The sequence below is a fragment of the Chlorocebus sabaeus genome, chromosome 6 (genome assembly GCF_047675955.1).
Source record: "Chlorocebus sabaeus isolate Y175 chromosome 6, mChlSab1.0.hap1, whole genome shotgun sequence".
NCBI classification, from domain to species: Eukaryota; Metazoa; Chordata; class Mammalia; order Primates; family Cercopithecidae; genus Chlorocebus; species Chlorocebus sabaeus.
The window spans coordinates 40,264,139-40,336,227 of NC_132909.1; the positions used below are offsets into that span (position 1 = coordinate 40,264,139).

At 41.0% G+C, this 72,089-nt stretch overlaps 1 protein-coding gene and 1 long non-coding RNA gene across 3 annotated transcripts; one reads left to right on the forward strand and one right to left on the reverse strand.

The window, feature by feature from the left end:
• Nucleotides 1-6,775: 6,775 nt before the first annotated feature.
• Nucleotides 6,776-7,622, reverse strand: LOC140711885 (uncharacterized). Its single transcript, XR_012093216.1, has 2 exons — nt 7,522-7,622; nt 6,776-7,454 (listed from the first exon to the last, which is right to left on the reverse strand). It is a non-coding gene; the product is annotated as an uncharacterized lncRNA (long non-coding RNA).
• An 806-nt stretch (nt 7,623-8,428) lies between these two features.
• Nucleotides 8,429-49,992, forward strand: LOC103234297 (uncharacterized). Of its 2 annotated transcripts, XM_007996008.3 has the most exons (4): nt 8,429-14,143; nt 32,439-32,565; nt 33,380-33,475; nt 40,844-49,992. In XM_007996008.3, exons 1-4 carry the CDS (start codon nt 13,919-13,921, stop codon nt 42,511-42,513), a joined length of 2,118 nt encoding a protein of 705 aa, XP_007994199.3. In that variant the 5' UTR covers nt 8,429-13,918; the 3' UTR covers nt 42,514-49,992. The 2 variants fall into 2 exon arrangements, with proteins under 2 accessions (XP_007994199.3, XP_072872820.1); XM_073016719.1 differs by lacking the exon at nt 32,439-32,565 and having other exon boundaries at nt 14,041-14,143.
• The last annotated feature ends 22,097 nt before the right edge of the window (nt 49,993-72,089 follow it).

The window sequence follows — 72,089 nt, forward strand, 5'->3', positions numbered from 1 at the left end:
CATCACTTGGCCCAGCACTTATGTGATGTGATTCTCTTCTTTTGTCTGGGTCTATCAAATTGGGTAATTGTGTCATACAGCTTTACTCAGCACCTAGATAATGTGACTCTCCTGTTTCTCCTGAGTCCTACCTACAGAGGTCATTGCAACATATCTCTGAGCCCCTCATTTAGGTAATTTGACTCTCCTGTCTGGGCTCTCTGCTCAGTGATTTTTGTGACACATTTTTTGATTCAGCATCTAGGTAATGTGACTCTTCCCCACTGCTTGGACTCTGTCACAGAAGGTATTGTGATGTATCACTGGGCCTGACACTTGGGTGAAGATACTATCTTCTCCTGCCTGGGCCCTGCATGAATTGTATATTTTGACATGTCACTGGGTTCAACACACAGGTGATTCAGCTCTCTCACATGTATCATGAGCATGGGTTATTGGGACATTTATTTTTGTTCATCACCTGAGTGATATGACTCCTCTCCCCCCTGAACCCTGTCAAAAGGAAAGATTGTGACATATCACTGAAACCAGAACTTAGGTCATGTGACTCTTCTATCTAGTAACCACATATTTTGGGTATTGTGACATTTCACTGGGTCAAACACCTAAAAAATGAGAGGCTTCTGCCTCAGCCCTGTCCACAGGGGTTCTTGTGACATATATCTGCATCCATTACATAAAAGATGTGATGCCTTTTCTGCCTGCACTCTGCCCGCAGGAATGATTGTGACATACTTCAGTCCCCAGCCACCAGGTGATGTGTGTCTCCTGCATGTGCATAACTTTCAGGGGAAAGTGGTAACACATCACTGGGTGAAAACCCAGATGACATGACTCTCCTGCCTTATCACAGCCCTCAGGGAAAAAATTTACATATCATTGGCCCAGCATCCAGGTGATGTGACTCTCCTGGGTGCTTTCTGCAAGCAAGTTGGTTGGTAACATGTATCTCATCCCAGCTCACAGGTGTGATGATGACTCTAATACTTCATACCAGCCAATAGAAGAGATACTGTCTCTCACAGCTAGGCTTAGAAAAAGGAGTAAAATCCCGGGTCTCCTCTCTGCATGAAGGTTATAGAGAATCACCACTCTCTCATATATTGTATAAAGCACTCGTATGGTATGGTGTACAGAGCATGTCATCATAGGACCCAGCAAACAGGTTAGATCATGTTTCATGGAAGCACTCCCTGCCAATTTTTAGAATTGTCATCCTCACACATGGTAAAAGCCCACTGATGAGGTCATAATTCTCATGCACAGATGCAGTCCACAGTTAAAATTGTGACTATCATATGTGAACATGTGTGTTCACATATCATATGTGGCCACAGTTGAGATGGTGGCTCATTTCTAAACCCAGCTCATAGGTGGCTGAGGACTCTTCTCCCTGGAGCCAGCCAATTGGAGAGATGTTGACTGTCATACCTAGACTTAGGACCATGTTAGATCATGGGTCCAAAGCAGCGCAGAGTTCTCAGAGCAGGTTTCAACTCTCATGCACACCATGTACAGTCCACAAGAGAGTGCCCTGACAGGGCCAAGCACACAGGTGAGATTGTGAAACATATTCACACCCAGTCAATACCAAAGATTGTCATTTACTTAAATAAACACACACTACTTTTGAGGTTCTGAACCTCACTTTTGGAGGCAGTTGAATGTTGGAAAATTGACTCTCATTTGTGGATTTTGTCCATAGTTGGATTAGTGACTCTTTAATCAAAATTCAGCACACCTTTGTGACTGTAACTTCACTATGGAGCTTTATTTATTTATTTAGAGATGAAGTTTCACTCTTGTAACCCAGGCTGGAGTGCAGTGGCCTGATCTCGACTCACTGCAACCTCTGCCTCCTGGGTTCAAGCGATTCTCCTGCCTGATTCTCCCTAGTAGTTGGGATTATAGGTGCCCACCACCCCACTGGCTAATTTTTTTGTATTTTTAGTAGAGCTGGGGTTTCACCATGTTGGTCAGGCTGGTCTTGAACTCGTGACCTCTGGTGATCCGCCTACCTTGGCCTCCCAAAATGCTGGGATTACAGGTGTAAGCCACCATGCCCAGCCTAAGGCACATAATTTGCAAAGGAAATTGAGGTTCTTGCACAAATCCAGTCCACCATTGAGACTGTGACCCCTGTACTTAGACCCAACATGCAGGAGGTGTTGATTCTCATCCCTTGGCTGAGGACAAGTGTGTAATTGTTAATGTCATCACAAGACCTTTCGACAAGTGTAATTGTGACATACACCTTGGCCCAGCATCTGAGTTATTTGTCTCTTTCCTGGGCCCAGCTCATAGTGACATATCACTGGACCTAGACCTTTGGTAATGTGATTCTATTCTGCCTTGATACAGCCCATAGGGGTCATTGTGACATCACTGGGCATTGCACCCAGGTGATATGAGTCTCCTCCTCTGCCTTGGTGCTGCCCACAGGTGTATTGTGACATATTGCTGGGCATATGTTATGTGACTCTTTTGCTTGTGCCCTAAACACATAGGCCATTGTAACATTGCTGAGTCCAACACCCAGATGATGTAACGCTTCATCCTGGACCTGTCTACAGAGGGGATTGTAATATATGTCTTCACCAATCACCCAGGAAATGTGACTTTTTATTCCTGCCTGTTCTCCACTCACAGGGGATATTGGGACATATTGTTGGGTACAGCACCTAGCTGATATGACTTTTCTTTTTTCTAGGTTCTGCCGACAAAGGAGATTATGACATATTGCTGGGCCTAACAGTAAGGTGGTGTTACTTACTTGCTTTGGCTGTGCTCTTGGAAGGCATTGAGACATACTGCTGTGCCCAGCACCAAGATGATGTGAGTTCTCTGCCTGAACCCTGACCACAGGAAGCACTGTGACCTACCTATTGACCCACTGCAATCTCTCCTATGGGAAAAGCACAGATAAATGTCCTCTTTTACCTACATGATTTGACATTCCTCTACTGCCTGGGCCATGCCCACAGAATAGAGTGATTTATCGCTGGACCAAGCAGTGATGTAATTATTCTGCTTGGTCCTTGCACACACAAGTCACTGTGATATATGTTTGGACCCATAACCTAGATGATGTGCCTCCTCTTCTGGGGTTTGTCCACAGCGGCAATTGTGATATATCACTTGACGTAGCTCCTATGTGATGTGACTCTTCTTTCATGTTTGGGCCCTTCCCACTGGGATGATTGGAACATAAAGCTGAGCCCAGCACCTAGGTTATGCGACTCTCTTCTTGTTTATGGACCCTACCCGCAGGAGGCATTGTGACATATCTCTAGGCCACTCACTTAGGTAATGTAACTTTTTTGCCTAGGCCCTCCCCTCCAGAAATATTGTGAAATATTTCTGGACCAAGAACCTAGGTGATATGACTCTCCTCTTCTGCTTGGGACCTGCATACATTGCATGTTGCAACATGTCTCTGAGTCCAACACCAAGGTGATGTGACTGCCCTGCATGGATGCTCCCACGGAAATATTATAACATCTCTTTATTCATTATCTAGGTAATGTGACTCTTCTCTTCTGCTTAAGGCCTGCCAAAAGAAAAGATTGTGACAGATCACCGGACCCAGCACCTAGGTGATGTGACTCCCCTCATTTGCCTGAGACCTGCTATATTTTGGATATTGTGACATACAACTGGGACAAACACCTAGGGGCCGGAAGGCTTCTGCCTGAGTCCCTCCCACAGGAGACCTTGTGATGTTTTTTCGTTTGTTTTTTGTTTTTTTGAGATGGAGTTTTGTTCTTGTTGCCCAGACTGGCATGCGGTGGCACGACCTCGGCTCACCGCAACCTCTGCCTCCCAGGTTCAAGCGGTTCTCCTGCCTCAACCTCCCAAATAGCTGGGATTACAGGCATCTGCCACCATGCCCGGCTAATTTTCTATTTTTAGTAGAGACAGAGTTTCTCTATGTTGGTCAGCCTGGTCTCGAACTCCTGAAATCAGGTGGTCCACCTGCCTCGGCCTCCCAAAATGCTAGGATTACAGTTGTGAGCCACCGTGCCCAGCTTTGTGATGTATTTCTGCATCCATCATGCAGGAGATAAAACCCTGTATTTTTGCCTGCATTCTGCCCACAGGGAAGATTCTGACATATCGTTGGGCCCAGCAACCAGTTGTTGTGGTGTCTGTCATGTCTGGGCCCAGCACCCGGGGGATCTCTCTCTTCTACCTGTGCCCTGCTTTCAGGAGGGGATTGTAACATCCCTGGTGAAGCCCCCAGTGATGTGATTCTCCTGCTTGATGCCTGCCCTCAGGGAGGATTGTGACATAGCCCTGGCCCAACACGCAATTGATGTCACTCTTGCATTTGCTCTTTACATACAGGTAGGATTGTGACATATATCTGGCCAAGCATGCAGATGTAATGATAACTGTCATACCTTGCAGAAGCCAATGGGAGAGAGAATGTTGCCCTCAGCTAGGCTGAGGAAAATTAGAAAGTCTTTCTGTACAAAAGTCATAAAGAATTAGTACTCTCTCACATATATAAAGCCCTAGTGTGTTACAGAGAATGTCATAACAGGGTGCAGCACACAAGTGAGATTGTATTTGTCCTATGCACACCACACCAACCTTTACAGTTATCACCCTGACCCATTGACAGAGTCCACTAGTGAGGTCCTGAATCACATGTGAACACAGTCCACAGTTGGAATCGTGGCTGTTATATGTGAACATCTGGCTACAGTTGGGATGGTGACTGATTTCTAAATCCAGCTCATAGGAAGGTGAAGACTCTCCTATCTGGACTCAGTCAATTAGAGAGACGTTGACTTTCACATCTGGGCTTAGAACCACAGGAAAGATTCTGGAGCTCCTTCTTGTGCAAAGGTCACAGAGGATTACCAATCTTGTGTATTGTATAAAGTCCTCAGGTGACACAGAGAGTGTCTGTCCAATGCACACCCAGGCAACAGTAAGGATTGTTATTCTCCCATGTAAACACATCCCACTATTGAAGTTCTGAATTTCACAGAGGCTGTCAAAAGTTGGATAATTGCCTCTCATGTGGATCTGGTCCACAGGTGGGTTAGTGACTTCTAGACCAAGAGTCACCACACGTGTAAGTCTGTGACCGCACTAAGAAGATACAGTCTGCAGAAGAAACTGTGGCTCTTTTGCACACATTCTGTCGATCATTGAGATTGCGACTCATGTACTTAGACCCAACATACAGGAGGTGTTGACTTTCATACCTTTAGAACCTGGACATGTTTGGAATTTCTAATCTAATCCCTGGACTTTCCTGCAGGTGTGATTGTATGCATCTGCAGGGCACCTTAGTGATCAGACTCTCCTGCCTTGGCCAAGCCCACAAATGAGATTGTGACATATGGTTTGACTCTGGACCTCCAAGATGTGACTCTTTTTTCCAGCCTTGGAGCTGCCCACAGGGTGCATTGTGACATATTCCTAAGCCCTGCACTCAGGTTATGTGACTCTCGTTTTTTGCTTAGGCCTGAATATTTTCATGTTAAGACATATTACTAGGTCCAACACCTATAAAATGGGAGACTGCCACCTGGGCCCTTTCTACAGAGGGCCTTGTGACAGACCACTGCATCAGTCACCTGGGAGATGTGACTCTCCATTTTTACCTGTACTCGCCCCACAGAAAAAACTGGCTGGCCCAGGTACCAGGTGATATGTCTCCTGCCTGGGCCTGGACCACAGAGGGCATTGTTATCCATTGCTGGGCTCAGCACCCAGGTGATGTGACTCTGCTGCCTGTGTGCTGCTTTCAGGAGAAGGTTGTAACTTATTCCTGGCTGAGTATTCAGGTGATGTCACACTCCTGACTGGTCTCTGCCCTCAGAAAAGGTTGTGTCAAGCCAGGCCTGGTGGCTCATGCCAGTAATACCCAGCACTTTGGGAGACCGAGGTGGGTGGATCGCCTGAGGAGTTTGAGACCAGCTGGCCGACGTGGTGAAACCCCGTCTCTACTAAAAATACAAAAATTAGCCGGGTGTGGTGGCAGCCGCCTGTAATCTCAGCTACTCGGGAGCCTGAGGCAGGAGAATTGCTTGAACCCAGGAGGGGGAGGTTGCAGTGAGCCAAGATCATGTCACTGCACTCCAGCCTGGGCAGCAGAGCAAGACTCTGTCTCGGGGAGAAAAAAAAAAAATTGCAAAAATTAGCTGGGCATGGTGGCATGTTCCTGTAGTCCCAGCTACTTGGGAGGCTGAGGCACAAGAATCATGTACTTGAACCTAGGAGGCGGAGGTTGCAGTCGGCTGAGACTGTGCCATTGCACTCCAGCCTGGGCAACAAGAGTGAAACTCCATCTCAAAAAAAAAAAAAAAAAAGATTGTGTCATATTCCTGGCTAAAAACCCAGATGATGTGACTCTCCTGTCTCCCTATTCACAGGCAGGATTGTAAAATACATTTTTTTTTTTGAGACAGTTTCATTCTGTCCCCCAGGCTGGAGTGCAAGGGCATGATCTTGGCTCACTGAAACCTCCACCTCGCGGGTTCAAGCAATTCTTCTGCTCAGCCTCCTCAGTAGCTAGGAATACAGGCATGAGCCACCACACCTGGCTAATTTTTGTATTTCTAGTAGAGACAGGGTTTCCCAATGTTGGTGAGGCTGGTCTCAAACTCTTGAGCTCAGGTGATGCACCTGCCTCGACCTCCCAAAATGCTGGGGTTACAGGTGTGAGCGACTGCGCCTGGCCTGTAAAATATATCTTGACCTAGATCACAGATGCAATGATTACTCTCATACCTCACACTATCTAATAGGAGAGATGTTCTTTTTCTCTCTCTCTTTTTTTTTTTTTTTTTTTTTTTTGAGACAGTTTCGTTCTTGTTGCCCAGGCTAGAGTGCAATGGCATGATCTCCGCCCACTGCAACCTCTGCCTCCCAGGTCTAAGCGATTCTCTTGCCTCAGCCTCCCAAGTAGCTGAGATTACAGGCATGTGCCACCATACCCAGCTAATTTTGTATTTTTAGTAGAGATGGGGTTTCTCCATGTTGGTCACACTGGTCTCAAACTCCCGACCTCAGGTGATCTGCCCACCTCGGCTTCCCAAAGTGCTGGGATTACAGGCATGAGCCACTGCACCCAGCCCAACCAAGATGCTGTCTCTTACAGCTAGGCCTAGAGTCATGAATATGATTCTGGGTCTCCTTGTACAAAGGTCATAACGAATTACCACGTTCTTGCATACTATATAAATCTCTTGTGGTGCAGAGAGTGTCATTACAGGGTTCAGCATACAGGTGAGATTGTGTTTCTCATATACATTCCCGGCCAACTGTTAGAATTGTCACCCTCACACGTGGACAGGGCCCACTGGTGAGGCCCTGAATCTCACACACATACACAGTCTACAGTTAAAATTGTGACTGTCATATGTGAACATCTGGCTAGAGTTGAAATAGTGATTTATTTCTAAATCCAGTTCATAGGCAGGTGAGAATTCTACCTGTCTAAGCCCAGGTAGGAGAGTCAACATGTCCCTAATTGGCTGGGGGACATGTTGACTCTCCTACCTGGGCTTAGGGCCAAACAGTTCTTGGACGGGATGAAGGCTCTCAGCTCTCATGCACAGATTCAGTTGGTGAGATTGTCACTAGCATACTTAGACCCAACATACAGAATGTGGTGACTCCCATGTCTAGAACTGGGACATGTGCAGGATTTTTAATTACTGGACCTTCCTGCAGGTGTGATTGTGATATATGTCTTTGTTATGCACCGGAGTGCTTTGATGCTTCTGTCTTGGTTCAGCCCAAAGTGAAGATTGTGATGTATCACTGGACCCAGCATCTCGGTGATGTGACTCTTGTTTTTGGACACCACAAATTTTGGGTATTGTCAAATATTGCTGGATCCTGTACCTATGTTATGTGAGTCTCCAACCTGTGTCCTGCATGTTGTGCCATATTGCAGCACAATGTTTCACATTAGACATCATTACATATTGCTGGGCTCAACACCCAGGTGATGGAACATTATTTTCCTGGGCCCTGACTACAGGGGGCTTTGTGACATAACTGAATGCCCATAACCATGGTGATGTTACTCTTCTCCTGCCTGGTCTCTGCTCACAGGGAAATTGTGACATACCATTGGCCTAGCATCTTGGTGATGTGACTCTCCTCTTTTTTCTCAGGCCCCACATATTTGGGTATTGTGACATACTCAGATGTGACACTGGGCTCAACACCTAAGGGATGGGGAGTCCCCTACCTGGCTCCTTCCTCCAGGGGGCATTGTGATATACCTCTGCACAGGTGTGTCACAGTTATTACCTAGGAGATGTGACTCTCCTCTTCTGCCTGCACCCTGTCTACAGTGAAAATTGTGGCACATTTCTGTGGCCAGCAACCAGGTGATGTGTTTCTCCTGCCTGGATCTTTATTACAGAAAAGATGGTTGACATATCACTAGGCCCAGCATCTAGGTGATGTGACTCTATTCTTCTGCCTAGTCCCTGCTTACAGGAACATTGTAGCATATTGCTATGCCCAGCACTTTTCTTTTAGGTTTTGCCTGCAGGAGACTTTGTGACATTGCTGGGCCCTGCACTGACATTATGTGACTTCTGTCTCTGTTTTGCCTACTTGGGCCACTGTGACGTATTGCTGGGTCCAACATCCAGGTGATGTAACTTTTATGCCTGGGTCCTGGCATCTGAGGACATTGTCTTGCACCAATCACACAGGTGATGTGATTTTCTTCTGTTACCTGGTCTGTGCACACAGGAAAAATTGTGACCTTGGCCAGGCGCAGTGACTCACGCCTGTAATCACAGCACTTTGGGAGGCCGAGGTGAGTGGATACCTGAGGTCAGGAGTTCAAGACCAGCCTGGCCAACATGGTGAAACCCCATCTTACTTAAAACACAAAACTTAGCTGGGCATGGCGGCAGGCACCTGTAGTTCTAGCTACACAGGAGGCTGAGGCAGGAGAATCGCTTGAACCGGGGAGGTGGAGATTGCAGTGAGCCGAGATGGCGCCACGGCACTCCAGCCTGGGTGACAGAGCGAGACTCCATCTCAAAAAAAAAAGACTGTGACCTTTTGCAGCACATAGCTGATTTGACTGTGCTTTGTGGAGTACACCAAGCAGGTTGTCAAACTGATAGTCCCTTTACTGAAATTTTATTTCCACGATGGCGTTGGAGGGGCAGCAGCAGAATCCATGCCTTTTCTCCTGGAGTGTGCGAGAGTCTGTGGTCCTGAGTATCTCACACAGATGTGGCAATTTATGTGATGTTCTAATTCAGACCATTGGTACAGAAACAGATTCAGACGTCTTCTCGGAAATATTGCATTGTTTAGCAAAGTGCATTGAAGTAAGGGGAGATGGATGCCTTAGTAATGAACACTTTGAAGAACACCTTTGCCACATGTCCTCAGGACCTTCTGAGGGCTGTGTCATGGGGCATGGTCACTCATATTTGACTCTGAATAAATTTCTTCAAATATTTTAAAGAGTTTAACTCTTCGTTGACATAGCTGATGTATGGAGCACGCTTGCTGTGCCAACCAGTGTTTCAAAGCTGTTTAGATATTTTTGCTCATTAAATCTTCATCAGCAAAAGCTCTGTAGGTAAGTTTAATGATTCCTTGTGTCACAGACAAGGTAACTGAAAGAAGAAAAAATTTGGGAACTTGCCCAAAGTCAGCCAGGTAGGAAGTGGCTGAGCTAAAGTGTGCTCTGACCTAATCCTGTCTGCTTCCCTTTTACAGACAGTGCTGTTGTGCATTGATTAAACAACTATTCATTGATCACCTGCCATGGGCTGAGCACTGTGATTGGCACTGGGAATATAGTGGTAAACAAGACATAGCTCCCCGGAACAAAAGTATAAGGAAGTAAACAACAGACACCAAGATTATATCAAAGATATGAAATGCCAGAACGTGATGCTGCTATAAAGAATTCCACAGGGTTATTGGGGGTAGATTGTAATTAAAAGGAGGTGGGTAAAGCAAAGCTTTCCAGAGAGGGCTAGAGCTGAGCCAGGTCTGGATGCTTTTATCAATGTGAGTACTTAGGGTTTGTCTCAGTTTATTTGCAGCCCCTAAAATCTAGAATTTGTCTCAGTTTCTTCGTATGCAGCCCCTAAAATCTTTGGAATGTCTGAAAAGAGAAGTGTCTTTTGTATGTTAATGAGATGACTTCTGGCTGGAGGCTTCTGGACAGCCTCAGGACCAGGGTTGATTGCCAGAGAAACTAATTGTGTAACAGAGCATTAAAACTCTAAGCCAGCCGGGCATGGTGGCTCCTGCCTGTAATCCCAGCACTTTGGGAGGCGGATCACCTAAGGTCAAGAGTTCAAGACCAGCCCAGCCAAAACGGTGAAACCCCATCCCTACTAAAAATACACAAATTAGCTGGGTGTGGAGGTGAGCGCATGTAATCCCAGCTACTTAGGAAGCTGAGGCTGCAGTAAGGCGAGATCAAGCCACTGCACTCCAACCTGGGTGACAGTAAGACTGCATCTCAAAACAAAAAAACACTTCTTACCTCCTTGGATGGTAGAGAAGCAATCTGGGCTTTGTAAAAGTAAAAAGAGTACCTTATTTGATTCAACTATTGTTAAAGGGGAATATCAATGAAAAGCTCGTCCACCCCAGCCTCACTAGTTAAGTACCAGTTAGGGGAAGTTTTTCTGGTATCCTTCTGAAATTGCTTTCTGCCTTTCCATGCATATCATTAAGAAAGGGCACACTCTTAAACCAATCTGTAACCTCATACCATTCTCAAAAAAAAAAAAAAAGATTAATTTTAAGTTTATACCAAAAGTGCACAATTTAGCAATTTAGCTGTTTTCATCAAGCCAACAATATTTTACAAGCTTACGCAAGCCAAGATTATTCTGTCTTGTGCTGGGTTTTATCATTTATAACCCTTAGGGCAAATCTTAGAGTATTCTTGCAGGAATAATCATAAAACCACTTTTTTTTTTTTGAGATGGACTCTCACTCTGTCACCCAGGATAGAGTACAGTGGTGCAATCTCAGCTCACTGCAACCTCTGCTTCCTGGGTTAAAGCCGTTCTCCTCCCTCAGCTTCCTGAGTAGCTAGGATTACAGGCATGCACAACCAAACCTGGCCAACTTTTGGTATTTTTAGTAGAGACAGGGTTTCACCATGTTGTCAAGGCTGGTTTCGAACTGCTGACCTCAAGTGATCCACCCGCCTTGACCTCCCACAGTGCTGAGATTATAGGCATGAGCCACTGCACCGGGCCAAAACCCCCTTGATTAAAAAATTGTTGCTGGGCCCGGTGGCTCACAACTGTAATCTCAGCACTTTGAGGGGCTGGGGCAGGTGGATCACAAGGTCAGGAGTTCAAGACCAGGCTGGCCAAGATGGTGAAACCCCATCTCTACTAAAAATACAAAAATTAGCCAGGCGTGGTGGCAGGTGCGTGTAATCCCAGCTACTCGGGAGGCTGAGGCAGAGGTTGCAATGAGCCCAGATCATGCCACTGCACTCCAGCCTGAGCAACAGAGACTCCATCTCAAAAAAAGTTAACAAAATGCTAACAATATTTAAGATATTGCTGATACTATTTTACCAATAATTTTAAAGTTGCCTTATTTGTTAAAGATTATACATAAGTCATATAAACTTTTTTTTGTTTGTTTTTGAGATGGAATCTCGCACTCTCGCCCAGGCTGGAGTGCAGTGGCGCCATCTCGGCTCACTGCAAGCTCCTCCTCCTGGGTTCACGCCATTCTCCTGCCTCAGCCTCCCGAGTAGCTAGGACTACAGGCACCCACCACCACGCCCGCCTAATTTTTTGTATTTTTAGTAGAGAGGGGGTTTCACCGTGTTAGCCAGGATGGTCTCGCTCTCCTGACCTCGTGATCCACCCGCCTCGGCCTCCCAAAGTGCTGAGATTACAGGCATGAACCACCGTGCCCAGCCTCTAATTTTTTATTTCTGATTTAAAGTTGGATGTCTTGGCCCAGCGCCGTGGTTCACTTTGGGAGGCCGAGGTGGGCGGATCACGAGGTCAGGAGAAGGGGACCATCCTGGTTAACACGGTGAAGCACCATCTCTACTAAAAATACAAAAAAATTAGCTGGACGTGGTGGCACTAGCCTGTAATCCCAGCTACTGGGGAGACAGAAGCAGGAGAATAGCTTGAACCCGGGAGGTGGAGGTCGCAGTGAGCCAAGATCACATTACGCTGCTGCACTCCGGCCTGGGCGACAGAGTGAGACTCTGTCTCAAAAATAAAAATAAAGTTGGATGTCTTGTAAGATAATGCTGAGTAATGCAGAAATACATATAGACATTTATGCATGTGATTTGTCCTTATACTCACACAGACCCCCCACATCACAAAAGAAAACAGGTAACTACAGCCTGACCATTAGGGCCAAGATCAAATAGCAAAATAAGTTTGCCTTTGATCTGTTTTCTTCATATATAAACATAGGAGGTCAAGACTGTGGACAGGGCTGGGCTCATGCCTGTAATCCCAGCACTTTCGGAGGCCGAGATGGGTGGATCACGAGGTCAGGAGTTCAAGACTAGCCTGGCCAAGATGGTGAAACTCTTGTCTCTACTAAAAATACAAAAATTAGCTGGGCGTGGTGGTGGGTGCCTATAATCTTAGCTACTCAGGAGACTGAGGCAAGGAATTGCTTGAACCCAGGAGGTGGAAGTTGCAGTGAGCCCAGATCGTGCCACTGCACTCCATCCTGGACGAGCATGGTGGCTCACGTCTGTTAATTCCAGCACTTTGGGAGGTGGGGGTGGGCAGATCACCTGAGGTCGGGAGTTCGAGACCAGCCTGACCAACATGGAGAAACCCCATCTCTACTAAAAATACAAAAGATTAGCTGGGTGTGGTGGTGCATGCCTGTAATCCCAGCTACTTAGGAGGCTGAGGTAGGAGAATCACTTGAACCCTGGGGGTGGAGGTTGTGGTGAGCCGAGATCCCGCCATTGCACTCCATTGCACTCCAGCCTGGGCAAAAAGAGCGAAACTCTGTCTCAAGACTGTGGACAGATATGAAGACATATAGTTTTTTCTCCTGTCGCCCCATCAGTTTTTGTTCACTGTCTAATCTCTGGAAGGAAGGTGGGCAACAGGTGGCCAGCAGTGGTCTGTGTGTGGTTATCTTATTCTTGCTGCTTTCTGCTTTTTTTATGACCACTATCTGTTCCAACCTGGGAACTGAGGAGAGATGTTGGTAGGAAGAGGCTTTCCCCCACCTCTGATGTGCAGGCCCTTCATTCAGCTGACATCTCAGCCGCACTCCAATATGGCAGCTATTGGCCACGTGTGGCTACTGGGTGCATGGAATGTCGCTGGTCTAAACTGCGATGTGCTAGAAAGGTAAAATACAGAGTTAGTTTCAAAGATTTAGTGTGTGTGTGTGTGTGTATGTGTGTGTGTGTGTATATGTATATATAACATATATATAAACTTTATATATATATTTCATTATTGCTCACAAACTGATAATATTTTGGATATATTGGGTAAATTAAATTGTTACATCAACTCCACCTTTTTCTTGTTTCTTTTTAAAGTTGGCTACTAGAAAGTTTAAAATTCACATGTGGCTTATATTTTATTTCAGAGGGGTTGCCTTTTTAAAAAAATCTCAGGCTGCTTGCTCAAATGCCAGAAGCCAGGAAGATCATCAAAACTGAAATTTTAAAATTATTGTTATATATTTTTCCTTTGTGAATAGCCATATAGTATATTATTTATAAATACATGAAACCTTATACACGAGGTTAAATGCAAATACCCTCCGCGGTGGGCCTGGCTCAGCTCAGGGAGGAAGGCCTGCCTGAAAAGGCTGCAGCTTAGGCTGTCACTCTTACTTCATTCAGTCCAGCGTTTGGTCACGTCTTCTGTCACTCAAGGCCTGAAGGGGTCGGGCCTTAGACGTTTTCCAATCAGGGATGCTGAGCTGGGGACCGTCCAATCAGTTACGCGGCTGGAGCGGACAGGGCGGCTTCCGGGATTTGGCGGGGCCTTTGTCTCTCGCTGCAGCTGGAGCTCTTGGTCTCGTCTTCCCTGCTCTGAGTGCCCTACTCCTAGAGGCCCAGCCTCTGTGGCCCTGTGACCTGCAAGTATTGGGAGATCCACAGCTAAGACGCCAGGGTCCCCCTGGAAGCCTAGAAATGGTGAGAGTGGCGGCTCCGACATCCGGAGAGAGAGGGAGGGGTCGGTTGGAACCGGTGGGAAGTGGCTGTGGCGGACTCGGGCCTCCCCTCAGTCATCTCCGCAGACTGCGCCCCGAGTTCTCCTTGCCCAGCTCGGCCTCAGTCCCCTTCAGCAATAAGATGGCGGCAGCGCTGATAGCCGGGTCCCCGGGCGTCTGGTCTGTTCCCTGCGCAGTGACTGTGCCCTGACCTGGAGCCCTCTGGGTAGCTCTGCACCCGCAGCGCCGCGTCTCTCCCGGATTGTGCAGGGACCACGGGAGGGTAGTCGGGAGAATCCTGACTCGGGGTGCGGGTTCGTGAATGGGAAGAGCTTTAGTCCGCTGCGTTTCCAGTTCTTCTTTTTCCCCTATTAAAAATTTATGGCAGGCGGGGCGCGTTGGTTCACGACTGTAATCCCAGCACTTCGAGAGTACGAGGCGGGCGGATCGCCAGAGGCCAGGAGTTCGAGACCAGCCTGGCCAACATGGCGAAACCCCGTCTTTATTAAAAATATGAAAATTAGTCTGGCGCGGTGGCCCACACCTATAATCCTAGCACTTTGGGATACTGAGGCACGCGGATCACGAGGTCAGGAGTTCAAGATCAGCCTGACCAAAATGGTAAAACCCCGTTTCTACTAGAAATACAAAAACTTAGCCTGGCGTGGTGGCGCGGTCCTGTAATCCCAGCTACTCAGGAGGCTGACGCAGGAAAATCGCTTGAACCCGGGAGTCGGAGGTTGTAGTGAGCCGAGATCGTGCCATTTGCCCTCCAGCCTGGGTGACAGAGCGAGACTCCATCTCAAAAAAAAAAAAAAAAAGCCGAGCATAGTGGCGCATGCCTATAATCCCAGCTAGTCGGGAGGTTGAGGTGAGAGAATCGCTTGGACCCGGGAGGAGGTTGCAGTGAGCCAAGATCGCGCCACTGCACTCCAGCCTGGGCGACAGAGTAAGACTCTGTCTCAAAAAAACATAAACAAAACAAAAGGCAGTTTCTGCAAAAATATTAAATAATTTCATCAAAGAGTGGTTCAAAAATTTTAGATCACCCCTGTGGGTTGTAGTTTTTGGTTCATAAGAGGGCCTTGAAAGACTTTTATAAGGTGCATGATGCAAAAATCCCAAATTCAGTAATTGGTTAGGTACAGTTATGTTTTTTCTGTCTTCCTGTCTTTGTTTCTCTCTTCTTTTTTTTTTTTTTTTTTTTTACGGAGTCCTGCACTGACGCCCAAGCTGGAGTGCAGTGGTAGGATCTGCAACCTTCGCCTCCCAGGTTCAAGCAATTCTCCTGCCTCAGCTTCCCCAGTAGCTGGGATTACAGGCTCCTGCCACCACGCTCAGCTAATTTTTATATTTTTAGTAGAGACGGAATTTCTCTATGTTGGACAGGCTGGTCTCAGCCTCCTGACCTCAGGCGATCCACCGGCCTTGGCCTCCTTAAGTGTTAGGATTACAGGCGTGAGCCAGCGCTCCCCGCCTTAGTTTCTTAGTTTCTTAATTTCTTAATTTTCACCTTGAGGGTACCAATTTCCTGGTTATGTAATTGGAGCTTAATTGACAGTTTGTAGTTAGTTAAGCCTGAATTTTGTTTCCTCTAATGTAGTAATTTACAAAAAAAAAAAAAAAAATGCATTTGAGTTATATTTTTTCAAAGCAGGAATCCGGGGCCTAGGTTTCCACCTCAGACTAAATTGCCTGCCACTTAACTATTTTCATACTCCACAGAGGACTGATTTTCCCCTACATTTTTTACAAGTGTTCCAAGCAGAGTCTCCCGTGTATCCCCCAGTTCTCCTTACCTCCAGCCTAACTCTGGCTTGAAGTAAAAATGCATAGTAAATTTCCAGTTCTGACAATCTCAAGAACTGAAAATTTAGTATTTTACTTCAAGGAACTGTCAACTTTCTCTCGCTAATTCATATTATGAACTATTTTTCCTTTAGTGTACGTTTTTCATACTGTATTTTAATTATTTACCGACAACACATTGAAAACATTTTAAAAATTTATTTTCTGTTTTTAAATATTTTCCATGAGAAGAAAGCAAAGAGTAATCTCCTGACACTGTATTGTAAAAAATCTGTGCCTCTTTTCCTTTTATCTTCCTGAGCACAGAGATCATGTTTTAGGGGTCAATGGTTTTTGGAAACTTTATGGGGTGATGTGTCCTCAGCCACCCTTTAGTTTTTTCCTGGTCCTGTACTGTCTGAGTAAACCAAAATACCCACCGTGTCTGTCTGCTAGAGTTAATATTAGCTCTTGGGTCATTTTCTCTTACAGAACAAGCTGAGGTATGGAGTGTAGCCTCTCAAGGAAGCCGGTGAATGCCCTGGGGCTTAGAGGAATCTCCTGGTGTATTCTTCTTTGAAAAGCTAACCCTTTGAGACATTAAGATTATTTTTATCCAAGCCAGCTTTCATTTCTTGGAGACACATTGTTGGTCAGCGATCAGATGCTGGTATTGAGGGGAAAACAGAAATAATTTCTGCCACCCGGATTCTCTAAGATTTGTGAAAAAAAAATCATATTCCCAAAGACAGAAAAAAACCTGACCTCAGTGAGATAGTACAAGAACTTGCCAAGTAAAATGCATTTGGGGCACTCATTGGGGAGTAATGCAGTGTCTCCTGAGAGGGTGATCACTGGGCACTTAAGTGAGCAGGATGGAGTGGGAGAATCTCTCCAGGAATTGGATGGCCTGATTTGACACGTGAGTCAGACACATTGGTTTTCTAATCAGCACTGCCACTCCTTTGTTTTGTCACCTTGAAAAGATCTATTCACTTATATTGACTCTTTTAAACTGTAAATTGTATTTTATTAGTAGAGCTTGAAAGGTTTGAAAATATTTACAAAAACATAAAATAGGCGGGTTTCAAAAAATATCTAATCATATATTCCATTGTTAAAAATTCTCTTTTTTTTCCCCCCAGTGAGTTTAGAAATTTTCTCAGGTGTGTTTTTTATTTTTTGAAACGGAGTCTCGTTTTGTTGCCCATGCTGGAGTACGGTAGCATGATCTTAGCTCACTGCAGCCTCTGACTCCTGGGTTCAAGCGATTATCCTGCCTCAGCCTCCTGAGTAGCTGGGATTACAGGTGCACGCCACCATGCCCAGCTAATTTTTGTATTTTTAGTAGAGATGGTGTTTCGCCATGTTGGCCAGGCTGATCTTGAACTCCTGACCTCAGGTAATCCGCCCACTTCGGCCTCCGAAAGTGCTGGGATTATAGGGGTGAGTCACCGTGCCCAGCCTTCTCAGGTGTGTTTTTATGCCTGGGTGTTTTCAAACAGAATTTCAAGGGTTAGCTTTTAGAGAGCTATCAAGGGAAAGAATAAGGAAAATCTCTCTTCCATTTTGGCTGTAGAAAATGAATACACAAGAAAATGTGTATTCATTCACATTTCACAAGAAATGTGGTGGATAATTGCTGAGTTACATAGATACATAAAAACATCAGTTCCTCTTATTGCAGGGTAAGTTTCTGTGAGTGAATATCTCTGTTCTATATCTTGTAATCTTGATGTATGAGTTTAATGCTAATTTTTTTTTCCCCCGAGACAGAGTCTTGCTCTGTTGCCCAGGCTGGAGTGCAATGGCGCGATCTTGGCTCACAGCAACCTCCGACTCCCGGGTTTAAGCAATTCTCCCTCAGCCTCCAGCATACCTGGGAATACACGTGCACGCCACCATTCTCAGCTAATTTTTGTATTTTCAGTAGAGACGGGCTTCAGCAGGTTGGCCAGGCTGTTTGTTATTGAACTCCTGACCTTGTGATCTGCCCACTTCGGCCTCCCAAAGTGCTGGGATTACAGGTGTGATCTACCGCGCCTGGCCAATGCTAAATTTTATAAGATGAAACTTGGTAGGTACCTCCTAGAAGTGTCCCCATATGACTAATTGTTTACTACATGATTCATAATGGAGATAATAAAGTAGTACATTTATTGTCTGAAAGAAATAGATTCTTTTGCTTTTCTTGTTTAGGTATAAAATGTAAGCACCTTAAATTTTTTTTCTTTTGTATGAGCACTGTGTTTGAGTAATTTTACTGGATTTTTCAAACACTTGGTTTCAAAACCTGAGTGAATAACTCTTTACTTGAAAATTAAAACTTGAGCCCAGTGACTCCAAGCTAAAGGCTCATATTGAGCCTGCAAAAGGAGGTTATTAAAGGCCCAGTTAGTTCTTCCTGGGGAGCCTCCCCTGCAGATTTCCCAGCCTGTTCACTCCAGCCATGGAAGAAGCCTTTTATCTGGAGAGAAGCTACAGAGCCCTGGAAAGCTGGGGACCCACAGACAGGTGCAGTTAAGATTAAGATGGAACGGGACCGAAAGGATCTTACTGAAGATAAAGTTGTTCTTGCTTTGAGGCAGTTTCTAGACTTATAAAAATAAAACAAAGTTAGATTTGTATTAAAAAATTAAGTTCCAAAGGAGTATTGCAACAGGAGAAAGTACCAACTATAAGATCTTTAAAGATCTCAAAGGTTAGGCAGACAAGCGTGGCTTTTCTTCATAGAAAGGAGCAACCAAGATTAGAAACAAAGTGGGAGGGGAATGGCAAATGGAGGGTGAAAAAATCAGATTCTAAGTTGGAGAATGTTTAGCATGTTCTTAGGAGGAGCATATAATGGGGTTGTATGTTGGCTCAGACTGAGGGTAGCTCAAAGCTCAGGAGCTGTGGGAAGGAGATAAACTTAAGTTTGATTAAGTAGTATTTTATTTTGATCACTGAAGACAAATTCAGCTGATTTTTCTAAGAGAAGAAAATGGGCAGAGTCTATGTCTGGCTATATGATAGGTAAGAAAAGAGTATACCATCTAAGTCATAATGGGATGTGTGTTTCTTTACATAAACTGTTTCTGGAGCACACAAAAGATGGAGAATTTTATTAATTATAGCCATTTACCAGGATTACTTATGTGCTTCATCTTTCCCCACCTCTTTTCTTTGTCTTACACATTTCTTTCATTTGACTTTTCTTGAGTTGTATCTTTTACAATAATCCGGTCAACATAACTACAGTGTTTTTCTGAGTTCTGTGTATAGCACCGTTAAGTTATTGAACTTGAGCAAGTTTATGGGAGTCCTGAATTTTTAAACAGTAGCTCATAATGGGCTCATAATTTGGAAGCATAAATAGGCCCATGGGGTTTGTTACTGGCATCTGTAGTAAGAACAGTATTTTGAGACCAAGCCCTGAATCTCAGGGTCTGTGCTGACTCTGGGTGGTGTCAGAATTTGAATGTTTGACAAAGAATTGGTGTTGGAGAGTTGCTTGGTATTCAGCAAACTCTATAGCTTTTGTGCCAGAATAAAAATACCATAAAGGCCTGGCCTGGAATAAAACTCAGAGTGTCTGGGAATGGGAGGCTCTACTCGCCTGTGTACTGGCTGTCACACTGCCCGTTGTTTGCTGATTCCAGGTCTCTTAGAGTGAGAGAAGACTGAAAATTTAGAGGAAAGAGAAGCTCTGATGACAGACCTTCTCTTTCCACAGCTGCCACCACAGGATTCCCACCGACTCACGATCATGCCCACTAGACACCGATGCATCCACACCCCTCTCAGGACAAGGCACCACCCTCAGGAACTTCACCACAGCGTTTTTGATTCTAGCATTTCTTGCAAAAATCCTACAAAAGTGTCTACAAGTCTCCTGGCATATTCCCATTCCCCAGACACTGAATCTGCAGCAGCAACCTGTTTTCCCCACCAATTTAGGGTTCTGGGCCACTTGTTCATCATCTCACGTGCCTGCATGGACCCAGAAATAAATAGCACAAACCGACCTTTCAGCTTACATATTGCACTTACCCCCACCCATAGAGTGTTTTCCTTTCAACTTTTAATTTTAGTTCAGAGGTACACATGTAGGTTTATTACATAGGTAAAATTGTGTCATGAAAGTTTGATGTAGATTATTTTTTCACTGAGTCACTAAGCATAACACCAAGTGGATATTTTTTATTACTATTATTTAATTTTTTTAATTTTTTTTTGAGATGGAGTTTTGCTGTTATCCAGGCTGGGGTGCAATGGTGTGATCTCCGTTCATTGCAGCCTCTGCCTCCTGGGTTCAAGTGATTCTCCTGCGTCAGCCTCCCAAGTAGTTGGGATTACAGATGCCTGCCATCACGCCCAGCTAATTTTTATATTTTTAGGAGAGATGGGGTTTCACCATGTTGGCCAGGCTGATCTTGAATTCCTGACCTCAGGTGATCTTCCCAACTCGGCCTCCCAAAGTGCTGGTATTACAGGCATGAGCCACTGCACCCAGCCCAAACGGGTCTTTGTCCTGCCAACCTCAACTAGGCCTGTGTCTATTTTTCCCCTCTTTGCATCCATGTGTTCTTATTATTTAGCTCTTTTAAAAATGAGATAGTGCATTTGGTTTTCTCTTTCTGCATTAATTTACTTTTTTTTTTTTTTTTTTTTTGAGGTGGACTCTCACTCTGTCACTCAGGCTGGAGTGCAGTGGCACAATCTCGCCTCACTGCAACCTCTGCCTCCCAGGTTCAAGCGATTCTTCTGCCTCAGCCTCCCGAGTAACTGAGATTACAGGCATGTGCCAGCACGCCTGGCTAATTTTGTATTTTTAGTAGAGCTGAGGTTTCATCATTTTGGTCAGGCTTGTCTCGAACCCCTGACCTCAGGTGATCCACCCGCTTCAGCCTCCCAAAGTGCTGGGATTACAGGTGTGAGCCACTGCGCCCAGCCTGTATTATTACTAATATTATTATTTTTGAGATGAGTCTCGCTCTGTCTTCCAGGCTGTAATGCAATGGCATGATCTTGGCTCACTGCAGCATCTGCCTCCTGGGTTCAAGCAGTTTTCCTGCTTCAGCCTCCCAAGTAGCTGGGATTATAGACGCATGCCACCAAGCCCAGCTAATTTTTGTATTTTTAGTAGCAGGGGGTTTCACCATGTTGGCCAGGCTCGTCTTGAACTCCTAACCTCGTGATCCACCAACTCGGCCTCCCAAAGTGCTGGGATTACAGATGTGAGCCACCGCGCCCAGTCCTATATTTTCATTAGAAAAAAATTTTTTTTTCTATTTTATTTCATGAAGAGACAGTGTCTCATTCTGTCACCCAGGCTGGAGTACAGTGGCATGATCTTGACTCACTACAGCCTTAACATTCTGGGATCAAACAGTCCTCCTACCTCAGGCTCCCAGGTATGGGACTACAGGAACACACCACCATGCCCAGCTAATTTTTCTTTTAGTATTTTTTGTAGAAATTGGGTTTCTTTATGTTGTCTTGACTGGTCTCAAACTCCTAATCTCAGGCAATCTGTCTGCCTCAGCCTCCCAAGGTTCTGGAATTACAGGCATGAGCCATCATCCCTGGTCAGTATGGCCATTTTAATGATACTGATTTCTCTGTCCATGACCATGAAATAGTTTTGTATTTGTGTCATCTTTGACTTCTTTGAGCAGTGTTTTGTAATTGTTGTCCTAGAGGTCTTTCACCTCCCTGGTTAGCTGTATTTCTAGATACCTTCTTTTTGTGGCATTTTTGAATGGGATTGTGTTTTTGATTTGGCTTTTGGCTTGGATGTTGATGTGTAGAGGTGCTACTTATTTCTGCACCTTTGTTTTGTATTTTGAAACTTCGCAGAAATTGTCAGTTTATAGAGCATTTCTGCCAAGACTATAGGGTTTTCTAGATACTGAATCATGTCATCTGAAAACAGGGATAGTTTGATTTCGTCCCTTCCTGTTTGGGTGAATTTTATTTCTTTCTCTTGCCTGATTTCTCTAGCCAGGACTTCCAATTCTCTGTTGAATAGAAGCAGTGAAAAAGGCATCCTTATCTTGTGCCAGTTTTCAGAAGGAATGCTTCCAGCTTGTGTTCATTTAGTATGTTGGCTTTGGATTTGTCATAGATAACTCATTTCTATTTTATTTTATTTTATTTTATTTTATTTTATTTTATTTTATTTTACTTTAGTTTATTTTACTTTATTTTACTTTAGTTTATTTTACTTTAGTTTGGTGTGGTGTGGTGTGGTGTGGTTTGGTTTAGTTTGACGGAGTCTCACTCTGTCACCCAGGCTGGAGTGCAGTGGTGCGATCTTGGCTCACTGCAAGCTCCACCTGCCAGGTTCACGACATTCTCCTGCCTCAGCCTCCCAAGGAGCTGGGACTACAGGCGCCCACCACCACGCCCAGCTATTTTTTTTTTTTTTTTTTTTTTTGTATTTTTAGTAGAGACGGGGTTTCACCGTGTTAGCCAGGATGGTGTCAATCTCCTGACCTCGTGATTCAACCACCTTGGCCTGCCAAAGTGCTGGGAATACAGGTGTGAGCCCCCACGCCCAGCCAAATTTGTCATAGATAACTCATTATTTTGAAGTATGTATCTTCAGTGCCTAGTTTGTTAAGAGTTTTATACATGGACAATGTTACATCTTATTGAAAGTTTTTTCTGCATCTATTGAGATAATTTTGTGGTTCTTTAGTTCTGTTTATGTGATGAATCAGATTTATTGATTTTTTTTTTTGTATGTTGAACCAACCTTGTATTCCACCAATAAAGCCTACTTGATTGTAGTGGATTAGCTTTTCGATGTGCTGCTGGATTTGGTTTGCCTATATTTTGTTGAGCATTTTGCAGCAATGTTAATCAAGGACATTAGCCTGAAGTTTTCTTCTTTGTTTTGTCTCTGCCAGGTTTTGGTATCAGAATGATGCTGCTGTTATATAAAAAGCTGGGGAGAAGTCCCTTAATTTTTTGTAATAGTTTTAGAAGGCATTGTATCAGCTTTTCTTTTTACACTTGGTAGAATTCAGCTGTGAATTTTCTGGTGTTGGGTTTTTTTAGTTGGTAGCCTATTAACTACTAACTTAATTTTGGAGCTTGTTATTGATCTATTTAGGGCTTCAACTTGTTTAGTCTTGAGAGAATTTATTTGTCTAGAAATTTATCCATTTCCTGTAGATTTTCTATTTTTGTGTATAGAGGTGTCTATAGTAAACTTCAATAGCTATTTGTGTTTTTGTGGGGTCAGTGGTAATGTCCCTGGCGTCTTCTTTTTTTTTTTTTTTTTTAAATGAGATGGAGTCTCACTCTGTTGCCCAGGCTGGAGTGCAGTGGCGTGATCTTGTCTCTGCAACCTCTGCCTCCGGGGTTTAAGCAATTCTCCTACCTCAGCCTTTCAAGTAGCTGGGATTACAGGTGTATGCCACCACACCTGGCCTAATTTTTGTATTTTTAGTAGAGATGGGGTTTCACCATGTTGGTCAGGCTGGTCTTGAACTCCTGACCTCAGGTGATACACCTGCCTTGGCCTCCCAAAGTGCTGGGATTACAGGCATGAGCCACTGTGCCTGGCCCCTGTTGTCCTTTTTTTTTTTAGGCGGAATCTCACTCTGTCACCTAGGCTTGAGTGCAGTGGAAAGATCTCAGATTACTGCAACTGTCACCTTCCTGGTTTAAGCAATTATGTGCTTAAATCTGCTGTTTACAAAATGAAGGGGGCCAGCCCCTCCACAATCTGTGGGTTCTCGTCAGGTGGGACGAGAGACTGAGAAAAGAAGTAAAATACAGAGACAAAGTATAGAGAAAGAAAAGTGTGCCTAGGTGACTGGTGCTGCTCAGTATAAGGAGGACCCGCATCCTCCCTCCGGCACTGGTCTCTGCATTTATTGATCATGATCTCTACCAGATAATGATATGGCAGGACAATAGGGTAATAGTGTAATAGGGTAATAGTGTGGCATCTGTCTTCTGCCATTCTCAGTTTTCTTCCTTTTTGGATTTGTCCTTCTCTTTTTTTTTTTTTTTTTTTGAGACAGTCTCTCTCTGTCGCCCAGGCAACCTCTGCCTCCCGGGTTCAAGTGATTCTCCTGCCTCAGCCTCCAAAGCAGCTGGGACTACAGGCGTGTGCCACCTCGCCTGGGTAATCTTTGTATTTTTAGTAGAGATGGGGTTTCAACATGTTGGCCAGGCTGGTTGGTCTCAAACTCCTGACCTCAGGTGATCCACCTGCCTTGGCCTTCCAAAGTGCTAGGATTACAGGTGTGAGCCACGGCACCTGACCCCCTGTTGTCATTTTTAATTGTGCTTATTTGGATCTTCTATTCTTCATTAATCTTGCTAGTGGTTTATCTTCTTAATTTTTTTCAAAGATTTAACTCCTGGATTACTTGATATTTTCTATGACTTTTCATGTCTACATCTCCTTCAGTTCAGATCTAATTTTGGTTATTTCTTATCTGCTGCTAGCTTGAGAGTTGGTTTTCTCTTGCTCGCTTGCTTGATTGATTGATTGAAACAGTCTTGCTGTGTTGCCTAGCCTGGAGTGCAATGGCACAATCTCGGCTCGCAGCAACCTCTGCCTCCCGGGTTCAAGGGATTCTCCTGCCTCAGCCTCCCGAGGAGCTGAGATGACAGGCAAGTGCCACCATGCCCATCTAATTTTTGTATTTTTGGTAGAGACAAGGTTTTACCTCCCAGGCTGGTCGTGAACTCAAGTGATTCGCCTTCCTTGGCCTCCCAAAGTGTTGGGATTACAGGAGTGAGCCACCATACCCAGCCTCATTCATTTATTTATGATGTTAGGTATTTAAATTGATTTCTAAGTTTTTGATGTGAGTAGTTACTGCTATAAATTTCCTTCTTAACACTGCCTTGGCTGTGTTGTAGCGATTCTGGTTTGTGTATCTTTGTTCTTATTTGTTTCAAAGAACTTACTGATTTCTGCTTAATTTTATTATTTATCCAAAAGTCATTGAGGTGAACGTTTTTAAATTTCCATGTAATTGTATAATTTGAAGTGGTTTTCTTTGTATTCAATGATATTTTTGCCAAGCTGTGGCCTAAGTGTGTGTTTGGTATGACTTTGGGAAAATTCAATTTGCTGAGGACTGTTTTATTTCTGATTGTGTGGTCAATTTTGTATGTGAGTATGTGATATGTGGTGATGTGAATGTATACTGTGTTGATTTCAGTTGAACAGTTCTATAGGTGCCAGTTAGGACTATTTGGTCAAATGTTGAGTTTAGGTGCTGATATCTTTGTTAATTTTTTGCTCCAGTGATCTGACTAATAGTGTCTGTGGGGTGCTGTAGTCTCCCACTATTATTGTGTCAGAATCCAGCTCTCTTCATAGGTCTCTAATTATTCATATGCAGTCGTGGATTTTTTTAGAACACCTTTCTGTCTTCTGCTTTTTTCTTTAGTGTGCCCAAGGCTGCTCCTTAGATGCCTAAACCTAGAGTCTACTGAAATTCAGATGTCCAAGAGATCAAGAACCTGTCCAGAGATTTAGCTGTTTTTGTTTTTGGTTTGAGATGGAGTCTTACTCTGACGCCCAGGCTGGAGTGCAGTGGCATGATCTCGGCTCACTACAACCTCTGCCTCCTGGGTTCAAGTGATTCTCCTGCCTCAGCCTCCCGAGTGGCTGGGATTACAGGCGCACGCCACCACACCTGGCTAATTTTGTATTTTTAGTAGAGACAGGGCTTCACCGTGATGGCCAGGCTGGTCTCCTGACCTCAAGTGATCTAACCACCTCGGCCTTGTAAAGTGCAGGGATTACAGGCATGAGCTACCACGCCTGGTCGAGATTTGGCTGTTATGGGAGAAAATATAAATTAGAAATTTATATTTCTATATTTTATTAATTTATTATTAATCATTAATAATGATTACTAACTACTATTTTATATTAGTCTTTATTTTCTTACCTCATAATAAGGGAGGATAGTTTGTTCATCTCTCTTTATTGAAGCATTTTGATTATATGTAGATATTCTCTGCTTTTTTGAAATATACGTAAATCATATTTACAGCTAAAGAAACCTTTTATCATTCTTTCTGTCTCAGGATTGTCTATCTAGGTATCTAGGACCACAGAACCATTGCAGTGTTTTTGCTTTGGCAAAGTTTTTTTTTTTTTTTTTAAGGCAGAGTCTTGCTCTTGTCGCCCAGGCTGGAGTGCAACGGCGTGATCTTAGCTCACTGCAACCTCTGCTTCCCACGTTCATACCATTCTCCTGCCTCAGCCTCCGGAGTAACTGGGACTACAGGCGCCCGCCACCATGCCTGGCTAATTTTTTATTTTTAGTAGAGACGGGACTTCACCGTGTTAGCCAGGATGGTCTCAATCTCCTGACTTTGTGATCTGCCCACCTCGACCTCCCAAAGTGCTGGGATTACAGGCGTGAGCCACCGCGCCTGACCCCAAAGGTGTGGTTTTTTTTTTTTTTTTAGTCTCTTAAAGTAGATACAGATTTGTTTAGATTAAAACTTAATTTAAGAGCACACAAAAAGTGGAGCACTAAGATAGGATTAAACTTAGCAATACAGAATGATAAAGACTAAAAGATGCTGAGGAAGTTTCTTTGACAAAAAAACTGATTATCCAAGGTAATTATCCAATATTTGCAGGCTGAAGTACTTACACTGCAAAAGAAAGAACAGTTCTGTGTATAAACTCAACAGTGGAGTCAGTGGTTATGCTTTGGTTCCTATTTACTACTTCAAAACAATTAGCATAGTTATGTGTAGTGTTTGTAGACAACTTGCCTTCATATGAATTATACAGTATTTTCTTTTCTTTTCTTCTTCTTTTTTTTTGTTTTTAGACAGAGTCTTGCTCTGTTGCCCATGCTGGAGTGCAGTGGCATGATCTCAGCTCACTGCAACGTCCAGCTCCTGGGTTCAAGCGATTCTCCCACCTCAGCCTCCTGAGTAGCTGGGGTTACGGGCATGAGCCACTGTGCCTGGCCTAAATTGTATGGTATTTTCTACAATAGTATGAATATAAGACCACAATATTTAGGATGAATGTCTTAGTCATTTTAATATTAGTCATACTTTTGAAATATAAAGTATTTTAACTAAATTATGGTAACAGAAAATTTTTAAAAATTCTGCATTATTACTGGTACATTAAAATTATTTATGCTTAGATGTTTATATCTAGTATCCCAAAAGTTCACTACAAAATTGTTGTGATAGATATTAGCCTGACATGCATATTAATTTACCCAATAGATGTAGGTAAGCATGATTTCAGTGTCTTTTATTTTACTAAACTTGAATACTGCTATTACAGGACAAATAAACGTGATGGGTAATGTGACCATGCAAGAAATGTAATAGGTTTTCACTTAGCTATGTTGTAAGCTCAAATATATTTTACTACATAAACAAAGTCAGATTCTGATTCTTCATCCAAAAGTGTTGGTGAAGCCTGGGTGAGGTGGCTCACCTCTTTAATCCCAGCACTTTGGGAGGCCAAGGCAGACAGATCACTTGAGGTCAGGAGTTTGAGACCAGCCTGGCTAACATGGTGAAACCCTGTCTCTACTAAAAATACAAAAATTAGCGGAGGGTGGTGGTGGGCGCCTATAATTCTAGCTACTCAGGAGACTGAGAAAGGAGAATTGCTTAAACTTGGAACGTGGAGGTTGCAGTGAGCTAAGGTCACGCCACTACACTCCAGCATATGTGAGAGAGCAAAACTGTGTCTCAAAAAAAATAAAAATAAAAAGTGCTGTTAGAAATTGTCAGATGTATTCCAATATAAATCCCCCATTTAATGGCTAGGAGACAAGAGAGCAGCAGAGATAAAAGAAATTTTATAAAATTTTGCTGGGGATATGTCCCCTTTCTTCATAATGCTCATGCTTATCATGCTGAGAGTAGCTGTGCAGTTTGGGTGTTTAGAGAGTTGTTTATTTTAGGGGAACATTTTCTGGCCAACATGATTAATCTTATATCTAATCTGAGTTGGGGGTTTTTTTGGTTTTTTTTTGTTTTTTTTTTTTTTGAGATGGAGTCTCGCTCTGTCACCCAGGCTGGAGTGCAGTGGCACGATCTGGGCTCACTGCAAGCTCCGCCTCCCAGGTTCACGCCATTCTCCTGCCTCAGCCTCCCGAGTAGCTGGGACTACAGGCGCCCGCCACCTCGCCTGGCTAGTTTTTTGTATTCTTTTGAGTAGAGACGGGGTTTCACGGTGTTAGCCAGGATGGTCTCGATCTCCTGACCTCGTGATCCACCCGTCTCGGCCTCCCAAAGTGCTGGGATTACAGGCTTGAGCCACCATGCCTGGCCCTGAGTTTTTTTTTTTAAAGATGCTCTTCTTTTGTACTCTCAATATAATTTTGCGAAGATGAAGAGCGATTTTTCTCTCCAGTGCTTTGGGTGTCTGTTTCAGAAGCCCTATTACTATCCCATGGTGTCTGTGAATGAGGTGGGCTGTCACAGGGAGAACTCTCTATGCGGACTTACGCTGAAAATCCAGCAGTATTTTTTTCATGTCACCATTATAAATAGAAACTGAAGCTGAAACACTGTTCCCATTCCCATTATCGTGAAGGTGCAATTTTACCTAGGAGGACTGAAGGCTGTCCTCCTGCAGCTCAGGCTTCATTACCTGATGTGGGACTAGAGTGCTGCTCTGGCAGTTGGGGTTCATGTAAGATGTGAGCTGCCAGCTGTGAGCCCTGTGGTAGGAGTCAAGAGAGGACACTGGCTGTCAGGAAAGGGCAAGCAGAGTCTAGTAAGTTGCAAAATTACCTCCTGTCATGAGGATGTGAAAAGTTAATTTTGTCATTGAATATAACCAATTAGCATACACGGATCGCCTCCCCCATTACCAGATGAATTTAGGATGAACCATGTATTACATGGTGCTGTGAATTCTTTTACTTGTGGACTAATTATGGAAGTGTCTTTTTGTCTTTGCAGTGTCTTAAGAAGATTGACTGTGATGCATGTCACATTCTGGTTTAATTGTGTAATGAAATAGTTTACTTTCTGTTCTATCATTTTGGAGTTTCTCTAGGGCTGGAGAAATTTTTTCTTTTAATTATATTTTCCAAACGTTGTCTAGAATTACTAGACATGATATAAACACATACGGTTCCAGCCAAACTTTACTCTAGAGGGGGCTTTTCCTTTCAGGCTTCCAGTCACTTCAGATTTCTACCAGCTTCACAGGGTAGCAATCAGCCATTATACCTCTTATTTTGTCTGGCCCCACCTTGAAGTCTGGCCTCACAGAACTGACTGATTGGAAGTTTTGACTGGTGAATCTGTTACATTTTTTAGAACTGGAGCTCACAATTTTCTGAAACCCGAAAGCAGATAAAATTGGAAAAATAAAGTATGTATTTTAGCATCTTAATTTTTAAATTTTCTGTTAAACCAATACTTGCAGAGACATTTTATTTAGTAACTTGTTTTCTATTCCTGCAGATCCAGTAGTTGCTCCACAAGTCACAAACAAGTAAATATGAACACAATAAAAATTTCTTTAAACTACATTAAATTCTATCTGTATCCCTCTCATCTGTCAATATTTAGTAGTCTATACATTTTTTAAAAACCAAGGACAGAGAAGCGGAAGATGAAATAAAAATGCTGAGTCCTTAATCTAAATCCTGGGAATTATTAAACATCTGTGCTAACTCCCAGTTTGTTATGAGCATTAAATCACATAATGTGTTATTCCAAGCATAGTGCTCTGTAGCATACTCTTGAGCACAGGCGTTGCTACTTTCTGTTGCCTCTGTAAACTTTACAGAACCAGCAAAGAATATGATACTTAAAGATGGAGATTAGTTGTCTTCATTTGTGCCAGAAGTATATGTGTTGTGACAAGAGTGCTGAGTGTAAGGGACTCTGTACTGTGCCTGCTTCTCTAACTAATTCTAATGATGAGCCTAGAAGAAGCAACATCAGCATTGACAGGGGACTTATTTAAAACACACATTCATGAACCCTTTGAAAACCTGCAGAATCACATTACATAGGGAAAGTCCAAAGTTACCAAGTGATTTATACGCTTATTAAATATTACAAGACAACTGGGCGTGGTGGCTCATGCCTGTATCCCAGCATTTTGGGAGACCGAGGTGGGTGGATCACCTGAAGTCAGGAGTTTGAGAGCAGCCTGTCTAACATGGTAAAACCCCATCTCTACTAAAAGTACAAAAATTAGCCGGGCATGGTGGCAGGTGCCTGTAATCTTAGCTACTTGGGAGGCTGAGGCTGGAGAATCTCTTGAACCCAGGAGGTGGAGGTTGCCGTGAGCAGAGATTGCGCCATTGCACTCCAGCCTGGGTGACAAGAACAAAACACTGTCTTAAAAAAAAAAATTGCAAGGCAATGCTTAGCTAAATGGTTATCAGCCGGACTTCTATTAGGTTGGTGCAAAAGTTAATTGACATTTTTGCCATTCTAAGTAATGTGGATTACTTAGGTGTAGACACTCAGATTACATGGCTAATTATTAGAAATCCCTTTACTTGTGCCCTCTTCACAGGTTCTGTTTATTGTTTTGTGTGGACAAGTTTATGTTGTTTTAATTAAGTGCCTCGTGTGACTCTAAGGTAAGGCTAGAATCAATTATGAGGGGTTCAAGATACATTCATGAGAGTTATGTTTTACTTTTCTGCTGAAGGATGGTCACAGGGCCTGTTCTGTTTGGGTTTAGTAAAGATGGGGCAGCGTGGCCCATATTACCATTATTGTAGCAGAAATTGCTGGTGTCTGTGGTGGGGAGGGTACCTAAGGACGGGAAAGGAGAAACTTCTATTTTTCACTTCATTGTTTCTGAATCTTTTCTGAAGATTCACCCAGAAATGGGTGGACTTTTTCTGAGGATCTTGGTCCTTCTGCCTGTGGGTGTGGTCATAGCATGTAAACAGGTGGAATGTTCTCAAGATGCAGGTGTAATTGGTCTACAAAATCTCATCTGAAAATAAATCCCAGAGAAGGAGGAGATAGAGGAAAAAGTGGCACTTTTTTTTTTCAGCTAAACATGTCTCAGATCAAGAGCTGTGTCCGCTCTGCCTCCTGGAATGCTATGTGTTTAGTACTTGCAAACCTTGCCTTCTATAGTTGTGGTTTTTTCTCTCTAAAGAGTTTGTTTTAACTACTTTTAAAAATTCTTATGATAATCAAGGGTCTCTGAAAAATATTTCTTCCCTATATACCAGAGTCTTTTATGAATTTTTTAAATTATGGCTTTTTATATGCCTTGCAGAATTCTCACCATTAGTTTATGATCTGCAGTATTAAAAGTGTTCTTTTTGTGGCTGTTGAACATGGAAAAGTGTGGATACTCAAAGATTACTACTGGGGAAAAGCTGGGATCCTTAGTAAAGGTAGAGAACATGTAATGTTGAAGTTCCATTTGTGTTTGCTATTAGCCCTATGCAGAACAGAATTTAGAAAATGCTTATTTAAACAGGATGGCATTTATTACCCAGAAAGTTCTGAAAAAATAGGAGGTACCTGTTCTCTAGGGTGCTAAAGAAAGACTACTTAAAATCACTATTAAACATTACAGAACATAGAAGATCTTGAATAGAAGATTCGTGTATTTTGAGATATCCTGGATCAAGATAGAAGATACCTGTATCTTGAAGTTTGCATAAAACTGTTCTTTCAATATGGTTGAATTTAGACTATAATTTACTTATTGGGAACAGTATTTCAGCAGTGATGCTGTGTCCTTTTGAGTGTTTTAGCACATTATGAAAATTTGTCCTAGTGCAGTTGATGCTAATGATTCACTCGGTTAAAGAGCTCTCTGACAAATTTTTTCACTATAGTGTTATTTTTTTCTTCGTTATTAAGTATCTTTATGCAGCTGATTTGTATAAATTATCAAATGTAATCTGGCAGCTCCTCTTCTTTCTTAAGGTTTCTTTCCATATATTTGTCTTTGGAAAATGAAGACTGTCATCTCTCTCTTACAGGCCATGAAAACTGGGGGGAAAAAAACAGGTTATTTCACTTATTGGATGTTTGATAAAATATTTTTCTTGGGGCAAAATCATTGGCATTTCTTGTGAACTTATTAAAAATTCAGCAACTCAGACTATTCCAGATCTTCTGCCAAAAAAAAAAAAAAAAGCATAACAAGATTTCCAGTTTATTCTACACATTAAAATTTGAAATATACCTTGTAACTCAACATGTCTTTCATCTCAACAGAACTCATTCTGTATAGTGTGAATATAGCACTCCAGAATGTACATGCTTGTGTTCATGCCCTTAATTTTATATTTTATTATCCAGAAAAGTATCATATATAAATTGATGTTGTGGATCTTATTCTAGTCTTTTCTCAGAGTTAGAGAATACATCAGATAATATTTCTGTCTTTAAAATTACCTCATTTGGGTAATTTCTTCACTTTTATAAGGCAGAACCAGTACTCTTTAGTCATTCATTTCAACTTGAGTCAAATTAAAAATTTTGCCCATGGCCACTTGGTAAATATGTGTGTGTGTACTTTTCAGGGACCGTTAACATTTATGGATGTGGCCATAGAATTCTCTGTGGAGGAGTGGCAATGCCTGGACACTGCACAGCAGAATTTATATAGGAACGTGATGTTAGAGAACTACAGAAACCTGGTCTTCCTGGGTGAGAATAACTTCAATATACAATTCCTAATATACTCTAAATATTTCTTTTTTTTTTTTTTGTAGAATGTTTTTTGGTAATTGATCTTTGTATAAATGAGTATCAGATCTCTATTTTTAAGAAAATCTTGGGGGCCATCTGCAGTGGCTCATGCCTGTAATCCTAGCACTTTGGGAGGCCAAGGCAGGTGGATCACCTGAGGTCAGGAGTTCAAGACCAGCCTGGCCAACATGATGAAACCCCGTCTCTACTAAAAAAAAAAATACAAAAATTAGCCAGGTGTGGTGGCACACGCCTGTAGTCCCAGCTACTTGGGAGGCTGAAGCAGGAGAATCACTTGAACCCAGGAGGCAGAGGTTGCAGTGAGCTGAGATTACACCACTGCACTCGAGCCTAGGTGGCAGAGTGAGACTCCAAATCAAAAAAAAAAAAAAAAGAGAAAGAAAATCTTGGGGATTTGTCAGTGTAGGAAAAAAAAATGCAAGATGTTTCATCTTGATCTGGACTTTTTACATTCCTGAGCAGATCTGTATCCTTCCCTCTAAATTAGTGGTAATTCCAGAAATTTAGTAGCATAAAATACTGTTTTCTATACCTTAAAATCTAATTGTCATCTCCAGTTTTTGATTCAGTAATACTAAGTAGTAAAATTAAGAACCTACAAATTTTAAAAAAAGTCTAAATATTTAGAAATTTCTGTTTTAAATTAGTATTTTGTAATTAATTTACTATTCTATTAATTACACTCTCTTTACTGAGCACATTATTTGAAGAATATGAGCAACATTCATGTTATTTATTTTTAATAAAACAGGTATTGCTGTCTCTAAGCCAGACCTGATCACCTGTCTGGAGCAAGGCAAAGAACCTTGGAATATGGAGAGACATGAGATGGTGGCCAAACCCCCAGGTAGGTGATAGTGAATATAATAGATGACACAGATGAGAGGTCCATATGTCAAGGAGAAAGTCAGTTTTTGAAATACAATTTGGGGCCGGGTGCGGTGGCTCATGTCTGTAATCCCAGCATTTGGAGAGGCCAAGGTGGGCGGATTACCTAAGGTCGGGTGTTTGAGACCAGCCCGACCAACATGGAGAAACCCCATCTTTACTAAAAATACAAAATTAGCTGGGTGTGGTGGCGCATGCCTGTAGTCCCAGCTACTGGGGAGGCTGAAGCAGGAGAATCGCTTGAACCCGGGAGGCAGATGTTGTGGTGAGCTGAGATCGCGCCATTGCACTCCAGCCTGGGCAACAAGAGTGAAACTCCATCTCAAATAAATAAATAAACGAATAAAAATAAGAAATACAATTTGGGAGTTGTGCTCCAAGGAAAATAGTTTCTGGGACGCCTGAAGTTTATTTTTTATTTTATTTTTTCTCTTACATAGGGGTATCTTTTGTCTTATCCTTCTAACTTTTCTAAGAAATATACTTTCCCTTCAGTTATCTTTCTGGTTTTCAGTGAGAGCCAAAGTCCCCTTTTTGGCATATACAAGACTACAAAATCTGCTTTTTTAATGTTTTGGCGGACACATAAATATCTGTGAAATTTTAAGAAACTCTATGTTAAACTATTTTTTTAAGTTTCCTTTCTACATCATGTCTGAAATATGTGAGGGTAGTGGTTTCTTTTCATTTTTTTGTTCATTTTTTTCTGCACATTCCATCCTGTTTTTATTACTATAGTCTTGAAATATAGTTTGAAATTATAAAGTATGTTGTCCTCCTGCTTTGTTCTTTTTCCTCAAGATTGCTTTCATTATTCAGAGCTTATTGAAGTTTCAAGTAAATTTTATGATTGTATTTTTCATTATTGTGAAAACAAATACCACTGGAATTTTGATAGGGAGTTTATTAAATCTGTAGATCACTTTGGATAATATGGCACTTTAACAATATTTATTCTTTCAATCCATACACACAAAATATTTTAAAATTTGTGTCTTTTCTAATTTCCTCCATTGATATATCATTTATTGTAAAGGTTTTTAGATCGTTGGTTAAATTTGTTCTAAGAAATTTATTATTTTAATGCTATTGTCCATGAGATTGTTTTCCTCCTTTATTTTATCAGATAGTTTAAGTTTATGGAAGTTTAAGTTTATGGAAGTGTAAGTTTATCTTATAAATGTATGTTAATTTTATATTTTGCTAATTTACTGAGTATATTAATTAATTTAGACATGTTTAAATGTACTGTGTATGATTTTTTATATATGAGATTATATGATCTACAAACAGCAACTTTTTACCTATTTGTCTTGCATTTTAATGGCTTTTTAAAAATTGTTTTGACTATTCTGCTGCATTCTTCCAGTGCTATTTTAAAATAGAAGCATTGACACTGGGCACAATATAGTTTTGCACTGGTGTCTGAATTTCAGGAAACAAACACCTCTTCGAGTTTTTATCAACTGGTTTCAGGAGGTAAAGATCTTTTGTTGGGCTCCCAGGATAATGGGATGCCCTCTGGGTTTGTAATGATGAGGGGGGTTGTAGGTTGCTCACAAGGCTGCTATGTCTGCACAAGGGTTTGCTTTAGTTGGCTTGTTACAAGGGGATTGTGGTGCAATTTGCATTTTATTTTTGGACAGGCTGAATATCCTTCAGGACTTTGATCTGTAGGGCAGTCACTAGGCAGGTTTCTGTAGTCATGTCTGCAAATGGTAAGCATTACATCAGGATGTGAATGAGTATGGCTTTCACTGAGCATCAAAGAGGATTTTGCCAGGTCACTGTGTGGGTTTCTGTGTAGGCAGAACTGGCCTTGAACTGAGTCAGGGAACAGCTTCAGGGACCACAGTAAAGGCTACGGTCTTGCAAACCTGCCTGCATGACTATAAATGGGTATCTTCCTCCAGCCCTGTGGAAGGGCAGGACCTCTCCCAAACTGTGACTGGGAGGAGTATGAGATGCTTACAGGGTAAGTTTAATATTCTCAGTGGGACCAAGTTGGGTGGGCTATTTTTTGGTCTGTAGCCAAGAATAGAGGTGCTATAGTTTGCCACCTGAATATATGCCTGCCTTCTGAAAAGGATGTGCCTCAGTCTTGGGCATTATCAGTTTCATAACTCCCTCCCTGGATCTCAAAGCTCTTTCTCTCTCTCTCTCTCTTTTTTTTTTCTTTTGAGACGGAGTCTCACTCTGTTGCTCAGGCTGGAGTGCAGTGGCACCATCTCAGCTCGCTGCAACCTCTGCCTCCCAGGTTCAGGTGATCCTACTCCCTCAGCCCTCAAGTAGCTGGGATTACAAGCATGTGCCATGATGCCTGGATAATTTTTTTTTTGGAAGACAGGCATGGAGTCTCGCTGTGTTGCCCAGACTGGAGTGCAGTGGCACAATCTCGGCTCACTGCAACCTCCTCCCAGGTTCAAGCGATTCTCCTGCCTCTGCCTCCCAAGCAGCTGGTACTACACGCACATGCCACCACACCCGGCTAATTTTTGTATTTTTAGTAGAGACGGGGTTTCACGATGTTAGCCAGGCTGGTCTCGAACTCCTGACCTCAGGTGATTTGCCCGCTTCTACCTCCCAAAGTGCTGGGATTAGAGGCGTGAACCATCCCGCCTGGCTGTGCCGGTATTTTTGTATTTTTAGTAGAGATAGGGATTCGCCATGTTGGCCAGGCTGGTCTCGAACTCCTGACCTCAGGTGATCCACCCACCTCAGCCTCCGAAAGTGCTGAGATGACAGGCGTGAGCCACTGCGCCCAGCCTTTTTTGTTTTGTTTGTTTTTTGGTTTTTTTTGAGACGGAGTCTCATCTCTGTCACCCAGACTGGAGTGCAGTGGCCCGATCTCGGCTCACTGCAACCTCTGCCTCCCGGCCGGGTTCAGTCAATTCTGCTGTCTGTCTCCCGAGTAGCTGGGATTACAAGCATGTGCCACCATGCCTGGCTAATTTTTGTATTTTTAGTAGAGACGGGGTTTCACAATGTTGGCCAGGCTGTTTCGAACTCCTGACCTCAGGTGATCCACCCGCCTCAGCCTCCCAAAGTGTTGAGATTACAGGCGCGAGCCATCGTGCCCAGCCATGCCCAGATAATTTTTGTATTTTAGTAGAGATAGGGTTTCGCCATGTTGGCCAGACTGGTCTTGAACGCCTGAGCTCAGATGATCCACTCACCTCAACCTCCCAAAGTGCTGAGATTACAGACATAAGCCACTACACCTGGCCTTTTTTCTTTTTTCTTTTTTCTTTTTTTTTTTTTTGAGACGGAGTCTCATCTCTGTCACCCAGGATGGAGTGCAGTGGCCTGATCTCAGCTCACTGCAACCTCTGCCTCCTGGTCGGGTTCACTCAGTTCAGCCTCCCAAGTAGCTGGGATTACAGGCGTGCACCACCATGCCTGGCTGATTTTTGTATTTTTAGTAGAGAGAATGTTTCAGCATGTTGGCCAGGCTGGTCTCGAACTCTTGACCTCAGGTGACCCACCTGCCTCAGCCTTCTGAAGTGCTGGAATTACAGGCGTGAACCACCGCGCCCGGCCTTTAAAGCTCCCTTAAAGGCACTTATTTTGGAGATGAGGACTTGCTGCATACCCCAAGCTGGTCTTGAAATTTTGACCTGAAGAAATTCTCCAACCTCAATGTACCATGTAGTTGTCATTACAGGTGTGAATGATGCTTGGCTCTCTCATAAAGGCATTTTTCTTAGGAATGGCTGACAAATTTTCTTGCTCTCAGGGTGTAAGAAAATATGTCACCTTTTATTTTTCCATCAAACTAATGTCACTCTATTTATTTTTCTTTCTATTTTGTATTTCAAATTTGTCCGTAATTTTGGATTCACACATTTCGGACAATATGTCACAATTTAAGTGTTATGCCTGAAGTAAATTAGATACTTAGTAGGCACTCCATATTTACTAAAATATAGTTACTTATACATTTGTTTGCTGCAGGCAAAGAGGAATTACAGGATTTACACTCACTTTCTTCAGCCTATAAATAAAAACATAATTTATTTCCAAATATTTGTTTTATATATATATCAGAGGCTTTAATTATATTCTTCAAAAATATATATTTCTTTTTAATTTAGCATTATAAGGCTATTATTTTCTTCTAAATTTGATTTTTTTTTTTTTTTTTTTTTTTTTTTGAGATGGAGTCTCACTCTGTTGTCCAGGCTGAAGTGCAGTGGTGTGATCTCGGCTCGCCGCAACCTCCACCTCCTGGATTCAAATGATTCTCCTGCCTCAGCCTCCCAAGTAGCTGGGATTACAGACGTGCACCACCAGGCCTGGCTAGTTTTTTGTATTTTTAGTAGAGATGGAGCTTCATCATGTTGGCCAGGCTGGTCTTGAACTCCTGACCTCAAGTGATCCACCCGCCTCGGCCTCCCAAAGTGCTGTGATTACAGACGTGAGCCACCATGCCCGGCCACAATTTTTTTTAAGGCTGAATAAAATTGCATTGTGTATATATGTTACCTTTTTTATGTTTAGTTTGCAGTGAGCCGAGATAACATCACTGCACTCTAGCCTGGGCAACGGAGTGAGATTTCTATAAAAATCTCAATAGCACATTTTTACAGAAATATTGTTAAAAACTTTTGAATTTGATTTTTTATGTTTATGAATCAAGAGACATCTGGGTTACTTCAGCCTTTTGCCTTTTGTGAATGCTGGTACAATAAATGTAGATGTTTACGTATCTCTTCTAGGTCATGTGTTGCATCCTTTGGATATAGATTCATAAATGGGATTGCTGTATTTATAATTCCACTTTTAATTCTGTGTGAAACATAACATTTTAAAATAATGGTTGCATCCTTGTTTTCCATCAACAATCAACATAAGTTTCATTTTCATAGCATCGTCAACAGATTTGGTGGTGGGTTTCTTTTTTTGGGGGGGGGGGTTTGGTTTGAGTCAGAGTCTCGCTCTGTTGCCCAGGCTGGAGTGCAGTGGTGCAATCTCGGCTCACTGCAATATCCACCTCTTGGGTTCAAGCGATTCTCCTGCCTTAGCCTCCCAAGTAACTGGGACTACAGGCGCATGCCACCATGCCTGGCTAACTTTTCATATTTTTAGTAGAGACGGGGTTTCACCGTGTTAGCCAGGGTGGTCTTTATCCAGCCTCCCAAGGTGCTGGGATTATAAGCATGAGCCACCGTGCCTGGCCAGATGTGTTTTTTTTTAGAAAAATGATAGTGGTCATTCTAATGGGTGTGGGGTGATTTTGCTTTTCATTGTGATTTCGCTTTTCATTGTGATTTCTATGTATGTCTTCACAAATTAGTAAATTTATGTGTCCTTTCAAATGCTCTTTCCCATTTTTGTATCTGTTTGTGTGTGTGTTTTTGTTTGTTTTTGAGACACAGTCTCCCTCTGTCACCGAGTTTGGAGTACAGTGGCGCATCTTGGTTCACTGTGTTTTTTTAAGATGGAGTCTTACTCTGTCACTCTGGTTGGAGTGCAGTCGTGTGATCTTGGCTCACTGCAACCTCCGCCTCCTGGGTTCAAGTGATTCTCCTGCCTCAGCCTCCCAAGTAGCTGGGACTAAAGGCATGTGCCACCACACCTGGCTAATTTTTGTATTTTTAGTAGAGATGGGGTTTCACTGTGTTACCCAGGATGGTCTCGATCTCCTGACTTCATGAACTGCCTGCCTCAGCCCCTCAAAAAGCTGGGATTACAGGTGTAAGCCATCGCACCTGGCCCGGCTGTATCTCTTTTAAATGAAAATTTTGTTCAATTATTCATCCTTTTCTAAATCAAGTTATTCAACTTTATTGCTCAGTATTAAGAGTTGCTTATATGTTCTGAGTATTAACTCCTATTATATGATTTGCAAATATTCTTACCAGTTTCCTAGGAGGCATTGGCACTTGAATATTTTTTTTAATCTGCAGAAATTTTGAAGTATATTGTGGTTAAATTATTTTTTAATGTCTAAGTATTTTATTTAAAATATTTTTGCATATGGTCAATTTTTATAATGTAGCTTTGTCTTGGCATAGTCTGAAAAAAATTTTCTCAGCTAGAAATTCTGAGAGTGTCTTAAACATGTTCCTAGGATGTGTCTTGTCTGAAATTTGTTTTTTAATTTAAAAAGTTTATTCATGTTTCTTCTTAATAATCAGTCACCACTTGCTAAACCTGTTCACCGTCTGTGGTACTGCAGTCTCTCTGCTGCTGTAACATTTGGCTTTGGTTTCAGCAGGTTCAAACCGTCATTCAAAACCAACACTTTTTTCAGCACTTTATGTCGTGCGAGACAGAAACCAGTGTCTGGAAGGGCGCCTAGAAATGAAAAAAAGATGTATGTGCCAGTATTCTACTTGTCTTTAAAAAAAAAGAAAGAAAGAAAAACGGGGTTGGCTATTCACTTTTTTTTTTTGAGAGGGAGTCTCGCTCTGTTGCCCAGGCTGGAATGCAATAGCGCAATCTTGGCTCACTGCAACCTCTGTCTCCCGGATTCAAGCAATTCTGCCTCACCCTCCCGAGTAGCTGGGATTACAGGCGCCCACCACCACGCCTGGTTAATTTTTATGTTTTTAGTAGAGAGGGAGTTTCGCCATGTTGGCCAGGCTGGTTCCAAACTCCTAACCTCAGGTGATCCACTCACCTCGGCACCCCAAAGTGCTGGGATTACAGGCGTGAGCCACCCTGCCTGGCTGGTTATTCGCTTCTAAAGGCACTATATTATATTGGGGAGAGGGATGAGCTGTGTTGGGTAAACATAACAGACTTTTCTCTTTATTCTTTATGGCTCTTTGCATTGTCCTCACCTCCTGGGGCACTGTACACACTTAACTCATGTATAAATTTTTCACAAATGTATTTTGGTCTGTGTATTTTTCTTACATTTATATGTCTATAAGGAAATTAGGGCCTTTGGTATTTTGTTGTGCAGTTTTGTTTTGGTTGTTTTTGAGTCAAAGTATTGCTCTGTTGTCCAGAGTGGAGTGCATTGGTGTGATATCAGCTCACTGCAACTTGTGCCTCTCAGGTTCAAGCGATTCTCCTGCCTCAGCCTCCTGAGTAGCTGGGATTACAGGTGCATGCTATCATTCCCGGCTAATTTTTTTGTATTTTTTAGAAAAGATGGGTTTCACCATATTGGCCAGACTGGTCTCAAACTCCTGACTTCAGGTGATCTGCCCATCTCAGCATCTCAACGTGCTGGGAGTACAGGCATTAGCCACCATGCCCGGCCTTCTTATGCAATCTTGTTTATGTCATTTGTATAATTTTGTAGGTTAGATTTGTAAAGAATATGTATCTGAGTCTAGTATGTGGAGTAAGTTGTTATTTTTATTTCTTTCAGGTATGTGTTGTTATTTCGCCCAAGACCTTTGGCCAGAGCAGAGCATAAAAGCTTCTTTCCAAAGAATAATACCAAGAAAATATGAAAAATGTGGACATCACAATTTACAGTTAAAAAAAGGCTATAAAAGTGTGGATGAGTATAAGGTGCACAAAGGAAGTTATAATGGATTTAACCAGTGTTTGTCAACTACCCAGAGCAAAATATTTCAATGTGATAAATATGTGAAAGACTTTCATAAATTTTCAAATTCAAATAGACATAAGACTGAAAAGAATCCTTTCAAATGTAAAGAATGTGGCAAATCATTTTGCGTTCTTTCACACCTAACTCAACATAAAAGAATTCACACTACTCTCAATTCCTACAAACTTGAAGAATGTAGCAAGGCTTTTAATGTGTCCTCAACCCTTTCTCAACGTAAAAGAATTCATACAGGACAGAAACACTACAAATGTGAGGAATGTGGCATAGCCTTTAACAAGTCCTCACACCTTAACACACATAAGATAATTCATACTAGAGAGAAATCCTACAAACGTGAAGAATGTGGCAAAGCTTTTAACATATCCTCACACCTTACTACACATAAGATAGTTCATACTGGAGAGAATGCCTACAAATGTAAAGAATGTGGCAAAGCTTTTAACCAGTCGTCAACCCTTACTAGACATAAGATAATTCATGCTGGAGAGAAGCCCTACAAATGTGAACATTGTGGCAGAGCTTTTAACCAATCCTCGAACCTTACTAAGCATAAGAGAATTCATACTGGTGATAAACCTTATAAATGTGAAGAATGTGGCAAAGCCTTTAATGTATCCTCTACCCTTACTCAACATAAGAGAATTCATACTGGGGAGAAACCTTACAAATGCGAAGAGTGTGGCAAAGCCTTTAACGTGTCCTCAACTCTTACTCAACATAAGAGAATTCATACTGGAGAAAAACCATACAAATGTGAAGAATGTGGCAAAGCCTTTAACACATCCTCACACCTTACCACACATAAGAGAATTCATACCGGAGAGAAACCCTACAAATGTGAAGAATGTGGCAAAGCCTTTAACCAGTTCTCACAACTTACTACGCATAAGATAATTCATACTGGAGAGAAACCCTACAAATGTAAAGAATGTGGCAAAGCTTTTAAGCGGTCCTCAAACCTTACTGAACATAGGATAATTCATACTGGAGAGAAACCCTACAAATGTGAAGAATGTGGCAAAGCTTTTAACCTATCCTCACACCTTACTACACATAAGAAAATTCATACTGGAGAGAAACCCTACAAATGTAAAGAATGTGGCAAAGCTTTTAACCAATCCTCAACCCTTGCTAGACATAAGATAATTCATGCTGGAGAGAAACCCTACAAATGTGAAGAATGTGGCAAAGCTTTTTACCAATACTCAAACCTTACTCAACATAAGATAATTCATACTGGAGAGAAACCCTACAAATGTGAAGAATGTGGCAAAGCCTTTAACTGGTCCTCAACTCTCACTAAGCATAAAGTAATTCATACTGGAGAGAAACCCTACAAATGTAAAGAATGTGGCAAAGCTTTTAATCAATGCTCAAACCTTACTACACACAAGAAAATTCATGCCGTAGAAAAAACTGACAGATATGAAGAAGGGACCGGGCGCAGTGGCTCACACATGTAATCCCAGCACTTTGGGAGGTCAAGGCTGGTGGATCATGAGATCAAGAGATTGAGACCATCCTGGCCTACATGGTATTTAGTAGTCTCTATTTAGTAGTCTCTACTAAAAAATACAAAAATTAGCTGGGTGTGGTGGTGCATGCCTGCAGTCCTAGCTACTAAGGAGACTGAGGCAGGAGAATCCCTTGAACCCGGGAGGTGGAGGTTGCAGTGTGCCGAGATCGTGCCACTGCACTCCAGCCTAGTGACAGAGTGAGACTCCGTCTCAAAAAAAAAAAAAAAAGGCGAAGCTTTTAACCAATTAACAACTCACTATACATAAGATAATTTATACTGGAGAGAAACCCTAGAAGTGTGAATAATGTGGCAAAGCCTTTAACAAGTCCTTAATTCTTAGCAGACATAAGAGAATTACTGGAGAGAAATTGTACAAACCTGAATGATATAACAATGCAGTTGACAACACCTGAACATTTCTAAACGCCTTTAAATGGTTGTCACACTTGATTGTAGGTAAAATACTTCATACTAGAGCTAGAAACCTCTACAAGTGTGAAGAATGTGGCAAAACATTTAACCAATGCTGACACTTTATTGGACAGGAAATGATTTATACTTGAGAAAAATTATGCAAATGTAAAGAATGTGAAGAAGCCATTAATATCTGCTCACATCTTATTCAATATCAGAGAGTTCATACTTAATAGAAACATTAAAAATGAAATTACTGTCAATAGATTTTTCAGAAAATATAAGCCTTTAAAGTGAAGAAGAGTATTTATTTTGAAGACAAGCATTAAAATATCAAGAGTGAGCTGGGCACAGTGGCTCACGCCTGTAATTTCAGCAGTTTGGAGGCTGAGGTGGGTGGTTCACTTGAGGTCAGAATTTCAAGACCAGCCTGGCCAACATGGTGAAACTCCGTCTCTACCCAAAATACAAAAATTAGGTGGGTGTGGTGGTGCATGACTAATCCCAGCTACTAGGAGGTTGAGACAGGAGAATCACTTGAACCTAGGAGGCAGAGGTTGCAGTTAGCTGAGTTTGTGCCACCACACTGCAGCCTGGGCACTCCAACTGCACTCCATCTCAAAAAAAAAAACTAACATGAAGAGTATTGTGGTACCATTACTTGTATTACAGATCTTATTTTACACATTTTGTACTAGAGGAAAACCCTGAAGTTGTTGCTGAAACTTTCTTCAACATCAGAGAATATATCTTGAAGAAAATCGCTGCAAAGGTAATAAATTTGGAAAAACATTTTTTTACAAACTACAGCCTAGGAAACACCAGAGAGTTCATACTAAAATATATTTTTGCAGATGCAGTAATATAAAAAAATTAGTTATTTGAAAATTAAGTCTGTAAATATCAATTCAGAGTAAATGTATCTAAGGAACTGACACTTCAGACAGTACACTAAATCAGAGTGCTGAGTTTAGAAAATAGCTCAAAACTGAAATTTACATAAATATTTTGTATATAACTTTAAAAAGTGTGTAAGATATTTTGGAGAGTTATTACATTCAAAGTATGCTTTTCTTTGTTTGTTTTTTTTTGAGATGGAGTCTTGCTCCCATCGTGCAGGATGGAGTGCAGTGGTGCTATCTCGGCTCACTGCAACCTCCACCTCCCAGGTTCAGGTGCTTCTCCTGCCTCAGCCTCCTGAGTAGCTGGGATTACAGGTGTACACCACCATGCCTGGCTAATTTTTGTATTTTTAGTAGAGACAGGGTTTTGCCATATTGGCCGGGCTTTACTTTTCTTTTTTCAGACGAAGTCTTGCTCTGTCACCCAGGTGCAGCCTCCACCTCCCACTTCAAGTGATTCTCATGCTTCAGCCTTCCGAGTAGCTGGGATTACAGGCATGAGTTACCACGCCTGGCTAATTTTTGTATTTTTAGTAGAGATGAGGTCTTGCCATTGGGCAGGTTGTCTTGAACCCTGCCTCAGCCTCCCAAAATGCTGGTATTACAGGCATGAGCCACTGTGCCCACCAAAATACACTTTTTTCTTGAAAAAAATTTATAGATTTTTAAATATGTGAATAATGATGGAATTCAACTCTCAAATTCATGCTGTTTCTTTATTCCTATTGTATTCACATGTGAAAGTATGTGATGAATGGTTCCTGCGTGAAAGATATGAGAGATTGTTTTTTATTAGGTGAGCATTATTATCTCTGAAAGAGTAAAGACATTAAAATGTAAGATGTATGATGAAAATCGAAGTAGGGATGCTTTTTGTGGTTAACTTATAATATTGAGTGATGAATGAAGTAGGTGTTCAGTTTAATATTCTGCTTTATGAGAGAAAAATATTTTTAATTTTAGTTAAAATTTAATAGTGTTATTTTACTAATTGTACTTTTATGTGATACAATCTAGTACATTTTAAAAACTTTGAAATTATGTGTAGACTTAACTTTTTAATTTAACATTTTTAACATGTTAAATACTATTGTGCATTCAATAAAGCATTATTTTGCCAGTAACCTTAACCCGTTCCACCTTACTCAAGAGTGTAGGTAAAAGATAGTATTATTTGTTAACGTAATAAAGTAGTATCTGTAGTAATCTTTTTTGCTAGTAGCTTTAAACTGCAAAGAAGTTAAAGAATGTTGTTCCTGTATGTTAAATTTTTTTTTTCTTATTTAAATTTACTTAATATTTTTGGGTACATAGTATGTGTATATATTTAAACCATATATGGCATATTTTGATACATACAATATATAATAATCACCTCATGGTAAATTAGGTATCTGTCACCTCTAGCATTTATCCTTTGTATTATAGAAAATTTAATTTTATGCTTTTTGTTAGTTTAAAATGTACAACTAAACTGTTACCAATGGCCTCACCTCTGGCATTTATCCTTTGTATTACAGAAAATTTAATTTCTCACTTTTTGTTAGTTTAAAATGTACAACTAAACTGTTACCAATGGCCAGACACCATGGCTCATGCCTGTAATCCTAGCACTTTGGGAGGCTGAGGCAGGTGGATCACCTGAGGTCAGGAGTTCAAGACCAGCGCTGCCAACATGTTGAAACCCTGTCTGTACTATAAACACAAAAGTTAGCCAGATATGGTGATGAGCACCTGTAATCCCAGTTACTCAGGAGTCTGAGGCAGGAGAATCACTTGAACTTGGGAGGTGGAGGTTGCAGTGAGCTGAGATCGTGCCACTGCACTCCAGCCTGGGTGACAGAGTAAGACTCTGTCTCAAAATGAATAAATAAATAGATATTGACTACAGGGTAATTTCTATTATTGTGTTATTTAGAAGTATGAATAAAATGCATACTTTTGTGAGTCTTGTATACATATTTTTATAAATTTCTTATATATTTTTATTTGAACATGTAGCCTCTCTGCCTGCAAACACATAAAGACTTTTAATTTTGATTTACATGAAGTTAAAAATACACACGTATTACTCTAAAGATAAACCTTAGGAAAGAAATTATGGAGTGAGTGTGTTTGTATGAGTATGAGTTTGTACCTATTTTCAGAAGAATAGAGCAATATCGGAACAAAACAAATTGTTTTAATGAGGTGATTAATTTACTAGATAATAAAAACCTCAAAAATGCTGAAAGCAAATTTTTGCTCTTAGCTTTGTATTAAATTCATTACTGTAAAACCGTATGGTTCGTGGTTCAGAATCTCTCCATACAAACTCTTTGCCTGGTACTCATGCCAGACCTATAATTTTGTTATGATTTTTTGTTTTATAGTTTATGAAGTATCCACTACGTGAGCTGGTCATGATTGTAAGAATTTTTATAAAATTCAGTAGTGTACACAATTGTTAGATATAATTCCATAAGTAATGTTATATTTTATTTAGAACATTCCATTTTGTTCTTTTAGTGCCTATATAAGCCTACTTTTCTTTAGTTATTGTCCTTTTACTTGTGATAGATGACATAAGTGAATTTACTTATTTATTGAGTCTTTTTTTTTTTAGGTAAGTACTAGGGAAGTTTCATAAGTCATGAGAATGTTTTTATATATAAATGTATCAAAGAAACATGACAGTGAGGCCGGGTAAGGTGGCTGATGCTTGTAATCCCAGCATTTCGGGAGGCCAAGGTGGGCAGATCACCTGAGGCCAGGAGTTCAAGACCAGCCTGGCAAACATGGCAGAACCCCACTCTCTACTAAAAATACAAAAATTAGCTGGGTGTGGTGACATGCGCCTGAAATCTCAGCTACTCGGAAGGCTGCAGCAGGAGAATCACTTAATCCCAGGAGGCAGAGGTTGCAGTGAGTTGAGATCAGACCACCACATTCCAGCCTGGGTGACAAAGTGAGATTCCGTCTCAAAAAGAAAAAAAAAAAAAGGAAACATGACAGTGCTTGCTGTGTAACTGATGCTCCATAATAAGCCATAAATATTTCTGCTGGAGTTAGTTTGTAACTTCAAGTCAGCGGTTTCTGGTCCTTTTTTTTTTTTTTTTTTCCTGCTCCATTGGAGTATGTGTCTGTTTTTCTTCAATTGCCATACTGTTTTGCCTAATAAAGCTTTTTTAGTATATTTCAAAGTCAGGTAGGGTGATACCTTCACACTTTTTTTTTTTTCTTTTTTCTTTTTTCTCGCACTTTCTCCCAGACTGGAGTACAGTGGCACAGTCTCTGCTCACTGCAAGCTCCGCTTCCCGGGTTCATGCCATTCTCCTGCCTCAGCCTCCAGAGTAGCTGGGACTACAGGCATCCGACACCATGTCCAGATAAATTTTTGTATTTTTTAGTAGAGGGGGGTTTCACTGTGTTAGGCAGGATGTTCTCGATCTCCTGACCTCGTAATCCGCCCGCCTAAGCCTCCCAAAGCACCCCCCTTTTTTTTTTTCCTTCATTGCTTTGGCTACTTTGGGTCTTCTGTGGTACAATATAAGTTTTAGATGTATGTTTTAAAATTTATACCAGTGTGTCGCTGTTGTTTTCCTAGAGATTGCATTATGTCTGTAGATTATTTTGTGTAATACAGATATTTAACGATAATAACGCCAATTCATTTATAGGTAATATTTTTCCATTTGTGTATTATTTAATTTTGTATTTCAGTATTGTTTAGATTATAATGCACAGGGTTTTCCACTTTTTGGTTAAATTTATTTCAAAGTATAATTACTACAGTTATCGTAGATTAGATTTTCTTTTTTTTTTTTGAGATGGAGTCTCTGCTGCTCAGGCTGGAGTGCAGTGGCACAATCTCGGCTCACTGCAACCTCTGCCTCCCAGGTTCAAGCTATTCTGCCTCAGCCTCCTAAGTAGCTGGGACTACAGGCACGTGCCACCACATGTGGCTAATTTTTGTATTTTTAGTAGAGACTGAGTTTCACCATGTTGGTCAGGCTGGTCTCGAACTCCTGACCTCATGATCAGCCTGTGAAATTTTGCTAAAATTTCTGAATTAGAAAAAGAAAACATTTTTTCTAATAAATTCATAAACGTCTTATGGCCATATCCCAAAAATGGTGAAGCAGAGAGTGTAGGTTATTTAAGATCATGCTGCGGACCAGGCACCTTGGCTCACGCCTGTAATCCCAGCACTTTGGGAGGCCGAGGCAGGCAGATCACGAGGTCAGGCGTTTGAGACCAGCCTGACCAACATGGTGAAACCCCGTCTCTACTAAAAATACAAAAATTAGCAAGGTGAGCTACTCAGGAGGCTGAGGCAGAAAAATCACTTGAACCCGGGAGGCAGAGGTTGCAGTGAGCTGAGATCACACCATTGCGCTCCAACCTGGGCGACAGAGCAAGACTCTGTCTCAAAAGTAAAAAAAAGCTGCTGCAAATGCTCATTCCGTCACAACCATGCTAGTGAAAAAAGAAATAATGGGTTAGAAGGTAGTTTTAGAGTATGTTTCTTACTCTTTTGCCCTGTAAAATTTTTGTCTTTATTACTTGCCATGTAGAAGCCTGTACTTCAACAAAAGATGTCATTAATTTCAAGTAAATATGCTCCCACATATATTCTCCCTAGAAAGGTACTGGTGTATTTCCAGTCATGTTGTAGCATTTCTGGCCGTTTTTGTGCTGCTGTGTTTGTGTGAAATAAGGCAGGAAGTAAAGCAGAGTCAACCATGACATTTCTTGTTTCTAAAGCCACAGCCTCTAAACTTTAATGTTATGTCAACTAGAAATAATGACAGTATTTAAGAACTAAAAAAAATTCTTTATATTTTTTATAGTTCATAAAAATTTATTTTTGAATTATAAGTTAAACAACTTGAACATGCAGATACCTAAAAATGTCAGCTAGGTGATAGTATTAATATTTTAATAGCTTGTAATTGTGAGTCACAATTGCCCCATGAGGTTTACTGAAAAGCAGTTATTTATCTTCTGTGTGTGAATGGAGAACAGGCTTTTTATAATCCTAAGCATACAGATCTTTTAAGATTAGCGCTATGTTTAGATCTGAATAAAATTTATAGGCTTGTAATAACAGAAATTTTAATACTTTTTTCTAATAGAAGTGAAAAACAGTAGAAGTCATTTGTTAAAATGAGTTTAAGAGAAACTTCACATGTATTAATTAAATAACATTTAAACCACATTGTAAGTTACTGATCAGTAATTCCAATCTATTTTATTTTAATCACTGAGAAAGCATAACGTTCTTTATTCAATCAGAAAGAGTATTCTTATTAATGTTTCTGAAACTTCTAGCAACTGTAGACTGCTCAATGGATGACAAGGTTCATGCAGACAACAAATTTTCTATATAATAGGCTCATTTTAAGTTTAAATATAAACTTATTATTTCAAAAGTAAAATTAATGGTTCTTTTAAGTCATAAGAGGAATAATGTTATAATTCATTTACTGAAGTGTTTGTCTCAGACTTTATAATGAATAAACCAAAAATTAAGTTCTACATACTGTCTATGGATAAAAAGAAGTGGTTTCTAAATTTATCTTTATTTTTACTAAATTAAAAAATTTAAAGCCAAAATGTTAGGTCAGGATTTAAAACAAGCATTGGGTGACAGGTTGTTGGGCATAATGGTTAAGACTGAAACTTGGTATCAACTGGTTGCTGATTGCATCCCTAACTTTAGGGTTTGGGTAAAATTAAAGCAATTAATGCAAATAAAGTTGCCCAAAGAGCACCCAGCATATAACTCTGATTTGTTGATTCTGTTAGATCATGATCAATGTTAAGCCTAAAAACAAAGTGGCCACATCAGTGGTTTGTAACCCATGTTTATTCTAATCAGTCAGTGTGGAGCTATATATAACAGTAGTTGAATGTTTATAATACTACCCTTGGAAAATTCCCATATATTCACACCCAGCATGGATACAAATATGGAAAGATTTCTCATTGAGTACTTCTCTTTGGCACTCCAGTAACACCAGACAAATAAGCACCTAAATGCCGAGTGTGTCAGTTTTAAAATTAGAAAAGAAGGCATGTTGTTTTCTTGTCTACTTGTTTAATAAATTTTTTATTGCCAAGTACATATGTTCATTTGATTTAATATGTTGAAATGTGGTTTAAAATATATATTCAAATAACTTTTCTCTAACAAGTGAAGAAATAACTTATTTACAAATGTAGAAATAATGTTACTCTAAGCAGTTGCTTTAGAGTCTGTCTTTTATAGTATTGTATTCTTTTGAACATTAAAAATAAACATTTTATTCCTGAGTGTTGGGTCTAGACTATTCATTATATTAAAAGTTCACTTATGGCTGGGTGTGGTGGCTCATGCCTATAGGGAGACCAAGGTGGGCGGATCACCTGAGGTCAGGAGCTCAAGAACAGCCTGGCCAACATGGTGAAACCCAGTCTACTAAAATTACAAAAATTAGCCGGGCATGATGGCAGGCGCCTCTAATTGCAGCTACTCGGGAGGCTGAGGCAGGAGAATCGCTTGAACCTGGGAGGCGGAGGTTGCAGTGAGAGACCATGCCACTGAACTCCAGCCTGGGTGACAGACTCCGTCTTAATAAAAACAGAAAAAAGAGTTTACTTACATCACTAAAGGAGCAAGCCATTTGAAATATATATATATGAAAAATATATGTATGTTTTCTAAGATTTTAAAATGAACACTTTTTTCTCGTCAAATTTCTTAAAGTTTATTTCTCTAAAGTATGAGTAGTATTTTTGATTAGCAAATCCAAGTTGAATGAATTTATGGGGTAAAATGTGATGTTTGAATATATGTATGTAATATGGAATGATTGAGTTGAGTTAAATAACATCTATCAACTCGCTTACCTATCATAAGCGAGTTGATAGTTAAGATATTTGAAATTTACTCTTAGTCATTTTAAAATACAATTATGTTATGGTTTACTATAGTCAAGCTACTGTGAAGTAGATCTCAAAACCTACTTACCTTGTCTATTTGAAACTTTGTACCCTTCAATCAAAAAACTGTAATTTCTTCCCACCACATCAAGCCTCTGGTAACCATTATATCACTTTCCTTTTTTTTTTTTTTTAGTTAAACTTTATTAGATTCTACATATAAATGAGATTATGAAGTATTTGTCTTTCTGTGTCAGGCTTATTCTATCTAGCATAATGTCTTCAAATGTATATTGTTTCAAATGACAAGATTTAGCCCTTTCTAAGGCTGAATAGTACTCCATTGTGTATCTATACCACATTTTAAGAAATAATTTAAATATATATTTATTGGTCAAAAAGACTTGTGTGTTATAAAAATAGTTCTGTGTTGCTGGGCACGGTGGCTCACGCCTGTTGTAATCCCAACACTTTGGGAGGCCAAGGTGGATCACCTGAGATCAGGAGGTCGAGACCAGCCTGGCCAACATGGTGTAACCCTGTCTCTACTAAAAACCCAAAAATTAGCCGGACTTGGTGGCATGCGCCTGTGATCCCAGCTACCCAGGGGGCTGAGGCAGGAGAATCGCTTGAACCCAGGAGGCGGAGGTTGCAGTGAGCCAAGATCCTGCCACTGCTGTCCAACCTGGGCAACAGGGCGAGATTGTCTCAAAAAAACAAAAAGCCCAAAAAACAAAGGACAACAAACAAACCCTTCAAACAGAAAATAACGTAACACTCATTTATAATACAAATTAACAAAAATGGAATAATTGGATACATTTTCATTGTTATATATGTGTGTGTGAATCTATAAAATGGTATATAAAGAAGAAATAAGGCCAGAAAAAAGATATTTGTAACAAATCAAGTTGGAAAGTAGTTAATTATTATTTGCAGATATCTTTGTTTACTTAGATAACAAAAGTAACTGAAAGAATCTGAAAAGTCTATTCAGGTCCAGGCGCAGTGGCTCACACTGTAATCCCAGCAGTTTGGGAGGCCGAGGCGGGTGCATCACCTGAGGTCAGGAGTTCAAGACCAACCTGGCCAACGTGGCAAAACCCTGTCTCTACTAAAAATACAAAAATTAGCCGGGCGTGGTGGTGGGCGCCTGTAGTCCTAGCTACTCAGGAGGCTGAAGCAGGAGAATCGCTTGAACCTGAGAGGTGGAGGTTGCAGTGAACTGAGATCACACCATTGCACTCCAGCATGGGTGACAAGAATGAAACTCTATCTCAAAAAAAAAAGAAAAGTCTATTCAGGTAGATAGGCACAATTCTAAAATGATTCCCAGCTGTTGCACACCTGCAGTGTTACCTTTTTAGTGTAAAAAAAAGTGCGACTGGCCGGATGCGGTGGTTCACACCTGTAATCCCAACATTTTGGGAGTCTGAGGTGGATCACCTGAGGTCAGGAGTTCAGGACCAGCCTGGCCAACATGATGAAACCCCATCTCTACTGAAAATACAAAATTAGCCAAGCATGGTGGAGGGCGCCTGCAATCCCAGCTACTCGGGAGGCTGAGGCAGGAGAATGCCTTTCATCTGTGAGGTGTAGGTTGCAGTGAGCTGAGATCATGCCACTGCACTGCAACCTGGGCCACAGAGTGAGACTCCATCTCAAAAACAAAAAGTGTGATTTACTGTGGTAGGAAATTAATTACTCATGAAATTAGGTTATTAATGTGTTGACTTTGTGTTTATCAAAAGGGAGATTATCTTGATTGGGCTAAACTTAATTAGAGATGCTTTTAAGAGAAAAAGGCACATCATAGAAAAACACTCCTGCTGGCCTGGAAGTAAGTGACTTCCAGATGGGTCATTTTGTAAGCTGCTTATGGTGGTCCCCTGGCAGGAAATATATTTGTATGTTGTCATAATTCCTGCCTCCCACATGTTGCTTCCAGTAGGGAGGACAGGAGGATCCCAAGGAAGAGGAAAAAAAGGGGGTCTCATTCATGCAATAAATAATCACCTCTCATCTGAGATGGCTTAAGATAAACAGAGGAGACCACATCAATGAGAGAAAAAAGGAAATGTGGTCGAAAGAATTCACTGGGATTATGGAACAACATTTACTAAGTTGTAGTGAATGATCAGCTCCTGAGATACCAATATTCCACCACAAAGGCTGAACTCATTCTGATTAAATGAGCATGTCTGCATAAGTCTGGTGACCCAGTTTTACACTATCCATTACAGAAATACCATGGAGACCAGTGGGTACCCTCCTAAAATTGAACTTATCGTGAAAAGCATACCTGATTCTTTAACGATTGAAAACCCTTGAAAAAAAATTTTACTGATTGATTTATTTTACGTTTTTTGAGACAGAGCCTCACTTTGTTGCCCAGGCTGGCGTGCAGTGGTGCAATCTCGGCTCACTGCAGCCTCCACCTCCCAGGCTCAAGTGTTTCTCCTGCCTCACCCTCATGAGTAGCTGAGATTACACGTGCACCACCACACCTAGCTAATTTTTGTATTTTTAGTAGAGACGGGATTTCACCATCTTGGCCAGGCCGGTCTTGAACTCCTGACCTCATGATCCACCTGCCTCGGCCTCCCAAAGTGCTGGGATTACAGGCGTGAGCCACTGCGCCTGGCCTAATTTATTAATAATAAACTTCTGCTCATTTTTGAGGATTCCACTCTACTGTCATATAATATTGAACATTAAATACCTTAATATGAAAATTTATTTGAGACAGTCTTGCTCTGTTGCTCAGGCTAGAGTGCAGAGGTGCAATCTTGGCTCACTGCAGCCTCTGCCTCTCAGATTCAAGAGAATCTCGTGCCTCAGCCTCCTGAGTAGCTGGGATTAAAGACATGCTTCATTATGCCCAGATAATTTTTGTAGTTTTAGTAGATACAGAACTTTTTCCATGTCAGCCAGGCTGGTCTCGAACTCCGGACTTTATATGATCCTGCCTCCTTGGCCCTCAAAGTCTGGGATTACAGGTGTGAGCTACTGCATCCAGCTAAGATAAGTATTTCTGGAATGCATGTAAAGTTATGTAGATAGATCTCTTAAATTAACATAAAAGTAACAATTTTTGAAATGGGATAAAGTTAACTACATGTTTTCAATGGCTTGGCATAATTGCTGTGTTTTTTGAAATGGTTAGATTGCTAACAAGAAGCAAAGATAGTATTTTGGCTTCACTCAATTATTCTTGACCTTTTGAAATCTAAAATTCTGGCTAAATCGTTTGAATGGAATATATTCTATGTAAAGAAGAATTATGGTGGGCAGGAAAATGCATTCTATCACGCCTGTAATCCCAGCACTTTGGGAGGCCGAGGCAGGCGGATCACGGGGTCAGGAGTCCAAGACCAGCCTGGCCAACATAGTGAAAGCCTGTCTCTACTAAAAATAAAAAAATGAGCTGGGCGTGGTGACTAATGGGTAACAGATATCATTAGCTGCTAAAAAATAGTATGATTAGGTTGAGTAGGTATCTAGCCATAGAAATGACAGTCCAATTAAATTAAGAGCCTAATAGGTGCATGTGGAAAGCATTGATGTGCAGTGTGGTACACCTCCACTCAGCAGCACCTTCCTCTGCCTGTTTACAAATACAGATTTCCCCTGAGTGACTCAGGGGTGAATACTGGAAACTGAGAATGCTGTGGTCAGAGTGATTACTGGAAGCATGGTTAACATATTCCTTTTATATTATAAAGAAATGTTATGAATCTTACTCAGCAAAGGCTTTTAGTAAAAGATTATAGTTTTGAACTCAATTTGAATTCATAAAGTCAATATTCAAGATAAGTCAGAGACTCTTAAATGTCAGCCATATTTCATAAAACATACTTGAATGAGATCAAGTCTTCTTAGCTAAGAATTTTATTACTAAATGTAGAGAAAAATAGAAAACCAGTACTTTGGGGCAAATAACGGTGTTTGGCACAGGAGTATCACCCAAACAAGTGCTCTTTATCATTCCCGGGACCAGCTGGCCTGTTTTCCACTAATACAGAATGGAGAAGACGTTGAAATGGTTAAAAAAAGGTGATATAAGTTGCATATTTATATGAAATACTATTTTTAATAAAAAGAATTTGATGTACAAATATAGATGAGACTATTAGGATAAGGTTATAATTTTTTTGCTTCTATTGACAGAATAACTTCATTTCCAATATTCTTATTTCAAATGGTATCATTTTCTGCTGTATATTTGCTAGCTTTTGGTTTATAACCTGAGCTCTATAGAAATCAGCAAAATGATTATTTTACCACAAGCGTTTTATTCATGCATATACCTATTTTGCTTACCCACTTTGCCTAATAGTGAGTAAAAGTGATGTGTGGGTAAGATGCCAATGTGTCTTCTCTGCATCGTTTTTTTCATCCATTCGCTGAAGGAAGGAGAATACAGATTGAAGATGAAAGAAAATATGAACCCTGAAAGATCATGAAGACGTCCTCTTAACTAGAAAAAGAAAACCGACAGGGCATGGTGATCTAAGCAGAGAATATATTTTGCTAAGCCTCTGAAATTTCGGTATACAACCATCATTGCTATAACAAATGTGTTATTTCTTCAGTATTGATTCTTCAGTGTATGATTCAATTCCCTGGTTAATCCAATTTGAGAGGAGAATAACTTATTTGTTAACTTAAGAGATGTAGACAAGACCTATTATGTTTTATCAACATCTCCTCCAGCCCCAGGCAATTATCATTCTACTTTCTGCTTCTGTGTATTTAAACTTTTTTACACTCTACATAGAAATGAGATCATGTGATATACTTTTATTCTGTGCTGGCTTATTTTCCTTGGCATAATGTTCTCTAGGTTTATCAATGTTGTTGCAAATAACAAGACTTTCTAATTTAAAGAAATGGGTATCATTCCATTCTGTAAATATACTACAATTTCTTTATTCATTCACCTGTTGATGGACACTTAGGTTGATTCTATACCTTAGCTATTGTGAGTAATCCACTTTCTTCCTTCTATTTCATTTGTTTTTATACCTCTTTTTTCCTACCATTTTTATTTCTAGGAATAAAATGATGGACACATTTAAACATTTTTAGAAAATTAAAAATGCTTAAAGAACATAGACACTGAAACTAAAAGTAATTTTAGATTCTTAGAGAACATCTCTCAAATACTTCAAGTTACCTCACTCTGACAGTAGATACATACTTTTCTACATTGCTATGTACAGATTTGGCTGTCCTTTGTGGCCAACTCCATCATTTCTATTTTGTTGTGCAGTATTTATTTTATGCATTTTACATTTTAAAAGTTGTAGACAATGCAATGTAATTTTCAAACAATTGACAAGTTTTTTAATGTAAAACTTTCTACATAATCAGCAGTCAGTATATTTTCACTCTTCAAAGGCATTTTAACTGCCTGGAAAGCAAGACAGTTCAAGTGAATGTGCTGAGCTGGTCCTCTCCAGGGTCAATCTATTCAAATTCACACAGGTAATTTTCTGATGAAAGAGAGTGTATTTCAACAACATCATTACAGCAGTGTGAAACATATAATAAAAGATGAAACACTGCCTTCCAGGAAAAAAAGTTAATTGTTCTGTGTATGTGAGTATGTGATATTTCTAAGATTGAGAATAAAGACTAAAGTTAGAGAGAAAACACTACATTAATCATGCAGTACAGCTCCTATGTAACCTTGTTTGTCAAGCACACCCTGAATAGTTTTGTCAAGTATTATATTGCTGTATCCATCACTTATTAGACTCCGATGATCACTTTCTATTTTATCCATTTAAATATTCCCTCAACATCATCCAGAGTCCTGTTCTTGATGCGTTAAGTGCTCAGACATAAAACTTAAAATATTGATAAAAAGAGGAGACTTTATTTTACTACAGAGCATTTGTGCTTCTAAGCTTAAGAACCTTGAACCTTTAAAAACATGCTTTAGCAGGGTGCGGTGGCTTACACTTGTAATCCCAGCACCTTAGGAGGCCGAGGCGGGTGAAACATGAGGTCAGGAGTTTGAGACGAGCCTGGTCAACATGGTGAAACCCCGTCTCTACTAAAAATACAAAAATCAGCCGGGCATGGTGACATGTGCCTGTAATTCCAGCTACTCAGGAGGCTGAAGCAGGAGAATTGCTTGAACCTGGGAGGCGGATGTTGCAGTGAGCCAAGATTATCCCACTGCACTCCAGTCTGAGCAACAGAGCAAGACTCCGTCTCAAAAAAACAAAACAAAAACAAGAACATGCTTTAGCTTTTTCTTAGTTTTCAAATCCAATTTTGTCAAAAGTACATATAACAATAAATGAATTTAAATGATTTTGGAATTGAATCCTAATCATTAAATATTAAATTTGATTATTTGTGTTAGAAATTGTTTTAAGAAACTGAATAGTATGATAAAGTCGAAATTTGTAATAACATACATGCTTTTATCACAGATCATTTTGTGATCATTTAAATTTTCTTTTTTTTTTTTTTTTTTTTTTTTGAGGTGGAGTCTTGCTCTGTCGCCCAGGCTGGAGTGCAGTGGTGCGATCTCGGCTCACTGCAAGCTCCGCCTCCCGGGTTCACGCTATTCTCCTGCCTCAGCGTCCTGAGTAGCTGGGAGTACAGGCGCCCGCCACTATGCCCGGCTAATTTTTTGTATTTTTAGTAGAGATAGAGTTTCATCGTGTTAGCCAGGATGGTCTCGATTTCCTGATCTCGTGATCCGCCCACCTCGGCCTTCCAAAGTGCTGGGATTACAGGCGTGAGCCACCGCACCCGGCCTGATCATTTAAATTTTCAATTTAGTATTGTTATATAGTAGACTTCAATATAAGTTGGCTGTTTGAAATGTGAATATTGACGTATCAGAGAATAAAATGTTTATAATAAAAAATACAAAACAGTGCAATAGTGTTAGTGGCTGTTGTGAGACCTCAGTTTTTCTTTTCTAAGTTAAAAAAAAAAACAAACATGAGACATACAACAAAGGAGATGCAGCATAGGGCAATTTATTGCAAAAGGGAAAGACTTTTAAAAGGTAGGTGCAGGCTCGGTGTGGTGGCTCACACCTGTAATCCCAGCACTTTGGGAGGGCGAGGCGGGCAGATTGCTTGAGGTCAGGAGTTTGGGACCAGCCTGGCTAACATGGTGAAACCCTATATTTACTGAAAATAAAAAAAATTAGCCTGACGTGGTGGCACACGCCTGTAGTCCCAAGTACCCAGGAAGCTGAGGCAGGAGAATCGCTTGAACCCGGGAGGCGGAGGTTGCAGTGAGCCGAGTTCACACCACTGCACTCCAGCCTAGGACAGAGTGTGACGCTGCCTCAAAAAAAAAAAAAAAAAAAAAAAATGCAGAATAGCCAATACACCCTGAGAGAAAGGGATTGAAGACAGGCTGTAAGAAAGACAGGAAAGAAAGGAACTAGGGAGACTCCACTTACCGGAGCCTTACACAATTATAAGGAGGTAGGGAGAAGTGTTACTACTAGTAAGCATGTTCTGGGTCTTCCTGTTGGTGCACATACACAGTGGCTGTACATGCTTCTTCATATGTCACATGTCTCAATGACATTTTAAATCTCTACCCATGGGTGTGGTTTTTTACTATTGATAATGAGTAAGAGGTCAGGTCAGTCTGAGGACAGGTAAAATAAAAATGTGCATGCTCTTTACAGGAAAATTTTCCTATTGGAGAGAGCTTTGCTTGAATGAGCTGGAACACAAAGCAAACGTTGGGTTTATTGTGTTGATAGTATGCAGTCACCATGCAATCGCCATGGTTGCTGCATCCCAAGGACATGGTCACTTTCTTGACTACCCATCCTCCCTCAGTAGTACTTGTTGTGATTTATTCCCAAGCACCAACACTGAAACTATGATTGAACAGTTTTGTCAACATTGTCAACAGTGAGATAATTAAACATTTTAATATCAAACATATATGAGCCTGGTTTGGGTCATTAGCTGTGTGCCTAGTAGAAATTATTTTACATCCTTGGAGCTTCAATCTTCATCATTAATAAAAAATATTATTTCCCCCAGGGCTGTTTTAATTCATACGTGGTAGCTGTAAGTACTTTTTACTGAAAGTCTTGTCTAAATATAGTAAATATTTAAGAATAACAATGCAATAACAGACTAAGGGTTTCTACATTGTGATTTGCTAATTTTTCTGTACGGCTGTGATTGCTATTGTTGAATTTAGGTTGAATTTTAAATCCACTGTTGTTTACCTTGTGTGGGTTTTTGGTTCGTGTGGGAAACCAAATGTATTAGACGTGGACTGTTTGCGGTAACTTGACTTCATTTCTGCTGTTTTTCTATTCTTACATCTGAGGCTTTAGAAATGACTGGGATTCAAATAAGGTTAACTTGGAATCAAGCAACAGAAAAATTCCAGAAAAACTGAGAGAAATAGCTACTAGATAGTGCCTTTTAGTGAAATTTATATGTATAAATTTAGTGATATTTATACAGTGTTCAATTGAATTCATAAAATCATTGTAAGTTTGTTAAATTTTGAAACTAACTGCCTATAACATATTAGGCACTTGCCTTAGTTTCTCTATGGCATCTTTAGCTTGGGGAAACTGTCATTACAGAAAATAATATTACTACTGTAATAAGATTTGGAACAAATTTTTGTGTGCTTGTAAACATTCCCCTTAATAATCCTTATATACATGTCATTCTTGCTGAATTATTTTGGCACAACTGGTACAATTCCAGCAACTGTTTTTGTTACCAAATTCAAGCCATGGTGTTTTCAACTTTTTATATTTATTTCTACCCAGTAAGCTTTATAGCTGCAAGCATTATATTGGCATCCCCCAGGCAATCCCTGAGCCCTACATCTGACCATCCTACCTCATCCTTTTTGTTTTGCATGCTCTGTTGTTGAGTCCTTCTCACTCCATATTTGAGCCTTCATGAGGCTTCAGTTTGGAGGAAGCAGAGAAATGAGTTGCCATATATGTTGGGTTGAGAGTCAGAATCCTCTTGAGGATAAATACTTCACCTTTATTATTCATAATATAAAGCAGTGTTTTTAAGATGTGAAAATGTTTCACTCACATTAAATATGAATGATTTAATCAGCATGCCAATATGACAAAAATAACTCTATCAAGTTCACCAAATATTCTGCTTTAGACTCTCCCAACACAAAGAACAATATGTATGCACTGGTGGATGTTAGTTTTGTTTGTTTGTTTGTTTTTGTTTTTGTTTTTTTTGAGTAGGTTTTCTTTTGGGGGAGGTGGAGTGGAGTCTCGCTCTGTCGCCAAGGCTGGAGTGCAATGGCGGATCTTGTCTCACTGCAACCCCCGTCTCCCGGTTTCAAGTGATTCTCTAGCCTCAGCCTCCCGAGTAGCTGGGATTACAGGCGTGCACCACCGTGTCCTGCTAATTTTTGTATTTTTAGTAGAGATGGGGTTTCACCATGTTGGCCAGGCTGACCTCGAGCTCCTGACCTCAGGTGATCTGCCCGCCTCGGCCTCCCAAAGTGCTAGGATTACAGGCGCGAGCCACTGCGCCCAGCCCGTTTTCATTTTTAAAGATTTTATTTATTTATTTATTTATTTATTTATTTATTCATTTACTTACTTACTTACTTACTTACTTACTTTTGAGGCGGGGTTTTGCTCTTGTTGCCCAGGCTGGAGTGCAATGGCGCGATCTCGGCTCACCGCAACCTCTGCCTCCCAGATTCAAGCGATTCTCCTGCCTCAGCCTCCCTAGTAGGTGGGATTACAGGCATGTGCCACCACGCCTGGCTAATTTTGTATTTTTAGTAGGGACAGGGTTTCTCCATGTTGCTCAGACTGGTCTCGAACTCCCGACCTCAGGTGATTGGCCCGCCTCGGTCTCCCAAAGTGCTGAGATTACAGGCATGAGCCACCGCGCCACGCCAAAGATTTTTATTTTATTTTATATTTTATTTTATTTTATTTTATTTCATTTCATTTATTTTTTCTTCCCCGAGACGGAGTCTCGATGTGTCTGTCACCCAGGCTGTAGTGCAGTGGCATGATCTCGGCTCACTGCAACTTTCGACTCCTGGATTCAAGCATTCAAGCAATTCTCCCTGCTCCAGCCTCCCGAGTAGCTGGGATTACAGGTGCCCGCCACAATGCCCAACTAATTTTTGGATTTTTTAATAGAGGTGGAGTTTCGCCATGTTGGCCAGGCTGATCTTGAACTCCTGACCTCAGGTGATCCCCCTGCCTCGGCCTCCCAAAGTGTTGGGATTACAGGTGTGAGCCACTGCACCCGGCTTAAAGATTTATTTTCTACTATATGCTATACAAAGCTTACCAAATGCTTCATTTTACAACATTTTTAAAACAAAAGTTCAAATACTTAAATATTGAAAGGATTACCATTTTCTAGGTGATTTTGCTTGCATTTATTGTACTACATACTAGTTTTTTCTTATGTGGTGCAAGGTTATAAAATGCTTTTCAGTTGATTTCAGTTGATTTCTGTTTTCTCAGACAAAAGCATAAAAATTCTTGATATACAACCTTTAGAGGCACTAAAAGCAACTGGATAAATGTGCTGAAATCTGGATTTATTTATAAACTCATTAGAGGCTGTCATAGAAACACATGTTAGTTCCATTCAATTTTTTTTGTCTAAAATCTTGTTGAGCCACATCCATCTGTGTATGTAACTTGGTAACAGCTTCTTTATATCAAGTCAGACCTCATTTTACCTGGTGATTTTACTTTGAATATATAAACTTTATTATATATCATTCAAATAAGTAATAGAGCCCGGGCGCTGTGGCTAATGCAGGTAATCCCAGCACTTTGGGATGCCTAGGTATGGGGATCACCTGAGGTCAGGAGTTCAAGACCAGCCAGGCTAACATGGTGAAAACCCGTCTCTACTAAAAATATAAAAATTAGCTGGGTGTGGTGGCGCATGCCTGTAATCCCAGCTACTCCGGAGGCTGAGGCAGGAGAGTCACTTGAATCCGGGAGGCAGAGGTTGCAGTAAGCTGAGACCATGCCACTGCACTCCAGCCTGGGTGAAAGAGCGATACTCTGTCTCAACAACAACAACAACAACAACAACAACAAAACAAATAAGTAATATAAATGTAATTTAAAGAATATGGAAAAAGACATACAGGCACACTAAAAATGAATTGGGATCTGGCACCTGGCACTGATTAACATGTTTAGCAGTTTAGACCAGACCTAAATTTCTGCAAACAATATTGAAAGACCAAATTTTTAAATTAAAAACATCTTGGCTGGGCGTGGTGGCTCACGCCTGTAATCTCAGCACTTTGGGAGGCCGAGGTGGGCGAATCACCTGAGGTCAGGAGTTGAAGACCAGCCTGGCCAACATGGTGAAACCCCATCTCTACTAAAAATACAAAAATTAGCCAGGTGTGGTGGCAGGCACCTGTAATCCCAGCTGCTTGGGAGCCTGCGGCAGGAGAATTGCTTGAACCTGGGAGGCGGAGGTTGCAGTGAGCTGAGATCGTGCCATTGCACTCTAGCCTGGGGGACAAGAGTGAGACTAATCTCAGAAAAAGAAAAAAAAAAACTTCAACAATTTAATAGGCCTAAGATTTTCGAAAACTTTGCTTACCCGTCATCAATCAATATTAGGTCACACTAGAACATTTTTAACACACCATACACAAAATAATATAAAGTTAGTCAACTATTTTCCAAAAAATTTGATTAAAGCAAGACTTCTTGCTACTTGAAAACATCAAACTGGGCCAGGCGCAGTGGCTCACACCTATAATTCCAGCACTTTGGGAGACTGAGCTGGGGGATCACCTGAGGTGGGGAGTTGGAGACCAGCCTGACCAACATGGAGAAACCCTGTCTCTAGTAAAAATACAAAAAAAAAAAAAGAAAAAAAGAAAAAATAAAATTAGCCGGGCCTGGTGGCGCATGCCTGTAATCTCGTCTACTCAGGAGGTTGAGGGAGGAGAATTGCTTGAACCTGGGAGGTGGAGGTTGTGGTGAGCCGAGATCGCGCTATTGCACTCCAGACTGGGCAACAAGAGCGAAACTCGGTCTCAAAAACAAACAAAAAAACACACCAAATTATTGATGAAAAATGTTCATTTTGAACAGATATTTGATCTCATATGTACATTACTACTAAGTAAAACCTAATACCAATAGGTTTGATTTATAAAATATTAGTGAATGTGTATCACTGTAGTTTTAAATCAATAAATTATTTAAATCTGCTGTCTAAATAATTTTGATTAAAACATTTGGTATTGTATTTAAGTGCCAGTATTCATATAGCATGAAAAACCACCCATTTCTTTACTATTTTACCATTTTATAAAATAAGACTGAATTTGTGGAGGCATTTCTTTAAAAAACTAATCTTTTCTTAAAAAAATTAGAAATCAAAATATAGGTATTGTCATATTACACACATCGTTTGCTAAACCCTACAGAAATTTGTAAAGTTTGTTTGCGTACGCCAATCTTCTATTACCTAAAACATGAAGAAGTGTCTTTTTAATGTTATATTTAACATACAAAAGTCCAAAATACATTCAGACAAACAGAAACTGGCTGCCACTTAAAAAACAAAAAACAAAAAAAACCCGTCAGCACGATACACTGTTCTGTGTATGCACAGATGGAAAACCAAACTTTGAAGTTTTCAAATAAAAAGCAGGAGCATTATTTGTGAGTAAGCCCCACATATATAAAACAAAGACATACAGTTTACTCTTTTTAATTAAAAGTATACTGCACTTTGAATAATTCAAGTAATGTAAGACTATCAAAAACTTTATAAGCCATACAAGTGTCAACTGCCCTTTTAACATTATAAGAACTTAAGAAAATGTAAACTAAACCGTGACAATTTAGTATAAAAAGATGATAAATGACTTTTTATTTCCACTTATGATGATCACCTTTATTCATTTTGAAAAACAAAACAGAAAATGATGCGGTTGTATCTTGCTGGGTGGTGACTGTGATGGTATTTACTGTCCTAGGAATGGTGGGATGCAGTGGGCCAGAGTCGTCAGCACCTTGCCGTGGTCACTGCTGTCCTTTCTGTGACTAAGATTTGTAGGCCGGGCCCGGATGCTCATGCCTGATATCCCAGCACTTTGGGAGGCGGAGGCGGGTGGATCACGAAGTCAAGAGTTGGAGACCAGCCTGGCCAACATGGTGAATCCCCGTCTCTACTAAAAATACAAAAATTAGCCGGGTGTGGTGGCACGCGCCTGTAGTCCCAGCTACTTGGGATGCTGAGGCGGAAGAATCGCTTGAACCCGGGAGGCGGAGGTTGCAGTGAGCTGAGAGCACCGCCATTGCACTCCAGCCTGGGTGACAGGTGAGACTCCGTCTCAAAAAAAATAGATTCGTTTCTCAGACTCCTTCATCAACTCCGTTTCCATAGTGGTGTGAACAGTTTTGCACGGCTTTGAGCATCTACCTTTGATTTCTGCTAATTTTCTTTGACTTTTCGTTTTTCTTGTCCATCTCTGGTGGTTGCTTTGCTGCTCCACTTTGAGGAGTTTGGGCAGCTTCGCCCTCAGCAGCCCCAACAGTCCGTCCATTTGGCTCAAGCTCTAGGCGGTTCTTCTGTTCCTGGCGTCTGAAATTTGTTTACAGCGCCCAGTTTTCAGAGATCATGGCTACCGCCTCCTCCCTCCTGCGAGGCGGCTTCTGCACTTCTGGCCTCCGGCTTCGATCCAGCCTTCCTCCAGCCTTGATCCAGCCGAGTACGCAGCAGCAGCCGGAGCGCCAACGCCCAGGGTCGCCCAGCCCGAGGGACGCCTTGGCTCCAACCCTGGGTCTGGGCCCAGTTGCGTGCGCAGAAATCCGAGGCCAACAGAGCATTTCCTGGGCGAGACCTCCCTGCGTGTGGAGCCAGTTCCTTCCACCAGCTTCCTGGTGCCGCCTCGGCTTCCATCAGAGGGACGCTCAGGATTGTGCAGTGGCTCGGAGACACCGTGAAGAGTTCAAGGGAGTGAGGAGGGGCCGGGCCGGGCAGCCTCCGGCCTAGCGCAGGGCGGCGCCTCTCACGCCTGAGCAGAGATCAGCCACTGCCACCGCGGGAAGGACAGAGGGACCCAGGCTCCCCAGCCAGCCTCTCTCTGGATCAGGAGAGAAGGAATTTTTTTTTTTTTCCTCTAAGTATAAAGTAGAACTTGCAGATTTGACTCAATCAAGTTTTTATTCTTTTTTTTTTTTCTTTTTGCCTTTTCATCTCAAATTATGCTAGCCTGAAGTAAGATTTTATGTTCCATCTACATGTGGCAAATTAAATGTAATTATAATGGTCACAAATTTAGCAACTAAAAATTTTAATTTATTTCACCTAAGAATGCTGGGGTAACATTGAACTTTCAGTAGTGCTTTTTGAATCCCACAGTTTATTACCTTTCATTTGATTCTATTAACTAATCTATAGTAACTAATAATAATAAAGTCTTGGTTTGCATAGCTTGACAGTTTACAAAGGGGATGTATTCATTCATTTAACCTGGAAATGTTTGTGTAGCACACACTTTGTGCCATACTTTTTGCTAGCCTTAGGAAATAAAATGAAAAAATAAAAGTATTGCTCTTTACTCTTTTAAAACTTTCAGTCTTGCTACATAAAATCCTCACACAGGCCGGGCGCGGTGGCTCATGCCTGTAATCCCAGCACTTTGGGAGGCCGAGGCGGGCGGATCACGAGGTCAGGAGATCAACACCATCCTGGCTGACACGGTGAAACCCTATCTCTAGTAAAAATACAAAAAATTAGCCGGGTGTGGTAGCGGGCGTCTGTAGTCCCAGCTACTCCGGAGGCTGAGGCAGGAGAATGGCGTGAAGCCGGGAGGCGGAGCTTGCAGTGAGCCGAGATCGTGCCACTGCACTCCAGCCTGGGTGACTAAGCGAGACTCTGTCTCAAAAAAAAAAAAAAAAAAAAAAAAAATCCTCACACACTCTTGTAAAGTCAATACCTCTAAAGTCTTCTAGTACCCTCCTACCCCAATTTGACCACTACCTGTATTTTGTGTTATCATTTTCTTTCTTTCTTTTTTTTTTTTTTTGAGACAAACTCTCGCTTTGAAATCGCCCAGGCTGGAGTGCAGTGGCGCTATCTCGGCTCACTGCAACCTCTGCCTCCTGGGTTCAAGTCATTCTCCTTCCTCAGCCTCCTGAGTAGCTGGGATTACAGGCGCGTGCCACCAGGCCCGGCTAATGTTTTTTGTATTTTTAGTAGAGATGGGGTTTTACCATATTAGCCAGGGTAATCTTGATCTCCTGACCTGGTGATCTGCCCACCTCGGGCTCTCAAGGTGCTGGGATTACAGGCGTGAACCACTGTGCCCAGCCTCTGTTATCATTTACTTTATGCAATTTTATTTATAAACATATACATTTCAGCGTTGCCTATTTTTTGCCTGTATATATTCTGCATAAGTTTTCATCTGCGACTTGCTTATGTTGTTTTTCTATTTTTTCATGTTGCTTTGCATAGCTATAGTTCTCTCTGTTTTTTTTTTTTTCTTTTTGAGATGGAGTGTCACTCTGTTGCCCAGACTGGAGTGCAGTGGTGATCTTCGCTGACTGCAGCCTTCACCTCCCGGGTTTAAGAGATTCTCCTGCCTCAGACTCCCAAGTTGCTGGGCCTACAGGTGCATGCCACCACTCTCGGCTAAGTTTTGTATTTTTAGCAGAGACGAGGTTTCATCATGTTGGCCAGGATGGTCTCGATCTCTTGATCCCGAGATCTGCCTGCCTTCGTCTCCCAAAGTGCTGGGATTACAGGCGTGAGCCACCGCGCCCGGCCTTTAGTTCTCTATTTTTACTGCTGCATAGTGCAAACATACATCAATTTATAAACCAAGTCTATTGCCAGTGGATATTTGAATTACTTCATATTTTTATCATCTCTTGAAACTACTAGACATAATTATTTGACAAAATGGTGAATTAGAAAGGTGTATCATTTGTAGTTTGAATTAGCATATACTTGCTTACTAATAGAGTTAGCAATTTTTATAAGTTCTTGTTTTAAGATTTGCCATCTGTCCTATTTTAAATGTTTGTCATTTCCTTGTTTATGCATACATTTTCTGTAACATATTTTCTAAATGCTGATATTTTGCAACTTTTTTTTAGAAGGAGTCTTGCTCTGTCGCTCAGGCTGGAGTGCAGTGGCATGATCTTAGCTCACTGCAACCTCCGCTTCCGAGGTTCAAGTGATTCTCCTGCCTCAACCTCCCAAGTAGCTGTGACTACAGGCTCCCACTACCACGCCTGCTAAGTTTTTGTATTTTTAGTAGAGACGGGGTTTCACCATATTGGCCAGGCTGGTCTTGCCCTCCTGACCTTGTGATCCGCCTGCCTCGGCCTCCCCAAGTGCTGGGATTACAGGTGTGAGCCACCGCACCCGGCCTGTAATATGTGTTTTTAAAACATTTTCTCCCAGTTATGGTTTGCCTTTCCACCATCTTTACTAAAACATGTTTTAATAAGATTTTGATAATTAAACAATCTTAAAATTGATATAGTCTAATTTATAAATATTTTCATGCCTTTTTTTTTTTTTTTTTTTTTTGCGATGAAGTCTCACTCTGTCACCCAGGGTGGAGCGCAATGGCACCATCTCAGCTCACTGCAACCTCTGCTTTCCTGGTTCAAGTGATGCTCATGTCTCAGCCTTCTGAGTAGTAGCTGAGACTACAGGCATGTGCCACCACACTTTGCTAATTTTTGTGTTTTTAGTAGAGATGGGGTTTCACCATTTTGGCCTGGCTGGTCTCGAACTTCTGACCAGAAGTAATCCACCCACCTGGAGCTCAAGGTGCTGATATTAGGGGCATGAGCAACTGCGCCCAGGCTATGCACCATTTCTATATGTTTAATAAGTCTTTTAAACCCACAGTTATAATGGTAGCAGGACAAGTTGCAGACAGTAGACAAAACCCCTCAGACACCGAGTTAAAGAAGGAAGGGCTTTATTTAGCCAGGAGCTTCAGCAAGACTCATGTCTCCAAAAACCGAGCTCCCCGAGTGAGCAATTCCTGTCCCTTTTAAGAGCTTACAACTCTAAGGGGGTCTGCGTGAGGGGGTTGTGATTGATTTGAGCAAGCAGGGGATACATGACTGGGGGCTGCATGCACTGGTAATCAGAACGGAACAGAACAGGACAGGGATTTTCACAAAGCCTTTCCATAGAATGTCTGGAATCTATAGATAACATAACCTGTTAGGCCAGGGGTCGATCTTTAACTACCAGTCCCAGGGTGTGGCACCGGGCTGTCTGCCTGTGGATTTCATTTTTGCCTTTTAGTTTTTACTTCTTCTTTCTTTGGAGGCAAAAATTGGGCATAAGATGATATGAGGGGTGGTCTCTTAGCTTAATAAAAACAATGTTATCCTCTATTTTCTCCTAAGTTTTAAATCCTCGATCTATGTGAACAATTTTTGTGTGAGTTGCTTTGCAGAGATTCAATCTACCTAGCTAGAACCAGTTGTTCAGGTACTAGTTTATTGATTAGTTCTGCTTTGCCAATGTAATTGTAATACTAATTTCTCATTTTAATCTGTTGGCTGGAGCCATAAATGCAATTTTTAATAAAAATGTTGACAGCAGCATCATTATCATGTTTATGACATCAAAAGACAAGCTTTCAATAGTTGTACCTTTACTTTTGCTGTAGTTTATTTTAGATATCTTATACGTTTAGAAAATAAAATGAAATTTTCTTTTATTTCTAGTTTGCTAAAAAGTTTTTTACCAAGCTCTTTTTCTGTGCCTATGATATATACACGTAGATTTTACAATTTCAACTTATCCTGTACTTCTGAGATTAACTTACTTACGGTTTTATTTATTTTTTACAGAGCAAAATTTAGTTTGTTAGCAATTGCTTTAACATTTTTCTATTTGTCTTAATGAGATTGTCTATAGTTGCTCTTGTTTTGTTTCTGTCAAGCTTTGGTATTAACTCAGGAATTCAGTTGCGCAGGTTTTTTACTTTATTTTTTGGAAAAGGCTAAATAATATCAATATTATGCTTTTCAGTTTTAAATTTTGAATTCCTGGAAAACTTACCAGAAAAGTTTTCTGAGACTGACATTTGTTGCCTATGTGTTAATTTCTTCTGATCTAGCATCTAGTTTACTGGTTCTGTCTTGTGCACATAAGTTCAAATATGACTAGTGAGTTTTTCATTTTAGTTATTGCATTATTCATTCTGCAACTTAGTCATTTTATTTTATTTGAGATGGAGTTTCGCTCTTGTTCCCCAGACTGGAGTGCAGTGGCACAGTCTCTGTTCACTGCAACCTCTGCCTCCCAGGTTCAAGCAATTCTCTTGCCTCAGCTTCCCGAGTAGCTGGGACTACAGGCACCCGCCACCACACCCGGCTAATTTTATTTTTTGTATTTTTAGTAGAGAATGGGGTTTCACCGTGTTAGCCAGGATGGTCTCAATCTCCTGACCTCGTGATCCACCTGCCTCGGCCTTCCAAAGTGCTGGGATTACAGGTGTGAGCCACCGTGCCCAGTCTGGGATGGGTTTTAACATGTTGGCCAGGCTGGTTTTGAACCCTGACCTCAGGTGATCCACTTGCCTCAGCCTACTACAGTGCTGCAATTACAGGCCTGAGCCACCACACCCAGCCACAATTTAGTTATTTTTAAAACTTTTAATATTTTTTCCTGCCAGTACTTTATCTTCTTTTAATATGGTAGGCATAGTTGTTTTTAATATTTTCGTATGTGATAATTCTAATATTAGATGTCTTTGCAAATTTGCTTCAGTTTTTTTTTTTTTTCTGGTGTATTTCACACTTTCTTATTTATTGTGAGTTTTGTCATCTTTGATTGCTTGCTAGTCACTGCACATGAAAAATTATTTTTAGGGTTCATTAAGGTCTGGAAGACATGTGACCTCTTGGAGACAGCCTTGTATGCCATTCCTCAGTGTTGGGAAGAAAAGAACTGTTTGGACCATACGTGTCTTTTGGAGTTCCAGGTTAATTTTGAGAAGGTTTTTATAATATTTTCCAAGTGCTAAACATCTGAAAGTACTTAATAAATGTTTTTTAAAAATCATTATACTAATAATTCTCAATACAAATTTTAATTCAGGTGTACTACTTGGTTCCATGAACAGAATGCATTTGTTTTGAATATTTTCCAATAGATTGATTATGTATGATAAATTGTGAATAAGTTTATAATATGTATAAGGCAAAAAATGAGATGTTTGGATTCAAAGATGCATAAGATCGAACACAGGATATTTTCTATGTAATTGGAGAGAAAAAATATGTTATAAAAGCTGATGCACCATGGATTGCAAGTTTCTGCCTTCCGCCCTCACCTTACTTGGCTGTGCCTGGTTGCCAGCAGCCAAGATTTTGTTTGTTTGTTTGTTTTTGAGACAGAGTCTCACTCTTGTCACTCAGGCTGGAGTGCAATGATGCGATCTGGGCTCACTGTAACCTCCGCCTCCCGGGTTCCACCAATTCTCCTGCCTAGTAGGGGTTTCACCATGTTGGCAAGGCTGGTCTCTACCTCCTGATCTCAGGTGATCCACTCACCTTGGCCTCCCAAAATACCGAGACTACAGGTGTGAGCTACTGCGCCTGGCCCAGGATTTGTTTTTAATCATTGGAAAAGAGGTAGTAAGGAAGCAAACCTTATAATCTCTTTACTCACATAAATATAAAGCAAAATTCTTCTCTAATATGAGAGATATGTTCAGAAAAGCTAATATGGTATCAGAGTAAGAATATAAACAGCAGCATGGCAACATCTAGCCCTGTAGGCTGGGTTGCTTTGGGAGTGAAGAGCTAAGATGAAAGGCAAAAGAAAGACTACAAAGGGATGATTTAGCCTTTGACTATATTGTATTTTTTATTTATGAGTTAATCCAATACAGTGAATAACAAAATTATATAAATGCATTATAAGTATTATTTTTGAGGTAGAGTCTCACTCTGTTGCCCAGGCTGGAGTGCAGTGGTGCGATTAGAGCTCGCTGCAACCTCGATCTCCAGGGCTCAAGTGGTCTTTCCACATAAGCCTCTCAAGTAGCTAGTACTGTAGGTATGTGTCACCATGTCCACCTATTACTTTTTTATTTCTAGTCGAGATGAGGTTTCACGATGTTGCCAAGACTCGTCTTAACCTCCTGAACTCAGTTTTTTCCCCTCAGCCTCCAAAAGTGTTGAGATTACAGGCATGAGCCAGCACACTTGACTCAAGTATTATTAAATATTACAGAGAGCATTTTGGGAGGCTGAGGCAGTAGTTTCATTATTTGAGCCACTGACTTTGAGAACAGCCTAGGCAATGTAGCAAACCCTCATCTATAAAAAGGAAAACCGTTGGCCGGGCGTGGTGGCTCACGCCTGTAATCCCAGCACTTTGGGAGGCTGAGACGGGTGGATCACAAGGTCAGAAGTTCAAGACCAGCCTGGCCAACATGGTGAAACCCCCGTCTCTACTAAAAATACAAAAATTAGCTGGGCGTGGTGGCACATGGCTGTAATCCCAGCTACTCGGGAGGCTGAGGCAGGAGAATTGCTTGAACCTGGGAGGTGGAGGTTGCAGTGAGCTGAGATTGTGCCACTGCACTCCAGCCCGAGTAACAGAGAGAGATTCCATCTCAAAACAAACAAACAAACAAAAAATGAGCCAAAGAAGAAAAAAGCAGAGAATGCTAATTTTATTTTTTTGAGATGGTGTTTCACTCGCTATTTATTTATTTATTTATTTATTATTTTTTGAGACGGAGTGTCTCTCTGTTGCCCAGGTTGGAGTGCAATGGTGCGATCTTGGGCAACCTCCACCTCCTGGGTTCGAGCAACTCTGCTGCCTCAGTCTTCTGAGTAGCTGCAATTACAAGCGCACGCTACAGCGCCCGGCTAATTTTTGTATTTTTAGTAGAGACAGGGCTTCACCATGTTGGCCAGGCCGGTCTTGAACTCCCGACCTCAGGTGATCACCCCATCTCGGCCTCTAAACTTGCTGGGATTAGAGGTGTGAGGCACCACGCCCAGCCCAAACTTTTTAAAATCATATATTATTTTTGAAAAAATCATGTTTATGGCCATTTGAATAGTTGGGCTTTTGCTAATCACTCGTGCAAAAAAAAGTATATATTTTGCAAAATCTAATGCAGAACACTTAATATTCATATCAGACAACCATCAATATAATGTATATATCTGATATAAAAAGTTGTTTTAGCATATTGAATTCTGCATTTTTCTTTTTCTGTCTTTTTTTTAGTTTGAGATGCAGCTTCACTCTTGCTGCCCAGGCTGGAG

What these genes read in the sequence shown, in the direction of transcription:
- LOC103234297 (XM_007996008.3), top strand. Translation starts at nt 13,919, where the DNA reads ATGCTGAGCTGGGGACCGTCCAATCAGTTACGCGGCTGGAGCGGACAG. An exon ending in CAGAAACCTGGTCTTCCTGG is followed by an intron (nt 32,566 to 33,379) that starts GTGAGAATAACT and finishes TTAATAAAACAG; the next exon opens with GTATTGCTGTCTCTAAGCCA. An exon ending in GATGGTGGCCAAACCCCCAG is followed by an intron (nt 33,476 to 40,843) that starts GTAGGTGATAGT and finishes TATTTCTTTCAG; the next exon opens with GTATGTGTTGTTATTTCGCC.